Below are 70,052 nucleotides of genomic sequence, written 5' to 3'. Positions count from 1 at the left end.
CAAATTAAAGTTTGCCCTCCGAAAGCCCAAGGTGTGGGTTTTGTTGTATGATGTCTCAGCAGAGCAGAGTAAAGGGGCAGAATCCCCTCTCTTGCCCTGCTGGCCACACTCCTTGTGCTGCAGTCTAGCCCATGGCTGCTTTCTGGGCTGCATTTGAACAGAAGTAACACAGAAATGATGAAAACCAAACCTGCCTGTGAAATATAGTGGAGTTTTCCTCATGCCTCCTAAAAATGTTTTGTCCTGACCAAGGAAGGACTTGTGGCTGTGGCATTCATGGTACCACAGACATATTATTGCTGCCTTTAGTTTGTGTACCTAATTAAGGTTGAATGGCTCATGGCTCACTGCAGCTTTCCATCACATGAAACCTCTTGACATTATTTATGTGACTGCTAAGTGACACAAAAACACATCCGAGGGAGAAGCAGAGAGGAGCAAATGACTAAAGAAAGGTCAGGGCAATACCACATGGCTGCTTGGCTGCTCCCTAGGAATAGAAAAAAGAAATTCTCTTCCTTTTGAGCCCCTCTTTGTCTGTTCATTGTTAGTGAAATTAGTTTATGGGTTATGACACTGAGGGCTTAATTTTCCTTTTATTGCTTTGGAGGGCCACAAATACACACAAAGCAATAAAGCAGAAATATGAATGTAGATGTTCTCCTTTCCAAACTGCCAGCAATTGGCTGTCACACAGACAGCATCATTTCTCTTTGTGCTTTATGCTGCAGACACCGTCAGATCAGGGCAAGACACTTGAACACATTCTGTGTGTTTTGGGAACATCTGCTGGAATATCATCATCTGAGAACAACTTTTGCCACACCCCACCCCCCCCAATCAGAAATGCCACTAATACACGTTTATATCAGGAGTCCAGGCTTGTAGCAGGAGCTCAGCACTGTTTGGAAGCTTGAGGGGGGTTTGTCATGCTGTAGCAGCCTCTGAAATCTAGTGTGCAGGACCAGTGGTACAGAGCAGGTTTTGTAAGCGGGGCGATGTGATGGTTGGGCAGGTTCAAAGCAGATAAAAGGCAGCTCGTGCTCATACGACATGCAGTTAATCTGTGGAACTCATCACATGGGGGGGTGAGCATGGTGTGCATGGTAAGAGCTTATAAAGGTCCAAAAAGGGACTAAATAAAGCTAGGAAAAGTAGAAAAATCCTGGAGAGTGCTAATCCCCATCATCACATCCTATCCAAGGGGCATTACATCTGGAATTACTCTGAGCTTCAACATACCTGGAAAATACCATTTTGATGACCTCAGTGGCAGGGAAGGTCATCAGATCAGATTACCTAAGACAACCAGGCCACCAGAGTATTGTGTTCAGTTCTGGGCCTCTCACTACAGGAAGGACATTGAGGGGCCAAGACATGTGCACAGAAGAGCAAAGATTCTGGTGAAGCATAAGGCCTGTGAGGAGGGGCTGAGGAAGCTGTTTTTTCCAGTCTGGAGAAGAGGAGGCTGAGGGGAGACCTCATTGCTCTCTACAGCTAACTGAAAAGAAGCTGGAGCGAGGAGGGGACAGCCTCTTCTTGGTGTCAAGCAACAGGACCAGAGGAAATGGTTTCAAGCTGGGGAGTTCAGGCTGGAGATTAGGAAATATTTCTTCACTGAAAAGGTTCTCAAACTTTGGAGTGGTCTGCCCTGGCCAATGGGGCAGTCACCAGCCCTAGGGGTGTTGAAGGAGCACATGGACCTGGTTCTGCTGCACAGTTTAGTGTTGACTCTTCAGTTCTGGGTTGAGGGTTAGACTGAATGATCTTGGAGGTCTCTTCCAACTAGATATATTCTATGATCTTGTTTTGGTCTTATCTTCCTACCTAGACCTCTGGTGCTGGTGACTCTTCAAACCAATCCCAAAACAGAGTTTTTAGCATTATGTTTCACAGATGCTTGTTCTGCAGGCAGATCCTTAGAACTAAATAAGTACTTGTCCCACTTCACTTTCCACACAGTCAGGCAGAAAGTTTTCACATAAACTGAAAGGATTACTGAGTGGCAGGCCCAGGCTGATTGATTTCTTTCAGTGTAAGATGCCATTTTCTTTAAAACCAAACCCTCCTAAAGATGAAATGTTTGCTTTAGATCTTGTGGACTAAAAAATATATTGTGGTGACACAGGAATTTCCCAATCTGCAGAAAAAATCCACTCAGAAGTGTCTATTTTCCATTTTATACTGGGCACAAAGAACCCAGCCAACCACCAGCCTGACTCCCAGTGCCGGCTTACACACGGGTCAGTACACATGTGGAGAAAGGATCCTTTTGCTGTTCTCACTTCAAACCTGCAGAGGGGAGGTTTGTACCTTCAAACATTTGTTTTGCCCTTCTTCTGATTCGGCAAGTTCCTAAGTGCATCAGATGAACATCTCTTCCTATTGAGCTGCAGTTTATTTATTGCAGTCACTATTCAGTTGTGCCAAAGTACCTTTGAACTGGGTGGAAGGAATAACAAAAAAAAATTGTGTTGTTTCTTGTTCCTTCTTACTGTATAAGTGTGATGGTTTGGGCTCTTACCTGCCCCCCCCCACTTTTGTTTTTGCCCCAGCTAACTCAGACGGCCTCTAGGAATATAAATGAAGCAATTTATTTACAGCTAGCAGAATATACAAGCAGCTATTTACAATATATACAGTTATATACAGCAATATACAAAGGATAAACAATACAGAAGCACAACTCCCCTCCCAGAAACCTGAGTCCCCAGGAGGGGCTCTCAAACCACCCCAACACCTCCCCTTGCCCTCTCAACCTTACCCCAGTTCTCAGGAAGAAGACAGGTGCAGCCAAGAGGTTAGGGAGCAAGGTTAGTAGGAGCAAGGTTAATGAGATGTGACCAGGTCTGAAGGCAAAGGCAGAATGAAAAACAAAATGGAGAATGTTTACTTCTTCTTCCCAGAGGTCTCAGCGTAACTGTGAGAGAAGGAGACACAATTGTTTTTCATTTCACTGCCCGTTAGCTAGTTCTTTTACCAAAACATTCTAGCTTGCTTCAAACTAGCACAATAAGACTGAGTGTCCAGTTAAGGGCAGTGCTTGGTCCTTCTTTCAAACTCTTACTGAAAATAATGGTGTTATTGGACTCAAGATTGCTGTGAAACTGCACTCTGGCATTTCAGTTTTGAGACTGTAAATCACGTTGTTGATAGTGGACATTGTTAAAGCAGATCAGTTACTCTAAAATACTTGCTTTGACCTACAGTTCTTTACCTTGTTCAGGAGAATCTTAGTCAAGGCACAGCTGTGGCCACATCGCCCTGACATGACATTCAGTTAGCATGTATCATTCCCACTAGTTTGCAAATAGAATTACCATTACTGGTGATGGTGCCTAATTGCCATCAGGAAACTCACGTTTGATATATGTTCAGGTATACTTTAGCTTTCTTATTTTCATGAAAGGCATGTTTCTTTTATGCAAGTCTCTCCCCCTCCCTCATTTCCTTTCTTTTCCCTTTTGGGAAGAGAAAGGGATTGATAGAGTGTGTGTTCCTTGTGGCCATCCCAATCCTAACCCTTGCCCCTGTTCCTTGACTCAGAGCTGGTGCCTAGGGTCGTGTAAATGTTGCATTTTACAACGAAGGGACACTACCTCCCCTTTATTTGAAATCTACCTGTTGTTTGACAAAACTGGAGGTCAGTGCACTTTGGAATGGGAGGGTGTGCACACCAAGGAAGGTGTGGTTGGGCTTGTAAGGGTGTCTGGTGACACACTCAGGTCTTGAGCTGTGCAAGTCTGATAACTGTGAAGCTTTGCCAAGGCAGACAGGAGTGCCAGTAGCACAAACTGACACTGTTCTTGGTATATGGAAGTGGTGGTGTGATGTGCTTTGGCTAGCCACTGAAGTTTCCTTTCCATATCATGGGACCTGACGGCACAAGACTCTGGAGGTATAGAAGTACAAGTCTGACTATGTTCCAAACCAGGATATAGGTGGACATTTGCTTTTTCTTAAGGAAATCTGTGGGGGACAAGCAGGTGTCATCACCTTGTTGTTTTGAGACTTTATTGTGCAAGTTGCAATTGTTGCTTTTTAAGGTGTTTTCCTTGCATACAAGCTAATGCATCCAAGTTAGAAACTGATTTCATCTCTGAGAAGCTTTTGTTCAGCTTTTCAATAGAGGTGACAGCTTCAAGAGAAAAATGGCTTTCATACTAAGGCAAGAACTGGTCTAGTGTTTTTTTTCCCTCTTCCATAACTGAATCAGGATATGGAATTATTGATCATGAGAATGCAAAATTGAATTTATTTGTTTTAAATAAGATAAAAAATGATATAAGATGTTCCTTAAATGGCTGTGTTGCTAGGGTTGGTTGGTTACTTCTGAGATATCCTTCAGAGGGATGGTCCATCAGAAGCAGGGAGAGATACCATTACAAATGATGTGGTCACCTATGCTGTACCTTTAAATGTAAATAGATGTGACCTTGAGTTATGTCATTCTCATCTGAACTGCAGTGACATCAACATCGAAGTTGGTGTCTGTGATACTGTTTGCTGTTGGTCTTTCCAGGCAGAGCCCTTTTGCTGGTTTGAGAGGGATTTTGATTGGCTCCATTTGAACACATGCTGGTGCTGCAGTTGTGAACTGGTTGTGGCAATTAATGAGGCAAGAATTATAAAATAGTTATTTTCATTTCTGGAAAGCCCTGCCCACAACTATATACAAAGTAGTTAATTTTTGTGTTATTACTTTGTTTGGGAGAATCTTCACAAGGATGTTTATTGGCAGTATAGTAAGTTAGAAAAATTGGAAAAGGTTTGGCCACAAAAATGGCTTTGCCCCACTTACAAATGAAAGGCAGCCCAGAGCCATAGGGAACATCTGTGCTATTCACAGCAGTGGAGTAGGAATGTTGAGATGCTCCCTTGACTCCTTTGTGGCAGCATCTGGAACTGCGAATTGTAATCCAGTAGTGGATCAGTGCGGCACAGAATTCAATGCGAGTGAACCTGCCAAAGTCCAAAATGACTATACACAGCTTCCACAGGTATGCAGGGAACAGACAGGCTGCACCGTGGTGTTCCCACAAACAGTGGCAGTTTATGGCAGAGGCAGGTCCCTGCAGCAGGAAGTCAGGATGTGGCAGGGCTTCCGAGGCATATGAGCCCCTAGGCTTAGCCAAAGTCATGGGTACAAAAACAGTAGAGGGCAGTTTGACCAATACAGGTTGTCCCACTTGAATCTGGGACAAGGGTGTGTCCTTGGTCCCTCTTGACACGTGTTCATCATCCACTATTTGCTCAGCTGGGCAAAAGGCCTTAATCTTGGGGCTTCCTTAGCTTCCTCAACGATTATTAACTGTGAAGACTGCAAGTCCCAGCCACCTTTAGAGACATTTGAGTGTTTTCTGATCAGACCATTTGTCCTCTCAACAATTCCATTTGCCCGAGGGTAATATGGGGTATGGAACACCCATTTCACACCTCCACTGCATGCCCAGTCTTGCACTGAGGTTCCAGTGAAGTGTGATCCATTATTGCTCTGGATGCACTCGAGTATTGGCAGGATACTGAACCAGTGTTTGAGGATCTCAATTGTTTGAGCTCCTGAAGCAGCACTGGTGGCAGTGGCCATGGTTAAGCCAGAGACCGCTTCTATGCCAATCAGTATATATTTTTTCCCATGTGATGGCTTGAGGGGTCCTACATAATCCACTTGCCAGGTATTCCAGAAATTTTCATTCTGATGTATATGTTGGGCTGGTGCAAGGTTTGGGTGGTTGGCTTCAGCCTCATCTGGCATTGAGGACAGGCTGAAATGATGGTCTTACATGCTGACAGGGAGACTGGCCATCCACGAGACCTGCACTCGTAGCAGAGATCAGCTTTGCCTGAGTGGCTCCTTTTAAGGTGTAGCCATTCAGCTAATCTCTCCCTGTCTTTCTCCCCACTGCTCACAACACAGATATGTGCTAGGTGATCAACCTGCTGGTTCCATTTTGCATCAGGGGTTTCTTTCTTCGAGTGTCCTTTGACCCATCCCACTTTGATGGGTCTTAACTGGCTCACGTCCATCATTCTCTGCCAATCTGCAGCTCTCCAAACTTTGGTGGCGCCAGTTTCCCACTGATTTTTTTCCCATTGGCAAATCCACTCTGTAGCTCCTTTAAAGGTGGCATTAGAGTCTGTGCAGATGGCTTTGGCACCATTTTCCACAGCCAGCATGAGGGCCTGCAGTTCACATACATGTGCACTGCCTTCACCCCCTTCAGTGGCAGTCCTGCTGGTGCTGATCTCCAGGGCTTCTGCTTTGTAGTTGTCTCGGTTCTAATTTAAATTCTCAGAGACTCAAATATATTTGATAGAACCAAATAACAATTTATAGAGTGTGCTTCCCTCTTCCCCCTTCTTTCCCAAAGGAAAGGAATTAGATGTAGAGAGAGGAAAGGTAAGCACACCCAAATAAATAATCTCACTCCCATTTGGAAGTTAAAAGAAGAAAAGTTTAACAATAAATTAAAAAGGTATCTGAGGTAGGGAAGTTACAAAGGTACAGAGAAGGGAAAACAAGATGCAAAATGTGTAAATACAACCAGATTATTTGATGGCAATGGGTTCATCTGCCTCATGCTTGATGGCCACGTGGTAAGACAAAGAGAACCAGGAACAGGATGGTGATGCTGGTAAGCAGGGAGGCAGGGAGCACAGAAGGAGAGAACAGGAAGTCCCCCTGCTTTTATGGACCTTTAGACAGGAAGGGGCAGTGAGCTAACCATCACCTGTTAGTGTTCAGACCCACCCCTGGGGAGGGGTCAAGACCACCTAGGGTCAGGTTCAAGGTCACTCCCTCTGGAGGGTTAACCCTGTTCAGTAGTGCCACTGTGATCCCACTCTCTGAGAGGAGGCATCGGTGAACCACACTCCCTCAGTGTCAGAGTCTGTGGTCACCTCTGGAGCTACCTCTAAGGGAGATTGCTTGTAGGGCTGTCCCATTAAAGCTGTATCCAGATTTACTGGTTGCTGGAGCTTGGACACCTTTGCTGGACCTTCTCTTAGAGGCACGAGCTGTGCAATTCCCTCTTAAGTAGGCATACCACTTCCTTACTGTGGCCTTTTGGACTGTCCCCTCTGGTGGGAGATTCTCCCTTGAGATTCTCCCCCGTGTCAATTAAGAACTTCACGTCAGTTCTGCTGGGTGTAGTTGGGGTTAGGATAAAAGGCTCATCACCCGACCATTGGCAGACATTAACAAAGCGGTGACAGAGGCCTGAGGCAGCCACTGCCTCATCCAGTTTTTGCCTTCTGCTGGGGAGGTAAGAAAGAGTTAACTCCCTGAGAAGCGGCAGAAGCCTCTGGGGGTGGGGGGGGACTGCACTCCTGGGCTTGTCTCAGCTACCAGTGTACCTACGTTTATCTTTTAAAGACAATACCGTAGCCTTTATCTTCCAATCAGGCAAGTCCTTTAGAACAATTTCAGGTATCCCCAGCAATACCGATTGTTTGTATCAACTATTTCTCAGGACTGCTTTAAATTGCCCCTCTTTTTTGCTCCCCATCCCTAATCGGTCCGCACCATGGGCTGCTAGGAGTCTCTCACGGCACGGAGCCGTTTGCCTTTCGGCACTGCCGTGCCTCTGTCGTTACGGAAGCCGGCATGGCGCCTTTCATCAGAGCTTAGCCACTGTGGGGTGAAAGCCGAACTGAAGTCCGTGGGTGTTTCAATCCATCCAGAGCTCAGCCCGCATGGTGTCGTGCTCTTACAGACCCTTTAGCGATTTGCAGCTTTTCTCAGTGGCTTTTCCAATTGTTTCTATATTCGCTGAGGCGATGACTTGCATACCTGCAGCCATCCCTTCAGGACAGGGGGGAGCCGCTCCGGCTCGGCTGGGCCGGTTAAGGGGCCATCTTATTGTCCCTTATTACCTGCAGGCAAGCAAGCCTGTAAAGAGCACTGCTCAGCTCAGGGAGGCTGTTGACTTCTAACTCAGTTGGTTCCCCTCTGTAGGCTGATCAAAAACTACTTCCCCAAAACGCTATCCGCGCTGTCAGGCTGCGTGAATCCTCAGGTTCCCAGGTCAGGAATACATCATCCCCCCAGGCATGAGCTGCTTGGTTAGAGTCCAGAAGCACTTTGTCCTCGCCAGCCTGCGATACTCGATAACAAGTACACTGTAACTGAGTCATTTGGCTCCTTCGCCTGTTTGACTTGCAGGTCACTTAGCTGTGCATCCGTATAGCGCCAGCTGACCGCGGTAATGATGCCTTTACCATCCAAAACTTCGGTTCTAGTCACTGGCTGCACGTTTTTCCATCCAATAGTGTCCTCCTCACCACTCTTATCGTCACTTGCTGCGGGTGAGTCTCTCTGTGGTTTGGACTTGGACCTTGTACGTAGCTTATCTTTGCCTTTCTGTGGCATGGAGGCAGACACAACAGGGTCCTCTGTAGCAGCACACGACTCCGTGTTACTGAGGTCATAGACGGAGGCAGAGAGGGAAGTCGCTGAACATGCCTCTGAAGAAGCTACCCCAGACATGGCTTTCTACTCCTCTGAGGTTTTTAGGGCATCTGTATAGGCTTTAAACTGCTTATGCACAGTTCCCCATAGGCCTCGGCTTTGTGCCTTTTCCTCTTTTAATTCCTTTGCCAAGATCTGATTTTTTTCCTCTAATAGGTTTGGTTGTTTTTTTTTTTGTCCTCTGATAGTCGATTTTTCTCCTCATAAATTTCTTAATTTGACCTGTGCCCGGGCCACCACTGAACCCAAGACTACAGCATAATATTCTGCTGTAGATTCATTAATCACAGCGACTGCAGGGTAATTCAGTTGTGCCCTGCTACAAGTTGGTGCTGGGTTTTGCTAGCCTGCTGCTTGCTGTTTGAAGCTGTAGAGGAATCTCTCTCAGGGACTCACTGAAAGAACTTGAGAAAACAATAAACTCAGCCTTTTATAGACACTGTGTCTCTCTAAACCTGGTGGACAGTTCAGACCTGTGGCAGAGGTTTCTAATAAATTAAGAGCATATAAGCTTTGAAGCTCTTCTTTGAAGCTCTCCTGGCAAATCTTTTTCATAACAAATGGTCCTGGCAGTGTCACTTGCCATCTGTTTTCCTGAGTCAGATAACACAAGCTGCATACTTTCTCCCACGTGCAGCCACAAGATGGATCTTGGGCAGTTTTATTTGATGGAACAATTTTTAACCAAAACTGGTCTTTAGTGATAGGGGGAAGCAAAAAATAAATTTTGGATTAAACAAGGGAGCAGTAAACTGCAGCTGCAATAGACATGCACATGCATCAGTGCTAGAAAAAATGATCAAATCAGGCAAGAACAGGATTCATATCTGGCAGATAAAGTCAATTTGTCCACGGAGAGATGCAGCAAGTGAGGAACAGAGTATTGTGACTAAGGTTACCTGGTTAAACTGGAGGAAACTGTTTAACAGTAGACACATAATAAACACTGTGTGATGGTAAATAGGATTTAGTGCCACATGGTTTGAATATTATTTTCTATTTTGAACTGCAGAAGTGAGTTAAACTTGAAGTGATTTTCAGGTTTAGCTTCTCTTACCATCCTTTTATCTGTGCCCTAAATTTAATTAAGCTTCACTACCCTGTAAATTGCAGACTTTGAATGATTACCTCATTAGTTTGCAACTTAATTTTGCATTTCTGTCTATGCCGCCAGCCTGTAGGGGCTTTTTAAAGTTAATTTCTTCCTGACTGTCTGTAATTGTCTATTTTTTTAGTGCATTTCTGTCTAGACTGATAAGTGGTATAAACCAGCATGGTCACAATGGTTTCACTGAGCTATTACGCCTGTTTTCATACCATTTTTTACAGTTCAGGACAAGCTCCAGCAGTCTTTGTTTATTCAAAACTCATATTGCTTCACTGTGTACCTCTGTAGTAACAGTACTACAATTTGACCCAATTGGAGTTTTCTTTTTTCTTAATAATTTCTGTTTGCTTCTCATAGGAAATAATGTCTATAATTCTAGCATAACCGTAGTCTTCACGTTCTGCCTTACACTGTTGTGATCCTATTAATTCCAAGAGGCTCTTAGGAAAATTGCTATATAAAACAGAATTGCTGCTATAATAGTCAAGAACAGATGGTCTGAAAAAACAAGTGAAAAAGCTGGATATTGGGTAGTGCCACGGATCATGTAATACTGTTGTGTAAAGTTCTAGTTGGCAGAAGAAAGCATCTAGAGAGAAAAAAAGCTTTTTCCAGTACAATTAGGTTTTAAACAGAAAGAGAAATAAAAAACCAGCATGTAGTAGTCTGAGTTAAAATAGCTCCCCCTTTTTTGGCCACTTGGAAATGTACTGTGAAAAGGCTAAAACAATGAAACAAATTGACCTTATTGACATGTCTATAATATTAAAAAATATATAACTGAATTTCTGTGCAATTTATGTGTCTTGATCCTGCTTTCACACCTAGATTAGCATACCGTGTCTGTATTCCCCCAAGTACGTAAACTGAAATTAATGTAATAACCTGCTCCATTAAGTCATGTGCAACTGTGTTTCCCAAATCAGTTTGTGTATTGGTATGATTTAAACTTCCCAGAGTTCAAACACCTAACGGAGCCAATACATTAATAATATGCCTTCCCCTCTCCCCCTCTTTGGAAAGAAAGGAATTAGATGTAGAGAGGAAAGGGGTGAAACACCCAAAGAATAGTCTTGCTTTGATTTGGAAGTTAAAAGAAAAGGTTTAACAATAAATAAAAGGTATTTAAGGTAGGGGAGTTACAAAGAGGTATAGGGAAGGGAAAAAAAACACAAAAATATATATACAACCAGACTGATGGCAATGGATGGAGGTAGATTCAGGAAGGGGTTGTCCACCATGTGGTAGGATGGCCACATGGCAAAACAAGGGTGCTACTGGCAAGCAGGGAGGGCAAAGAGAGAGTTCCTATGTTTCTATAGGGGGGTAGACAGGAAGTGGGAGTGGGCTAACCACTTCACCTGGAGTGAGGTTCAGACTACCCCCAGGGAGGAGTCAGGAGGACTTGGGTTCAGGTTCAGACCATCCCCAGGAGTCTTAACTCTTTACAGTTTCTTAAGAAGGAAGAATCTTGTTTTGGTTAGTTTCATGGCTTGAATGAAGCATTTTTACTGCAGGATTAAAATTATTTTCCAAATCTATTTGTCAAGCTTTTGGTGGTACTGTTCTTTTGTTCAGATTGACTTCTTGGGCCTTTCTGTGGAAATAGAGAAACAGGCTGCCAGTATGTAAACTGATTAGAAAGATGATAATAAGAGTTCCCCTGGACACCTCTTTGGAACAGGGAGAAAATTTCCCTGGAACTGATGTCCTCTAGCTCTTCACAGCCCTTAGCAAGATCCTGCAACTGAAGGACAGGCCAAGAAGTGAGCCACTAATGGGGAGAAAGAAGTGCTTTGGCATGAATGATAAGGTGCAGGCAGTTACTGTCTGTCACTTTTCTTTCCTTTTTTCAAATTAGAATGAAGAGGATTTCCTGCAGGAGGGAATGGTGAATAATAAAGCTCTTCCTGTGGATCCTGAGAATGAGGCTTATGAAATGCCTCCAGAGGTAAATCTGTTGAGATGTTTGCTGTGAATGCATGTAGAAGCGCGTAGGAGGCGGCTGTGCGCATGAGTTACGTTAGCATGGCACAAGCTGATGCCGTGATCTGCAAGGGCATTGCATAAACCTGGGCTCTTTGGCCAAGATCTCCCAGAGGTGTAGTGCTGGGAATAAGAAAATTCGTTGCTCTGTTGATAATAAGGAAGTTTGATGTGAAAACATTGTCTGTGTTTCAAAACACTTGTGCCTGGGTTTCTGAGTAATCCTGAGTAATCTTCTTTAGCTTGGTAGGAAATATGGGGAAAACTGCATCTTCATGAATTGTTTTTATAGCATGGCCTTACTGTACTCTTAATGCAATTATTGGAGTGAATTACTAAACACCTGGCATGATGGTAGTCGGGGATGGCAGTTGTACAGTGGCACAGATAATTAGGCTGAAAATGAGAGGTGTAAAACACCATCCAGTAAAACACAAACTTGATTGCTAGCACTTTGAGTATCACTGAAATGACTTTGAGTATCACTGAAATGATGGGGGTTACTCACATACCCTAGCGAAACATACATTAAAATTATATCCTGACTAGCATGAGTACCTGCAGCACCTGAAGTGTTGTGCAGCCGAAAGCGAGGCCTCATCTCTCTAGAAGTGGATTGCCATAGATGGCCATGTGAGTTCTTTGCAATGGCAGCCAAATAATGTGCTGACCACTGTAAACACCTGATTCTCCTGGAAGTACCACAGCTTGTAAGGTGCAGTATCTGGAAGATGTGACAAAATATTGATGAATTAAGATGTGGTCCTGATCACATGAAAATCCATAACACTTTGGCACTGAATCCACTAGAACTAGAAGAAGCAGTGGAAGTCGGATGTGTTTGCCTAAAATACCAGTAGCACTGATTTCTGCTTTCCTCATTAGGAAGAGTATCAAAACTATGAACCTGAAGCATGAAAATATTTTCCTTCCTTTATTATCTTCTGAAATCTACTAACTACTGAAGATGTCCCATCCTGTACAAGTGCTGAGTTCCAATGTGCCCAGTCGTAAACTTTTTTTACAGTTTTTACGGTGTCTTTTGAAGTCTTCCATTAGCAATGATTAGAGTATCTGTGACTGCGTCCACCTCGTTTCAGCATTTCCTTCTTGCTGAAATGAAAACTGATTGGCAGAATCATTGTTGTGCTGTGGATATTGTGGTTTCAAGTCTAAAAGTTAAAAAAGAAAACGTTAAATAAAAACACCTAAGTGTCTACTGCGTATTTCTAACTGTACGTGTTTTGTTGAAACGCTGTCAGTAGTTTGATATTGTTTATGATACAATTTTTATTTGTTTCCTATAACTCTTCTTTCTGTGCAGAGATGACTTATTGTGAGAGGTTTTTTTATATATGTGTATGCATTATACATTAAAAATAATAATTGAGCATGAACTATGCATCTATAAATATTAGCTGTTGGAATTTTATTGGTTTGTGATGTGTTTTATTAATTCATGTCTGTAAATAATGGTGTTCAACTGAAGAAAATAAAATGGAACCCATTAAAAATTAATTCCTAAAATAGTGGTGATTTATAACAACTTCTTTCCTAGAGCCCTTGCTAAAGCATCCAGGCTGCACTGCTTCCTGTCAAAGCACAAAATCAGCAAAAGGAAGCCTTGTCAAGCACAAGAAACATGGTGAAGAGGAATATTTGGGCTGGTACCTCAGAGGGAACAAATTATTGACAAAATAGATTAATTTGTAGTGCTACTAAAGTTTGTTTTAAGGAGAACCCGAGAGTGAATAATACCCTTAATAATGGGCTGCAGCATTAGCAGAAGACTGTGAGGCCTTTGGAAGATGTCCTGTTTCAAGGTTGTTACAATACTGGGCTGTATGTAAGAGTGATGGATTAGATACAGTTAGTTTGTCTTTACAAGTCTTATTTAGCACAAGTTCTGTCTGGTTTTAGAGAGGATCATTTTCATTGTTATGTTGTCTGGATACTTTTCCCTATAGTGAAAAGACTTAATTGTGAGACTTTTACTTCTCTCCTGGTTTTATTTTAGCTCAGGGATGTTGTCTCTAATCTGAATGATACAGTGGGATTTTTGTTTATGGTTCTCTAATCCTGAATGGGATTTTGAGCTTCCCTTACAGTATTTTCAGTGCTCTGGGGTATAGATCTTAAAGCAGGTGAATATCATTGTCTGATCTTTTAAGTAGATAAACTTCAAAAGAAAAAAGACAAAAATTCCTGAGGTGTTGTGCAGCCCAAAGCTAGGTCTCCTCCCTCTAGAAGTGGATTGCCATCGGTGGCCATGTGAGTTCTCTGCAATGGCAGCCAAATAATGTGCTGACCGCTGTAAGCACCTGATTCTCCTGGAAGTACCACAGCTTGTAAGGTGCAGTATCTGGAAGATGTGACAAAATATTGATGAATTAAGATGTGGTCCTGATCACATGAAAATCCATAATACTTTGGCATTGAATCCACTAGAACTAGAACAAGTAGATACTTTTCATCAATAATGAAACTGCTTAATGGAGCCTGAAGTTCTGTGCACTTTTATAGGAATCTTTCATGATAACTTGCAACAACCTTCAAGCAATTTGCAGTCTCCTTCACAGGTGTTGTGTCAGAATACTCTCTTGACATGGACTTCCCTACTGTTAAAATCCATCCTGATGCCTCAGTGAAAGATGTGTTGATTGTGTCCATGGAAATTTAACATCAGATTGGGGCACAATGTAAGATACTGCTTTTATGATTACTAATGTTATCTAAGGATTCTGTTGTTTTAATAGAAGGATTTGTGAAGAAAAGTTCAATGTTATAGTGATTTTTTTTTCTGCTCAGTATGCTAGCAGGAGCTCATCCACCAAAAACATCAGCTGAGAGCAGTCGAATTCCTGATACTTCAGGAAATGGCACTGACAGTAGCAGCCCAAGCAGAATATGTTTGTCTACTGTTTATCCCCTCTACCACGGCCCCACAGATTTTGCCTACTTTGTTGTTTCTGTATTAGCAAATCAAAGTGCACCATTTGGTTGCCCACAAGTAAGTAGTGCACTTCTTAAATAAGGGGTGGGGAGTGGTATGTAATAAAACAAGTAGTAAGAATAAATTAACTTCTGAGACTGGCCTATTGTTTGAGCATGTAGGAGTTAATTATATTCTTTCCTAGGTTAACACCAGCAACAAAGTCAGAGCTTTCAGGTCATTAAAGTGTGCCATAGGTGACCAGTTAAGTCCTTGTGCCTCTTGCAAACATGCCCTCAGATGGCCCCAAAAGTCCATGTGACCCCTGGTTACAGTGGCAGCACAGTGTGCTGCACTGCTCTGGTAATAAGCTGCATTTGAATGAGGCTCCTTGAGGGCTGTCTGGCCATACTTTCCAAGTTAAAGGCCCTTCTGGTTTATGGCCTGAGATGAATACCAACACAGAGACTGCAAATGTCAGAATTACATTGGATGCTAAGGCTGAACTAAATAGATACTGCTCTATTCAGATGTCTTAAAACATCTGCTCTGGGCACTAAAAAATGCTTCTACCATTGTGGTAACTTTTGCTTAAGTATTGCCTGCCAGATAGGAGTATACCTCAGAGACCTCTTTTCCTTAAAAGCCTAGACTTCGGCTCAAACCGAAAGCAATCTTCTGTCCTCACATTATGAGTTAATAATGAGTCTTACCATATCTGTCCTCCAGCGGAAAAAGCACATGTTGCTTTTCTTGTTCTATTTTGACAACTTTAATTGGTGGTCTTGTAATGGTTCCTAATGAGACATGCAGTAACCTTGTTTTTGTTACTGTAAATCATAGTGTTAATACTTCTGTTGCTTGCATTTTATATGATGTCTTTCAAGTTGTGTGTTTGTCTGAGGGATAAGACAGAGAAATGCTTTCTTCCTGCCAAGACTTTCCTACATTCCCTCAAGAAGTTGTAGGCAATGGAAGGTAAATTACAGCATCCCAAATTCAAGGAAAAGTAACATGCCTGCATCTGTTCAGGAGGAATGGATTTTACTCATCCTGGTTTTCATATCTGCCATTCTAGGCTCCATGATTCTTACATGGAAGAATCTGACATAGTACGATCGTCAATAGCAATGAACTCAGAGCAGAGACCTCTGCCTCCAAGAACTAGGAGACTCAAAAATTCAAGGATGGCTATTTAATGGGTGAAATTATTCCAGGAGCACAACAGAAGACAGGTACAGAATGGCTGTCTGTACATATTCATATGATCTTAGTATATCAAGAACTACTTCATTGCTCCAAAGTTTTGATCCAAGGTTCACTGCAATCTATGCAAAGATTCCTACTGTCTCCACTTAGGTGCTTTAGGACACCCATAGCTCCAGTATACATTTGGCCTTTGCACAACAATTACATGGTTTAGTCTGTACTTACATGATGAGTTTCTTTCTTTTTTTTTTAGAGAGAAAACAACTGCAGAAACCTGTTTCTAGACTTTCCTAAAGCACTGACTTTTTTTTTTTTTTTTTTCAGATAGATGGGGCTCAGTGGATGGTGCTCCAGGTCTGTGATCTGTAACTGAGAATAAAGAGAGTCTTCTTGTTGACTTAAGCTGGTGTGAATGATTCCTGTTACCTCTTCTAAGTCTACATAGAACTTGGAGATCATAGAATCATAAAATGTTAGGGGCTGGAAGGGACCTTGAAAGCTCAACCAGTCTGGTCCCCCTGTCAGAGCAGGATCACCTATACCAGATCACACAGGGCCACGTCCAGATGGGCCTTGAATATCTCCAGAGAGGAAGACTCCACAACCCCACTGGGCAGCCTGTTCCAGTGTTCTGTCATCCTCACTGTGAAAAAAGTTCCTCCTCATATTTAAATGAAACTTCCTATGCCTCAGCTTCCACCTGTTGCCCCTTGTCCTGTCACTGGGGCATCACTCAGCAGAGCCTGGCTCTGTCCTCCTGGAAATCACCCTTTACATATTTATAAATATCGATGAAGTCACCTCTCAGTCTCCCCTTCTCCAAGCAGCACAGCCCCAGCTCCCTCAGGTTCTCCTTATAAGTGTGATATTCCATTCCCTTCATCATATTTGTGGCTCTGTGCTGGACACTCTCAAGCAGTTCCATGTCCCTCTTGAACTCAGGGTCCCAGAACTGGACACAGTACTCTAGATATGGCCTCACCAGGGCAGAGTAGAGGGGCAGGAGCACTTCTCTCAACTGACTAACCACAGCCCTTCTAATACGCCCCATAATGGCATTGCCCCTCCTGGCCACAAGTGCACATTACTGGCTCATGGTCAACCTCCGATCAGGTAGGACCTCCAGATCCTTTTTCCCTTTCCTGCCTTCTCCAACCTACACTCATACCTGGGGTTGTTTTTTCCCAGATGCAAGACTCTACATTTGCCCTTGTTGAATTTCATTAAATTTCTCCCTGCCCACCCCTCCAGCCTGTCCAAGTCTCACTGAATGGCAGCACAGCCTTTTGCACAGGTGTGTCAGCCACACCACCCAGTTTGATGTCATCAGCAAACTTTCTGACAGTGCACACCGTGCCCTCATTCAGGTCACTGATGAATACATTGAACAGATCTGGTCCCAGTACTGACTGAGATGGCAGAGATGAGATGATCAAAGTACCTCTGCAGAACATGGAAGAAGCAAATGTAGGAGAAAAACAAAAGTTACAGTAAAATCCCACAGCTAAGTCCTCATCAGGATCTTTCATAAGTTCAGTGGTTTTATATGTCGGTAAATACTACATGGTACAGCATACTTTAGATGTTGGCTTTGAATGGAGCAGTTGCCCTTAGGTGTTGCCACCATCAGGTCATTGATGGTTAATCACACATTCAGGCATACTAAAAATTTGTGTTCTGTTCTGATGCTGGGTTTGTTTGGAGTCCACACAAGACTTAGAGTTGCATTGACTAAACTGATACGTTTTGGTCCCCATCTTGAGACACTCTTGCCCCTGAGCTATGGTAGCCAAAAGTAAATGAGATCCTAGAGTTTAGTAAGTCTGTGCTGTATATTTAATGGGCAATATAATCTGTTTAAATGCAGGCATATAATTTCTCAAGCCTTCCTGACATTTAATGTGAAACTCAGAAGGGTTCTCTGATCCCATAAAAGCTGGCAGATGGAGAAACAGCAGGTGAGCCTCAGATCAGACAGCCAGGAGGTAATAAACAGGGTAGGAAATTAGGTCAGATAAGATTTCTTCCATGTTGAAAGAAATGCTTTGGAAATATTTGCACTATTGGAAAAGTGGGGTTCCAGCAGTTTCCATTAACGTTTACCTCTTGGAATAAGTCAGAGTCTCTCAGCATTTGGTATGCATCCGTAGGGCATATTTATGTGGAATAGGTGAACATCTGGGATTTACAAGTGTGCTTTTTTCAGCTGCAGCATAGAACTCTTTACAAGAGGCCAGAGCACCCACACATTTCTCATGATTAACTTGAGATTTAATAAGGAGAATGCTGTTACAAAATCACCGGGACACCTCAACTTCTCTCTGCTCACTGCTCTCCCATTTGTTCCTTTCTCTCTACTAATCTGCAGGGTTAGATCTTATATTGATCCACTGCAGAGTGTCCATTTTATTGCAAAATCTTTTCCCAGACATTTTCTAGTACATTGTGATGAGGCTGCAAGATGTCTGGAGAGCTGGGATTTAGTCTTCTACCACAGTTTGTTCTTCTTCTTGATATGCACCTATCACTACTGATCACAGAAGCTGGGAAGGAACATAAGAAGATTGTGTAGCTGCACTTTTAGTAAAAGCGGAGGATTCCCAGAGGTACGTAGGAAGTAGTGCTTTGCTGCTTCTTCAGTACCTTCAGAGACAGCGCTGTGTAGGGCTGTGCTTTCTGCACTTGTAGCTGTAATGGACTTGAAGGGTAACTGTTAGGAAGTTAAATTAATGGTGAAGTGAAGATCACAGAATCACAGAAACATTCAGGTTGGAAAACACCCTCAGGATCACCATGTCCTAACCTTACTCTACATGTTTCACCCATTTTTACTTCTTTTGTCACATCTGATTTGCTACCCTGGTTTTAAGAAACACAGCACAAGATTTCCAAATGAGCTGGAAAGTGCATAGAATAAGCTTGCAGGCTGTCCCATGTCACACAGGTATTAGTGACAAAGTGTCTGAGTCATACTGTTTATAGAAGGCCTATCTGTAGAAAAAGGAAACAGTGCTGCAGGTGTGTTTTTAATGCCATGTCTTATCATTCTGCTGATGCAAAAGACCAATAGCAGGTCTTTTCCTCCAACTTCTTAATTTAAACTGAGAGCAAATAATCACAGGATATAAGGGGTTGGAAAGGACCCAAGGAGATCATGGAGTCCAACTTCCCTGCCAGAGCAGGACAATCCTATCTAACACAGATCACACAGGAACACATCCAGACAGGCCTTGAAAGGCTCCAGAGAAGGAGATTCCATGACCTCTCTGGGAAAACTATTCCAGGGCTCTGTGATCCTTACAGTAAAGAGGTTCCCCTTGTGTTGAGGCAGAACCTCTTTTGCTGCAACTTACACCCATTGCTCCTTGTCCTATCACAGGGAGCAAGTGAGAAGAGCCAGTTCCCCCTCCTGGCCAGCCTTCAGATATTTATAAACATTTATCAAATCCTCTCAAAGTCTTCTCTTCTCCAGACTAAAAAGCCCCAGGTCCCTCAGCCTCTTCTCACAAGCCATGCCCTCCAGTCTCCTAGTCATCCTTGTAGCCCTCTGCTGGACCCTCTCCAGCAGATCCCTGTCCTTCTTAAACTGGGGAGCCCAAAACTGAAGGCAGTATTCAAGATGAGGTCTCACCAGGGCAGAGTAGAGGGGGACATCTGCTGGACACACTCTTCCTAATACACCCCAGCATGGATGAATTTCTTGCTAACAGAGGACACGATTTGATAAACATGAGTAACTCATGCTGCAGAGTGTCCTTGAGTCCATCCCGGAGGCAGGAATGTTAGCCCTTGGAACACTCCCATTTTTGTCATCCCAAAGAAGTCTGCAAAATGAAGACTACTGCAGGATCTCCGAGTGGTGAATGACCAGATGCAGGCTATGGAAGCTCTTCAGCCAGGATTGCCATCACCAGGTATGCTCCCAAAGGACTGGTATTTGCTGATAACTGAACTAAAGGACTGCTTCTTCACCATACCACTTGCTGAACAAGATTGCCAGCAATTTGCCTTCACAGTGCCATCTGTAAACAAAGCCAAACCTGCAAGCTGATATGAATGGACAATTTTGCACAAGGAATGAAAAACTCTCCAACCCTCTGCCAATTGTTCGTTGCAAGGACATTGCAACTCTTGAGGAAAAATTTGGCATGTAAAATTGTCTATCATTATATGGACAACATTATTTTCTATCATTCAAGGCTATTTGTGCCTGCAGACTTGAAAATGGTTGAGATGGTCTGCAAGAGAAGTGGTCTGATCGTTGCCCCAGAAAAAATACAGCAGCAGAGCCCTTGGAACTATTTAGGCTGGAAAATTACTGAGGCCACAATCAGACCTCAAAAGATTGACATCCACACAGAGCTTAAAATGCTAATGCATGTCCAAAAATCTATGGGTGATGTTCAATGGGTATGAAAAATAGTGGGAATAACCAATGAGGATTTAGAACCACTGCTGCCTCTGTTACAGGCATAGTGCTTCTGTGTCAATAGGTAGCGACATCCTTCTGCACTCATTGCTCAGTGGCAAAAAGAAAAGGGGGAAATTGCCGAGGGTATGAGAGATGCCAGTGCCACTGACAATGAGTGGAAAATCATAGAATGGATATTCCTGCCTACTCATCCAAAGAACACTGTGCAGAGCCATGCAGAAGCATTCACTGAACTTATTAAAAGGGTCAGGCTTAAGGCCATTGAAATTGATGGAAGGGAGCCAGCTATGATTTGTGTGCCATTGACCAGCGACCAGCTGAACTGGTGCCTCTACAACTCTGCACCATTGCAGGATGCCCTGTTGGGGTTTACAGGGAGGATAAGCAATACTTACCCAGCTGGAAAGACCTGGCAGGTAGTTAAAGACCTACAATAGTTCAGAATTCCAAAACTAAGCCCTTTACCTGTACTCAGACAAACAGTATACACAGATGCGGGTAAAAACAAAAGAAAAGCAGTATGTACATGGTATAACAGTGGAAAATGGCATCATCACCTCATGGCAGGAGCTAGGGATGACTTGCTACAAACCCTAGAATTAACAGCAGTAGTATAGGCATTTAAAAACTGGGCACAAGAACCGTTGAATGTGGTCACTGACTCCCTTTATGTTGTAGTTGTTGTCACCAGGATTGAAGATTCATTGCTAAAAGTGCCAAAAAAGGAGAGACTAGCACAGTTGTTACTAGAGCTAAGACATCTCCTTCCTCAGTGAGAGCATGAGTACTGTATAATCCACATTAGGAGTCATCAGTTAAATTTTGGATTAGGAGAAGGGAATGATAGAGCTAATAAATTAGTAAGCCCCAGTCAATTAGTTCCCCAGTAAATGTGTTTGAACAGGCATGCCTTTCACATGATATGCTCCACCAAAATGATAGAGCATTGTCAAGACAATTTAAGCTCTCAATCACAGAACCCAAAGGCATAGTTACTCTGTCCACAACATAGTAATTATGGGCCAGGTCTTGGCCTTGGGGTTAACCCAAGAGGCTTAAAGGCACTGGAAATTTGGCAGATGGACATTACCCAGGTAGCGCAGTTTGGGCGACTAAAGTATGTCCATGTTAGCGTTGACACCTGTTCAAAGGTAATATGGACCACTGCCTTAAAAGGAGAGACAGCAAAACACACCTGTAAACACCTTACTGCTGCTTTTGCAGTTCTAGGAGTGCCAGAACAGATAAAGACAGATAATGGGCTGGCCTATACCAGTGATAGGCTTTGACACTTTCTTCAACTGTGGAGAGTAAAACATATTACAGGAATTCCAAATTCTCCCACAGGACAAGCAAGCATAGAAAGGGCACATCAGACACTGAAGGCTTACCTGGCCAAACATGCAGGTATCACTGACCCCCAAGAAAGACTGAGTAAAGTATTATTTATATTGAATTTTAGTGCTTGACACGTGATCATCAGGAGCCTCCCATTGTGTTGCACCATGCTACCCTAAAGAATCGTGCCATCACGTTGATACCTGGCCTCTTCGTGAAATATCATAACCCGAAAACAGGGAATTGGGAAAGACCATCCCCAGTGTTGTTTAATGGTGGAGGCTATCTTTGTGTTTCCACAGAACAAGGGCCACTTTGGGTGCCAAGTTGTTTTATGAAAGCAGCTGTTAAGGATTGGCAAGATGAAACCAGAGCTGATCCCAGTGATCCTGGTGTGCCTGCTCCTGAAAACAATGGAGACGGGGACAGCTATCCACGAGATTGATGCAAGAAAGAACTTGTGGGTCACATGGGCAGACGAGACAGGCACTAAAGAATTTTGTTTATCTATGGGCTCAGCAACAGATCCTTTTAGAACCTGTTTAATAGGCATGCCAGATTTTAGTGAGAATGCTTTTAGAAACTATAGTGTTAATAATTGTACTGGAATTACAAATGCTTCTGAGTGTGCTGCAAAATTAATTGAAGGCTTGAATGTCTCCTTACCTTGGGATCCCCAAGGATTAGAATTGCTAGGAATGCAAAGCATAGGAAAAACCTCCCAGGGATGGAATCAGACATGTTTTGTGTTTGGAAATTTGTATCAGGGTCTCAACATATTATCACATATAGATAAGGCCATAACGTGGCCTGAGGTAAGATCGTGGAATGAGAATGGATGGACAAATGTGTCACCAGGGGAACCTCATGATAATTTCATTATGTTGTGGAGGGGAGAAATTAATTGGGGCGAGATAATGTTATATAAAAATATACATTTATTATACTCAATGTTCTGGACTCTTGCCACTCCCAACCACTGTATATGAATATTAAAATGATTCTTACATGGTTATGAAAACATTCTAGGATAAAATATCTACAATGACTTATTAACAACTAGCAAACATTCAAACTATAAACAGAGAGGAGTTTTCCCCCACAGCAAATACCATTTGGGGTCTATACACTGTTTGTCCAGCAGAGCGGGCTGAAACTGCTTCTGCTCTATGGCAGAGGCAACAGATATTTACAGAGGTATTAAAGCTTTTACTCACAATTCTGATTAATCAATAATCACCCTCCGGGCCTACGTCACAGCCTATGCCTAGTGTCCAAACTTCAGGGGAGCCTTTGCCCATGGACTTTGAAGCTGGAATCCTCACAGCTTTAGGGGAAAGGATGAATCTTCCCAGTTTGTGGGGAAAGACAGTCTCTGACCTGGTTCTCCTGGCGAAGAATGCAATCTCTGCCTTGGTGCTGCTGGCTTCTTCTGGATGCTCTGTCCAGGGATTCTTAGCAGGCAGGATCTCAGGTGCAGGAGTAGAATATCGTGCAGTCTCTGCATGGTCTAAAGCTGGCCAGACAGGCCAATCACATGCAGACAATTTGGAGTCTGTATCCTGGTTAACTCAGTGGCAACAGTGCTTACCAGGCAGTGATAGACAGCGGGCATGCAGGATGTGCACGGCTGCTGGGAGTCTGAGCTCCATAGGTAAAGGCAGGCAGTACAGGATCTGGTCCTGATAACACAGTGGCATGCAGATGTGCACAGCTGGCTAGGAGACTATAGGCTCCACATATATATATATATATAGGCAGGCTTAAGTGAGCTCTGCAACTAAGGCATGCAGACAGGGGGGTCAGCGCTGCAAGTGAGTCAGAGTATGAGGGTCTGAGCATGTTGTTTACCTGTGCACCCCTATTTTTTGAACGTGGGCTGAGATTAATGGTCCCTTGGTCACTAGAATGACCAATCAGGTTGGCAGTTAGCCAAACCTTACCATAATAGGCAAATGCCACTTGCCTGGACCTTCCCCAAATATGGGCCTACACCAGGGAGACACGAGCTAGGTGTGTGGGGGCTTACACAACGTGCTTACAACCAGGGGTTGTGCTAGTTTGAAGCAAGCTAGAATGTTTTGGTAAAAGAACTAGATAATGGGCAGTGAAAAAAACTAAACAAATGTGTCTCTTTGCTCACAGTCACGCTGAGAACTCTGGGAAGAAGAAGTAAAACATTCTCCATTTTGTTTTTCATTCTGCCTTTGCCTTCAGACCTAGTCACACCTCATTAACCTTGCTCCTACTAACTTTACTCCCTAACCTCTTGGCTGCACCTCTCTTCTTTCTGAGACCTGGGGTAAGGTTGAGAGGGCAAGGGAAGGTGGTGGGGTGGTTTGAGAGCCCCTCCTGGGGACTCAGGTTTCTGGGAGGGGAGTTGTGCTTCTGTATTGTTTATCCTTTGTATATTTCTGTATATAACTGTATATACTGTAAATAGCTGCTTGTATATTTGCTGCTGTAAAAGAAATAGCTTCATTTATATTCCCAGAGGCCGTCTGAGTTAGCTGGGGCAAATTCAAAAGTGTGGGGGGGTGGGTTAAAGCCCAAACCATCACATTTTTAATTGGCTTTCCCAACGTGGGGCTAAATTTTTTGAGTGACTGTTAATTGGCTCTGGGAATTAAAATGGAGCTAATAAGGCAGCTATTGTACTTGTGTGGGGCATTACTCTGGTCTGGTTTTGTTTTCTTGGCATTTAGTTGGATAAAGGCTCAAATTGTTGCTTATTTTATTGATTTAGCTTATAAGAAGGCTAAAGCCAAAGTTTCAAGCATGTTCTGGAGCTGGGGTGATTTTATCCTTGGTTATGCTGGTTTTAATGTCTCTGAAAACCTTACCAGTAATATTACAGGAGCATTTATCAATAATGTTACAACCAATCAAAATTCTGCTTTATCTACTGCTCTCATGAGGGTCATCCAGCCCCAAACTGAAATGCCAAGTCCATGCAAGGATTTTTACAGAAAAGAAACCATGGCGGGGTTGCTGTGCATTATCATGGCTCTTATGATTTTAATTTTCATATTAATTTTGGTATTATGTGGAAGAATTTCTCGCCAGTCGAGGACATAAAGTCATAAACATGGGTAACTGGAGCTGAGAACGTCCTTGGTTCCCAGCAAGGCTAGGAAATCGAGATGTAAACAACTGAGCACCCCACACACAGCTGCAGTGGGCAGAGACTAGATAACCAAGGGGGCTGGAGTGGGTGGTCTGGGAGGCTGACCCTTAGAATGTTGTGATAAGTTAACCTATGCACACCTTACATGTAACTCTGGACCCTCTGACTGTAACCAATCTTAAGCTGAGCACGCCTCTTGCTAGAACGCATATAAGTCACTGTATCACGGAAATAAAGGGGATTTGACCATCTAACCATATTGGTGAACAAAGAGTCATCTTCCCATAGCGCTCCACCGAACATGTTTCCCAACAGTATTATGTGTGAAAAATTCAAAACCAGCTTCTGTAAGAACTAGGAAAAATTCTGTGTCTCAAATGCAGTCTCTTTCACAGCAAAACAAGGGAACACAGTTATCTGCTTCCCCCCTGCCAGCCTCCCCACCCTCCTCTCCAAATTCTGGGAACACGGCCAATGTTCCTGGAGGTAATATAAACAACAAGGATAACAACAACAATCCGCAGAGTTTGGCAAGAGTCCCAGGAGTACAGGCAGGTACCCAAAATCAGAATGTTCCTAGCAACAATGATAACACGTCAGGGTTGGCAGGCATCCCAGGAGGACAGGCAAATAATCCCACTAATGCTGGTAACGCTAGCCCAGTCAGTCCAAATCCTAATGACACCAGCTCAGCCAATTTGAATCCCCAGCCAGCAGACCAGAACCAAAATCCTGCTGCTAAAAGTAAGGCAGATTTGAACTCACAAGCTCCAGGTCAGACCCCTAATGATTCAAACCCTCCAGCAGACACGTCAAAGTCTGTTGCTGCTCAGGCCCTTTTGGCACCTGCTAAGGCAAAAGCTATGACAAAGTGTGGTTCGCAGGAGGATGTAAGAGAGGGGACCTCTGGTGATCAGCAAGAGGAGGAAGAGGAGGTAGTTAGTCTGCAAGACCTCACAAATGTGCTGAGACACCAATACTCAAATGAGAGGAGCGCTGTGAGGTTGGCTGCTAAGAGAGAGGATGGTACCAATGATCTTAAAAGTGCTATGAGGAAGGTTCTGTTAGGCCAGGGACAACCAGATCAACAGGAGGAAGAGGAGGAAGATGATATCCAGGACTCCAGTGATCCACTCAGAGAGGTCAGGGAAGTTAGAAAGGAATACTCAAGGCAATCAGGTGAGCCAATCCTAAGCTGGCTAGTGAGATGCCGTAGCATTGGTGCCAATGCCCTGCAGGTAGGAGACAAGTCTGCCAAGCAGCTGGGACCACTCACCAAGGAGAGTGGAGTGGACAAATACCTAGCAAGTCCTCTTGGTAGGGTTATCTTGTGGACACGCCTTCTGTTGGCTGTGGCTATGAGATATCCTTCCCGAGATGATTTGCCATGGGCTGCCAAGAAGTGGAACACCATTGTGCAGGGAATTAAGCTTCTGAAGGAGTTTGCTGTGAAGGAAGTGCTCTATAGAGATCATGGCACTCATGAGCCTGATGATATTCCTTTGGGAACAGGTCTCATGAAGAAGCTTATTAAGCTTGCTCCTTCATCCTATGCTAACATCTTGGCCAGTAAGTTTCTATCAAGGAGTGATAATGGAAGGTCTTTCACTGTTGGTGAATTCACTGACCAGCTCAGGCAGATAGAGGACAGCTCGTCACATTCTGGCCTAGTCTCTGACATACAAACTATGACGACAGAGATGAAAGGGATAAAAGATGGTATTAGAGATGGCATTAAGGAGAGCATGAAAGAACTGAAGGAGGATCTTAAAAACATTACCAATCTGGTAAAGGATACCATCCCTGCATCATCTGAATGGGTGCATGTTTCTGCCATCAGGAACAGACGCCCACCTCCTGCAAGGCAATTCCAGCCCAGGAGGAGACAAATTCCACCTAGACATCAGCAATCACACGCGTCACTGTGGATAATTCTGCGTGACACATACGGTGAGAACATGAACAAATGGGATGGTAAACCTACTTCAGCTCTTTCAAAGAGAGTCAGGGAACTGCAGAGTGGCAGAAACAGAGGCAATAATGCCAGAGAAGTAGCTGTCGCTTCTTCAGCTCCCGAGAGCAACTGCAGTTGTTCCAACAGTTGCAATTCCTCTCACAACAACACCAATCACTGTGTACACCCCACATGCCATGTTCAGCATTAGGGGTGCCCTGCCTCCAGCCAGGAGGAGGAAAGGGATAGTGGAGAGAACCAAATCTATTTGAATGTTTTCATTAGGTGGCCTGGCAGTTCAAAAGTTCAGCAATACAGGGCTTTAGTTGACACAGGAGCTCAGTGTACTTTATTGCCATCAAGTTGTAAAGGGACAGAGTCCATATCTATTTTTGGAATCACTGGTGGATCTCAAGAGCTAACCAAGATACAGGCTGAGATCAGTTTAACTGGTAAAGAGTGGAAGACACATACTATTGTAACTGGTCCTGATGCGCCTTGCATTTTGGGAATTGACTTTTTGAGACAAGGTTGTTTCAAAGATCCTAGAGGTCACAAATGGGCTTTTGGTATAGCATCTGTAGAGATTGAGGATGGTAAATTGAAATTGTCTATTAGACCTGAACTTTCTGATGAATCTGCAGTTGTGGGACATCATGACATAGAGGATTTGGAAGTGCCAATTGCAACTCAAACTGTTCATCACAGGCAGTACAGAACTAACCGTGACTCGTTGTTGCCCATTCATCAGCTGATTTGTCAACTGGAGAGTCAGGCTGTCATCGAGAAAGCTCATTCACCTTTCAACAGTCCCATCTGGCCTGTGTGCAAAGCTAATGGTGATTGGAGACTGACAGTTGATTTTCATGCCCTCAATGAGGTGACGCCACCCATGAGCGCAGCTGTACCGGACATGCTGGAGCTCCAGTATGAGCTGGAATCGAAGGAGGCTAAATGGTATGGAACCATAGACATTGCTAATGCTTTCTTCTCTATTCCCATAGCAAAGGAGTGCAGGCCTCAGTTTGCATTCACCTGGAGAGGAATCCAGTACCAGTTCAATCGTTTGCCTCAGGGGTGGAAACACAGCTCAACCATTTGTCATTCAGTCATCCACAATGCACTGGAGAAAGGTAAAGCTCCAGAGAACATCCAGTACATCGATGACATCATTGTGTGGGGCCAAACTGCTGAGGAAGTCTTCGAGAAAGGTAACAAAATCATTGACATTCTGCTGCAAGCAGGTTTTGCCATTAAGAGAGACAAGGTCAAAGGACCTACCAGAGAAATTCAGTTTCTGGGGATGTGGTGGCAGGATGGTCGCCGTCACATTCCTGAGGATGTGATCAACAAAGTCTCTACTATGGCAGTTCCCACCAGTAAGAAGGACACACTTTCTTTTCTTGGTGTGGTGGGATTTTGGAGACTACACATTCCTAGTTTCAGTCAGATTATCAAACCTCTGCATGATGTGACTCATAAGAGAAACAATTTCGAGTGGGGACCTGAACAGCAAGCAGCCTTTGATCAGATCAAATGAGAAATAGTCCATGCAGTGGGCTTGGGACCTGTGCGATCTGGTCCGGACATTAAGAACATTCTGTACACGGCTGCCAGTGACAATGGTCCAACTTGGAGTCTTTGGCAGAGAGCTCCAAATGAGACACGTGGTCGTCCTCTTGGTTTCTGGGGACGTTGTTACAGAGGTTCAGAGACAAATTATACCCCAACAGAGAAAGAGATATTAGCAGGCTATGAAGGAGTGAAAGCAGCTTCTGAAGTGATTGGAACTGAGTCACAATTGCTTTTAGCTCCTAGACTGCCAGTTCCTAACTGGATGTTCAAAGGCAAAGGTTCATCACCACATCATGCCACAGATGCAACCTGGTCTAAATGGATGGCTTTGATAACCCAACAAGCACGAATGGGTAATCTTGATCGACCTGGTCTGGTGGAGGTGATCACCAACTGGCCAGAAGGCACAGACTGTACCAAACCTTCAGAGGAGAAAATAACTCGTGCTGAGGAAGCTCCTCCCTGTGGTGATCTCTCTGATCAGGAAAAGAACTATGCTTTGTTCACAGATGGTTCCTGTCGTCTTGTTGGGAACAAGCAAATATGGAAGTCAGCAGTCTGGAGTCCTACCAGGAGAGTTACTGAAGTGAGAGATGGCGAAGGAGAATCCAGTCAATTCGCTGAGGTAAAAGCTGTTCAACTTGTTCTTGATGTGGCTGAACGTGAGAATTGGCCTATCCTTTACCTCTACACCGACTCATGGATGGTACCCAATGCTCTATGGGGTTGGCTAAAGGACTGGAAGAAGCATGGTTGGCAGAGGAAAGGAAAGCCTATTTGGTGTGCTGATCTATGGCAGGACATTGATGCACTACTGGAGAGAACTCCAGTGAAGGTGCGGCACGTAGACGCACACATGCCTAAGAGCAGAGCTACTGAGGAACATCAACATAACCAGAAGGCAGATCAAGCTGCTAAGATTGCTCAAGTTGATACCAACTATGATCTTGACATTGACCTTGATTGGAAACACCGAGGTGAGCTGTTCTTAGCTCGGTGGGCCCATGACTCATCTGGACATCAAGGCAGAGATGCAACATATTGATGGGCTCATGATAGGTCAATTGACTTGTCCATGGACGCTATCACCCAAGTCATCTATGACTGTGACATTTGTGCTGCTATTAAGCAGGCTAAGCGAATCAAGCGCTTATGGTATGGTGAGAGATGGTCAAAGTACAAGTATGGTGAAGCCTGGCAGATTGACTACATCATTTTACCTCGATCTCATTCTGGCAAGCAGTATGTGCTAATGATGGTAGAGGCCAGCACTGGATGGTTAGAAACCTATCTAGTTCCACATGCTACTGCACGTAACACCATTCTTGGCTTGGAGAGACAGATCTTGTGGAGACATGGAACTCCAGAGAGAATCGAGTCAGACAATGGCACTCATTTCAAGAACAATCTTGTGAAAAACTGGGCCAAAGAGCACAGCATTGAGTGGATCTATCACATACCCTACTATGCACCAGCTTCAGGGAAGATTGAACGCTACAACGGTTTGCTGAAAACCACCCTCAAAGCCATGGGGGGTGGAACTCTGAAAAACCGGGACAAACATTTAGCACAAGCTACCTGGTTGGGAAATAGTAGAGGTTCAGTAAACAGAGCAGGACCTGCACAATCAGATTTGGTCCAAACAGTAAACGGTGATAAAGTTCCTGTTGTAGGTGAAAAGAATCTGTTAGGGAAAACTGTTTGGGTATTTTCTCCTTTGTGGGAAGGGAAACCTGTCCGAGGGGTGGTGTCTGCTGAAGGTCCTGGTCACACCTACTGGGTAATGCAGGAGAATGGTGAAATTCAGTGTATTCCACAGAGAAATCTAACTTTAGATGAAAGAGTTTAAATTCAGAGTGTGTAATCCAAGCTGTTAGGAGTTTTCTGTTCTAGGTAACATCGGCGCCCAACACTGAGAGAATCTACAATAGAATCTACAGTACGTGAGCACGAACACAATGTCACCTGGGAGTCCCTGTTCTGAGCTTTTGAATCACCTACATCTGATTGAAGTGTGAACTGAACTTGTATATATTGTTTTATGGTAAATATTGGTTTAGATTAGACCAAATAGTTCTCAGTGATACTCTGAGCGAAGTAGACAAGGGGTGGATTGTGCTAGTTTGAAGCAAGCTGGAATGTTTTGGTAAAAGAACTAGATAATGGGCAGTGAAATGAAAAACAATTGTCTCTTTGCTCACAGTCATGCTGAGAACTCTGGGAAGAAGAAGTAAAACATTCTCCATTTTGTCTTTCATTCTGCCTTTGCCTTCAGAGCTAGTCACACCTCATTAACCTTGCTCCCACTAACCTTGCTCCCTAACCTCTTGGCTGCACCTCTCTTCTTTCTGAGACCTGGGGTAAGGTTGAGAGGGCAAGGGAAGGTGTTGGGGTGGTTTGAGAGCCCCTCCTGGGGACTCAGGTTTCTGGGAGGGGAGTTGTGCTTCTGTATTGTTTATCCTTTGCGTATTTCTGTATATAACTGTATATATTGTAAATAGCTGCTTGTATATTTGCTGCTGTAAAAGAAATAGCTTCATTTATATTCCCAGAGGCCGTCTGAGTTAGCTGGGGCAAATTCAAAAGTGTGGGGGGGCCGGTTAATGCCCAAACCATCACAGGGTCCTGGCAGAAAAACATGTCCAGGCAGGGCAAGGCATAAATAAGCCTATTTTCAGGCCTACAGGCCCTTCACACATTAACAGTGAAGGTGGGCACTGCTGTTCAAATTATAGTGACAAGAGTCATATGAAAGCTTTAGGTGCCTATGGAGGAAGCAATTGGCATGACAGTATTGAGGCACTGAGCAAGGGCAAGGGTCCCCTATTGTGGAACAACAAATCCGCTAAGGCACTCCCAAATAATGTGTTTCTCATCTGTGGTGATAGAAGCTGGCAAGGCATACCAAAGAATGCTTATGGTGGTCCATGTTATCTAGGGAAATTGACAATGTTTGCCCCTCAGATTGGCCAACTAAGAAACATCACTTGACGCCGACCCAAACGATCCATAGGATTAAGTTCTGACTGCAATGACAACGTTGAACTATTGTCCACAGCTGCCCGCGTAGCCCTAGCTATATTCTTACCAGGAGGCACAGCTGGGAAGGCGCTAAGAGAAATAGAGAAACTTGTGTGTTGGTCAGAAAAGCAAGCTAATGTTACCACAGATATTTTAGGACAGCTACTGGTTGAGCAGAACAGCCTCCACCATGCCCTACTGCAAAATGGAGCAGCAATTAGCCCAGGGACATGGTTGCAAAGATTTTGAAGGAATGTGCTGTATGAATTTATCTGGTCACAGTGAGTCCATTCACAAGAGTATAACCTGGCTGAAAAATCATGCCAATAAGATCCAGAAGGAAACATCAATTTTTTATGACTGTTTACAAAACCTGTTTGGGAATATCCCTGTGTGGCTCAGCAGCTTAATAAAAGAGGGCTTATGGCTTCTTGTTATCTTTATTGTAATTTTGCTATGCGCTTGTAGTATCTTTGCTTGCATTAAGAAAAGCTTGACTAAGGTGGTCGACCAGGTTTGGGTTGCTCAAAAAGAAAAAGGTGGAATTGTGGATGAATTTCTTTCTAACAGAGGACACGAATTAATAAACATGAGCAACCCATGCTGTGGAGTGTCCTTGAGTCCTTCCCAGAGGCAGGAACTAAGACGAAGAAACAAAACTTGCATGCATCTGCGAGGAGACAGGGTCTGCTGGCCACAGGAGGCTGACCCTACAGGTTGTTTATATAAGTTTAACGTATCTGTACCTCACACATAGCCTTAAGCCTATCTGTGCCTCCACATGTACCAATCTTAACCAAGTTAGCTATGTACGCCTCTTCCAAGTTAGCATATAAATCACTGTATCACTGCAATAAACAGAGAACAATGATCTAACCATATTGGTGTAACGACTTGTTACTCTGGGGTGCAACACCGATACTCCACGATCCCATTGGCCTTCTTGGCCACAAGGGTGAATTGCTGTGCCATGGTTAACTGTTAGCCACCAGGACCCCCAGGTCCCTCTCCATAGGAATGCTCTCCAGCAGATCACCTCCCAGCCTGTACTGGTGCAGTTTATTATTCCTCCCCAGATGCAGGACTCTGCACTTGTCCTTGTTGAACCTCATCTGGTTCCTCTGTCCCCAGCTCTCAGTCTGTCCACGTCTCTCTGGATGGCTGCACAGCCTTCAGCTGTATCAGCCAAGCCTCCCAGCTTGGTGTCGTCAGCAAACTTGCTGAGCAAGGGTAAGAATCATGTGGAAACAAAACAAAACACAACAACACAAAACAACACAGAGAGGTAACATGGTTATGATTTTGGCAAGGTTCCTATGGCAAAGAGTTTTTGATCCTGTTTCATGCCAGCTTAGGCACTGGCTTTCTGTGGCATTGGCCTGTGACAGGTCACTGTGGTTGTACCATCACACTTAAGCAAGTTATTTACTCAGATATTACACTTCACACCTGCTTATGCTGATCGCACGCTGTAGTGTTCACAAAACACACACACACACAAAAAAAGAGGGTAAATGTGCCTGGATTTTTGGTTTGATGGGTGTCAGCTTGTATGTTCAATCTGTTTTCTTGGTGGTGAGCAAAGACTTTTGCTCGGGTGACTGTACTGGAATGTATACTGAGATATGGTTATGCTTTTGATCATGCGTAATGATTTAGGTTCCTGCTTCACAAGCTTCTAGCAATGCTATTTTAATGAGTAGGCAATTGCACAAGTAGAGTTGCCAGCTCGACCCTCTGTTATTGGAGTGCAGAAGGACCTATGTGTTGGATGAGATAAGGAGCAGCTGTCTTTGTTAGTAGTGTCTTCGAGGTGCTGTGTTTTTCATTTCTTTTGCACAGGGCGCTGCAAACTGGATGAGAAACGCGACCTCCATTTTTAAGAAGAAACAGAAAGGGGAGATGTGGGAAGGCAGAATGCAGAAGAGTTGTGGGGTGCAGGTGCAGGACTGCTGTGGGAACGGAGCGAAGAGAAGTGACAACAGGCAGATCCTTGTAATAACAGACCTTGGTTCTCACATGCAGCTGGCCACCTTATCTCAGAAGGGGTAGGTAACAGCCCTCGCTAACGAGAATAACAAGGCGTGGACTTATGCAGATGTGGTGGGTTGTCCCTGACTAATTATGCTAATGTGTAGGCCTGTGCTCTACTGGCTGAGTGTATAAATTTGGGCTGTCATGATCAATAGACGGCTTCAGCATAATTCGTATTTGGCTCTTTCTGTAGCTCAGGCAGCTCACCTGAACCATATTGGTTTATGGACCTGTTTACTGTTGTCCCAATGGCAAGCAGTGATAGCAGGTGACGTGGCCTGCAACAGATAGGATGGAAGGATAAGACAGGACAGGACAGGACAGGACAGGACAGGACAGAAACTAGCTTTCTTTTGAGGCTTTCAAGCCTGTACTGAGCTCTGGTGAAGCTAGACCTCAAATAGCTGTTTTGGGCCCTGGCTCCTAGCAGGATATTGAGAGGCTGGCATGGGTCCAGAGAAGGGCAAGAAAGTTGTCAAAGGGTCTGGAGCACAGGTGTGGTGAGGGAACTGGAGGTGTTTAGTGTGGGAAAGAGGGGGCTGAGGGCAGACCTCATTGCCCTCTTCAGCTCCCTGAAAGGAGGTTGGAGTGAGGTGGGGGTTGGGCTCTTCTCTCTATTACCCTGAGACAGAAGGAGAGGAAATGGCCTGAAATGGTGCCAGGAGAGGGTCAGGTTGGAGATGAGGAAGAATTTGTTTGCCAGATGAGTGGTCAGGGACTGGCACAGGATGCCCAGGGAGGCGGTCGAGTCCCCATGGTCAAAACGTATGTCCTATGCAAACACACATGCAAACACAGCCATTATCTCAGCATTCAAGTTCTTGCCACAGTATCTGTCTTCTGAGCTGGTATCCATCAGAAGCCTGTAAACATGTAAACCAGAAAAAGAATCCCTAGGGTGAATCTCTCTGTATGATGTGACCAGAGACTTTTCCAATGTTTTCTTCTCTCTCTTTTCTCAAAAGAATCATTGGCATTAAAATTTCTGATAATCAGTGGTTGTTATCCATAAGAAAGCAGTTTAAAAATTGAAAATCCAGAAGGTTTTCTTTTTGCAGTCCCTTGTTGCGGAGAGCAGGAATACGTGGCCGAGTCGAGAATTTATCAAAAATAGATATTTTTTATTTTTCCCAAAACCCCACCCCCACAACTATATATACAAAGATTAATTTAGTTTAATAAACAGGTTCAGTTGCATGAGAATTAATCTACCAGGATACCATCAATAATCTGACTATATTAGAAGTCAGAAGTTGGAAAAGGACTCAGCTATTAATTAATAGCGGTTTCCTACTAAATTAAGCTAAGCCAAATAACTCACTCAGGCTGGCTCATGCGGTCTATGTTCCTCTTCCTTTCCAGCGGCTGCAGGAGTCGTTAAGGGTCGTTAAGGGTCGTTAGGCACACAAAGGTGTCAACAGGAAAGCGAATTCCTGAAGGTCTCTGCAGTCCAGCCGAGGGGAGTGTGTGAGCTCAGGCAGACACATATGTCCAGGCACGGGCAAAATCCAAAGCGGGAACCCCAAAGGCGGGAAGACCTCCAATAGTTATAACCTTCGCTAGACAAAGGGCAGAGTTACCACACCTTAGGCGCGAAAGCGCACGGCCAATCCCAGCCTGGCTCCAGCGCGGGAACTCACGGGGCAGTCCCCCCTTCACGGGGTAGTCCCCCCCCCCTTTCACGGCTGCAGGGCAGGTGAGGGGGGGGGGAAACCAGGTGGCTTTTCCCCTTTCCCCCCGAAGTCCATGCAGGAGAGGCATTTAGGGGTACAGGACTCCAGGACATCCCTCTTCAAGGTGGCTGTCCTCATACCCCCTCTTTTTTCTAAAAATTTATTCTTATAATATTCTTATCCTATAATGCTATATTAATATACAGAAAAGATTTAAGATTTTTTTTTTATATTCTATTATAAACTCTTAATCTTAACTATATCATCAACTTAAAAATTCTAAACCAGTTGTGCTAGTTTGAAGCAGTGTGGAATGTTTCGGTGAGAAGAACTAGCTCATAGGCTGTGAAAGGAAAACAATGGTGATGTCTACTGCCCTCAGAGTCTTGCTGAACAAGAAATTAAAACATTAGATAACACTCTCACCATTTTGTCGCACTCTGCTTCTGGCTTCTGTCTGAGCTGCAGCTCCCTAACCTCACCTTCCGCTCACCTTTGCTTCTTAACCTCTTGGCTGAACCTCTATTCTTCCTTAGGACTGGGGTAAGGTTGAGAGGGGCAGGGGGGAAGGTGCAGGGGTGGTTGAGAGCCCCTCCTGGGGACTCAGGGAGGGGAGTTGTGTTTCTGTATTACCTTTTACCTTGTGTATTTCTGTCTATAACTGTATATACTGTAAATATCTGCTTGTACATTGTGCTGCTGTAAATAAATAGCTTCATTCATATTCCCAGAGCCAGCTGAGTCTAGTTGGGTATTTCTAAAGTGTGGGGGGGTGGGGAACACCCAAACCATCACACCAAATAAATCATTACTAAGGAAAAAAGCAAAGAAAATCTAAGAAGATGATACATTCATGGAGCTCCTTGAAAATACCCTGGTATTCAGAAAAGGAAAAGAACCTTAGATCACAAAACCAGATACACTTACAAAACAACTCTTACCATAATATTCCATTATATTCTACCACTTACTTAATATACTCTATTTTAATTACTTTATTTTAATTACTGAAGCCTTATTACAATTATTCTGCTAAAATTATTCCTAACCGTATCCTATTGCAATTAACAACTTATCCAGTAAACTCCTAAAACTCTAAGATGTATTACAATCAAAATTAGAAACATTATCAGGATTTTAGTGCGCAAGGCAGCTATCAGAAATGCAGTCTGGTCCCTTTAAGAAAGGTGCTTCTTCTTCCGAGCGGCTGTAAAGAAAACAATTAGAAGGCAGGGTAAGCACCCATGAGTCTGCCCGGCAGGCAGGTGAGGGGGGGGTTTGAGGAGCTCTCGCTGTCCCTCTCCCTCTGTCCATGCCGGGCTCGCCCTCCCGCCGTGTTGTGAGCCCCTCATGGCCCAAGTGTGGGGGGGTACTGCGTGCTGCAGCAGCGCCCAAGCGGCAGCAGCAGCGGCAAGCGAATCTTCCGGGCGGACGCCAATTCCAGGGGTCCAATGGCCTGCCACTGCATCCCAAGTAGAGGTGCTACAGCTCAGCAGATTCGCTGCTTCTGTCTTGCTTCTCCGTTGCTTGCAGTCTTCCATTTTGCAGCCAAAAGTTAAATTTCTCTGCAGACAAATTTGGAGCCGCAGATGCTTACAGGAGTTGGCAGTTAATCTTGTAAGGCTTTTTCGGAATCAGAAACTCTTCAAATACCTTTGTAGCTGCTAACTCTCTGTTACTTTTCTCTGTTTTCTTTCCGCATCTTTTCTTATCAGCAGATTTATGAGACTTTTGGGGCTTTTTCTTCAGAGCTTTTGTCACCACATCTCAGGTGAATTAAAAAGCAGACTTTTTGCATTGCAAAAATAACTCTAAAGCTTAAATGTCTCTCATAGAGAGGAAAAGTTCAGAGCTCTTTTTTTTTGTCTCTTTCTTCTCGGACCTCAGTCTCAGATTTACAGCTTTCAGCCGATACAGCTTTCCCAATGTTTATCCCTGTCATAAGTCTTCTCCCATAGTTCTGATGTAAAGATGTTGACTTCCGTGGTGTCCAGGGGTTTATCGCAGACCCATCTCATCACCAATTTTACATCATGACCCAAAATGTCTTTGTTATGCTTCCGAACAAGTTCCTTCATAAGTTCATAGACATCCCTTTCCTCAAGGGAGCTCTGGTTTCCCATTTTCAGTTTCTCTGGGCTCACTTGCCAATCTCGAGGAGGTGATCAGTAGCTCGCTGCTTCTTTCAGCAGAATTCTGAAGTTCCTAGAGACTCGCAGTCGGTCATCCTGTCCCGGATAGTCAGTGCCAATACATGTCGGCAATCACCATTTGCTGCGACAGAGGGACGGGGAGACAGCTTGATGCAAGCAAAGTTCCGATTTTATTAGGCAACATACAGGGATATATATACTATCTAGGCTAAAAGCTTTTACCTATTGATTGGACATTTTATCATGTGAAAAATCGTCTTTTCTTCTAATCTATAATCTGTCTGCCATGTCTGGTTCCCGCAGAGCAACAGTCTCAGCATACTCAGATAACAAGGTCCTGTTTTCCTTGCTGCTTCTGATCTGCAAATTCTCATTCTTCTCTCTTGCACAATGTTCAGGATCACAGTGACTTAGTTTGTGTCCAAGGCTTATGTTGCAACTGGTCCATGATTGACCATTGTTCTACACTAACAACCTGTGATCCTACATTCCATCTTTGCTTGTTCCCAACAAGATGATGGGAACCATCTGTGAACAAAGCATAGTTCTTTTCCTGATCAGAGAGATCACCATAGGGAGGAGCTTCCTCAGCACGGGTTATTTTCTCCTCTGGAGGTTTGGAACAGTCTGTGCCTTCCGGCCAGTTGGTGATCACCTCCACCAGACCAGGTCGATCAAGATTACCCATTTGTGCTCGTTGGGTTATCAAAGCCATCCATTTAGACCAGGCTGCATCTGTGGCATGATGCGGTGATGAACCTTTGCCTTTGAACATCCAGTTTAGAACTGGCAGTCTAGGAGCTAAAAGCAATTGTGACTCAGTTCCAATCACTTCAGAAGCTGCTTTCACTCCTTCATAGGCTGCTAGTATCTCTTTCTCTGTTGGGGTGTAATTTGCCTCTGAACCTCTGTAGCCACGACCCCAGAAACCAAGAGGACGACCACGTGTCTCATTTGGAGCTCTCTGCCAAAGACTCCAAGTTGGACCATTGTCACTGGCAGTCGTGTACAGAAGGTTCTTAATGTCCAGTGCAGATCGCACAGGTCCCAAGCCCACTGCATGGACTACTTCTCGCTTGATCTGATCAAAGGCTGCTTGCTGTTCAGGTCCCCACTCGAAATTGTTTCTCTTATGAGTCACATCATGCAGAGGTTTGACAATCTGACTGAAACCAGGAATGCGTAGTCTCCAAAATCCCACTGCACCCAAGAAAGAGAGAGTGTCCTTCTTACTGGTGGGAACTGCCATGGTAGAGACTTTGTTGATCACATCCTGAGGAATGTGATGGCGACCATCCTGCCACCGCACCCCCAGAAACTGAATTTCTCTGGTAGGTCCTTTGACCTTGTCTCTCTTAATGGCAAAACCTGCTTGCAACAGAATGTCAATGATTTTGTTACCTTTCTTGAAGACCTCCTCAGCAGTTTGGCCCCACACAGTGATGTCGTTGATGAATTGGATGTGCTCTGGAGCTTCACCTTTCTCTAGTGCACTGTGGATGAGTGAGTGACAGATCACTGAGCTGTGCTTCCACCCCTGAGGCAAACAGTACCCAAAACAATCTTCTCTCCAAAACATTTTGGCTGCCTTCAAACTAGCACAGGCACACAGATTCTTCCCTGGGGAGGAAGAACTTGCAAGAGCAGGAGAAAAGAGAAGGAGATGAAATGATAACAGGAAGAGATGACAATTTTCCTGCAGAGCTGTTCTCTGTAGATGTTTATAGAGGCCTGGAGGTGTCTGGAGGTGTCTATAGAGCTCCGCAGGGGTCTGTAGGTCTCTGGAGGTGTCTATAGAGCCCCGCAGGGGTCTGGAGGTCTCTGGAGGTGTTTATAGAGCTCTGTAGGGGTCTGTAGACATTTGCAGGGGTCTGTGAAATGTTTGCAGGTCTCTGGGTGTGTCCTGCAGAAGCCTGCAGAGGTTTCAGTGCTCAGCAGGGGTCTGTAAGAGTCTCTGTGTGTCTGTAACGTCTCTTAGAGGTGTGCAGAGGTCTGTAGAGGTGTGCAGGGGTCTGGAAGGGTCTGTAGCAGGCTTGGATGCCTTTAGAGGTCTGTAGAGGCCTGTGTGGGTCTGTAGGGGCCTCTTAAAGCTCTGCTGACATCTGTATAGGCCTGTAGGGTTCTGCAAGGGTCTCTAGGGGTCTGTGTGTGTCTCCACTCTTTCTTCTCCTCTAGCAGCACTGTCGCAGCACCTTCTCCCTCTGCCCTCTCTCCTTCCATAGCCATCACACAATGGAGTTCCCCTGGACCTGCTCTGCTTTTCCACCCAGAACTTGCAGACAGGAGGCTGTCTGAGATGTTCAGAGCAGATGTGGCTGAGCACACAGCAGTGCAGGCATTTCACATGGTGACAGCCCCACCTCGGCTCTCGGCTGTGGCCGAACTGGCAGCAAGGCCAGAGGCAGGTACTGAATCCATGACAAGTGAGGCTCAGTCATTCCTTTTGTTAGACTCTGCTTTGAAGCTGATTCATCCTCACCACTGCTGCAGAGCTCTGGGGATGCCAGGGATGCTGCCACCTTCTTCTGAAGCACTCATTCCCATGCCGCAGCCCTTTGGAGGTCAGATGGGTTCCCCTCTCCCAGCCAATCCTGGCACCAAGGCCCTATCTTGGGGTAACATTTCCCAGCCCTGGTTTAATTCCTGCACTCGCCACTGCTCCTGCAGCTGGCACAGCCTCCACCCAATGTGTCAAATGCTCTACAGTCACCAAGAGATGCTTCATTTTCCCAGCCTGAGGCAGTTCAGTAAACTCCACTTGGATGGCCTGAAAGGGTCTCACGGATATGGAGCTACCCCCTACGGGGGCTTGCCTCACTGCTTCCTTATTGACCTCCTGGCAAGTTAGCCACTTGCTGGTTATTTGTCAGGTGGGTCCAAAGGTGCCACAACAGCCACAGTGCCTTAGAAAATGATCACAGAGTGCCCTGGTACCCAGTGGGTGTTTTGGTGTCACTGTCCCAGCATTTTCCTTGCTCTTGGCTTAGGTAATCACTGTCTGCTCAGTTATTTCCAGGGGTGCTCACCCTGATCCCTTTTGGATGAACTTCCCTGGGTACCACTGCAATTTCCTCTGGAAGCTTTATGCTTTCCAGGGGTTCTTTGATTAACCCTTCAGGAAGTAAACTCTTAGCCTTTGCATCTAACAAACCCCTTTCCTCTCAGCTCTCCCCAAAGGTATGGAGCACCCCGAAGGCAGATCTCAAGGACGGGTAGATTGTTCCCACTTTCCCAGATGCCAGTGCCAGAGCCTGATTCAGTGCATACAATTCACAGGTCTGTGCTGCTGGCCATGAAGGAGGAAGTTCACCACTGTCCATCACCTCCATGGCTTTTCCACTACTAACAGCATCTCCTGGCAGCCTCTTCCCATTAACACATCCTGACGACCCACCCACAAAACATTGCTCCCCTTCAGGCAGCTCCTGCTCTGACAGATCCTTTCTCTCCTACTTTGGCAGTCGCTCCTATTTCAGCAGTTGTGTTGCAGAGACTCTGTTGGTTCCCCGTATCAAACCTGGGCAGGGGTCAGACAGTGGCTGGGAGGGCACTCGAGGTCTGTGCCACCAATGAGAGCAGCTGCCTGCTTTACAGTGTTAGCACCAGTTAGCCTCTGTTCTGCTTGTTGGTTTAAAATGCTTTTAATGGCCTGAGGAGTGAACCCTTGCAGCTTTCCTCCTAGGGTCGGCTTCCTGCTGCCTTCCACTAACGCTGCAGTCCAGGCGCTGCTTGCACACAGCCAGGCCACCCCTTCGCTGCTGGATCCAATCAGCTGGGCAAACCAGCCACAGGTTGCTCTTTATGCCCCCAGGCTTGAGTTAATGCCCCATAAGCTGTTTCACTCTCTACACTGACAAGAAGTTGAAGTAGTTGGCTCAGAGAAGGGAGACTCAGTGCAGGTGCCCAAAGGAGGGACTCTCTTGCCTCATTAAGAGCTTCATCATCTCCCTTACGCCATTCAATTTCCTCCTCCCCAGCTCATGTCTCATCTCAGAAGGTTACATTTTTACTATGCTCATTTAGCCACGGCCTGCAACATCCCCAAAGCCCTAAGAGTTTCCTGACTTGTCTCTTGCTCTTGGCAGGAGGCACTGAGAGCATCCCCTGGACTCTGTCAGGGTCCGCTTCCCATTTCCCTCTCAGAACCATTGTCCTAAACACTTCAGTCTCTACAAACTGCAACTTCTTCTCTGATATCCTCAATCCTAGTCCAGCCAAGAGGTTCCAAAGATTGATCCTTGTGGTCCCAGCATGGCTCATGTTTGTCCCTGCAGTCAAGAGATGCTCCACAGGTTGTGTGACTGCCGTCCTGGTGGCTTTGGGAAAGGACAACAATCATTTTTCCAGGCTTTGTCTGAACCAGCTGGGAGACTCAGTGAATCCCTGTGGCAGCCTGCTCCACCTCAGCTGCTGTTTCCTGGGGGTCACTGGGTCTTGCCATTCAAATGCAAACATATCCCCACGCTCCTCAGCCAGAGGACAAGCCCCAGAGGCATCTTTTAGGTCAATAACACTGTCCCGTTTAGGATCAGGAGGGATATTAGCTAAGGGTGTGGATGCATTTGACACCACTGCAAACCCAGTCTTCCACCAGCCTCCCGAAGGTCCTGCGCCAGCCTCCAAGTCCTCTCACCTTTCTTTACAGGTAGCACAGGAGTATTGTGAGGAGACAGACAAGAGGCCAAAATTCCATGCTTAAGCAACTGATGCATGCCTGGCTTCAACCCCTCCCTACCCTCCTCAGAGACTGGCCATTGTTTGAGGAGGCAGAGGGCCCTGGGGATGAGGCAGAGGTCTCTGGAGAAGAGGAAGAGAACAGTGTGGAGAAGGCAGAAGGCCCTGGGAAGGAGGCAGAGGGCCCTGGAGAAGAGGAAGAGAGCAGTGTGGAGAAGGCAGAGGACCCTGTGGAGGAGGCCAAGGGCAGTGCAGAAGTGGCCAAGGGCAGTGTGCAAGAGGCAGAGGGCCCTGGGGAGGAGGCACAGGGCCCGGGGGAGGAGGCAGAGGTCTCTGGGTAGGAGGCAGAAGGCAATGTGGAGGAGGTAGAAGACTCTGTGGAGGAGACAGAGGACCTGGGGGAAGAGGCAGAGGGCAGTCTGGAGGAGGCAGAGGAGCCAGGGGAGGAGGCGGAGGAATTGGCAATCCCTGCCTGATAGATCACAGCCTGCACTAGGGAGAACCCAAATATCTCCTGCCCCTGTTCTCTCTTCATTTTCTGCTTTCACACTGCTAATGAGAGGGGCTCTGAGCCCTTCTCCTCCAGCCCCTGTCACACTTCTGCAGTCCTGACTCTCTCTCATCCCGCGGGAGCTCGGCTAACACAAGTGTGCTCTGCTCCTGTGCCCACTGACAATCCCATCTCCTCCTGGGCTCCCACGGGTAATGCCACCAAGGGCTGTGCACCATGGCTCTGCCCCAGGCGAAGGAGCCTCTGCCTGCCCTGCTGCTCTTCCTCAGACACCCTAAATCCCTTTCTCTGCTGAAACGTGCAGCTGCCCACAAGAGAAAGATCCCCAGAGCAGCAGCGAGGCAGTGCTGGCAGGGCAGGAGACAGGCAGCAGGTGGTGGTGGGTACCGGTGACAGGGGGGCTGACAGGGGGGTGGCGCAGGAGGCGATAATAGCAGCAGGACAGATTGGGCCTGGTGGGGCAGCAGTGGCAGAGGAGGCGTCAGCAGAAGGGAAGGTGGAGCAGGAGCAGGGTGCAGCACATCTCATGTCCCCACGGCACAGAGAGCTGCCCGGAGCCAGGTGCCCTGGGCAGGAACCAATGGCAGAAAGCTCCCCGAGCAGCCCTGCACATGGAGGTGAGGGAGTGGAGCTGGCCACAGGAGGTGAGGCACAGCTGTGCTCCTGGCACAGGGGCAGGGGTGGGCCGGGATGAGCTGCAGAGGGGCCTGAGCAGCTGGCAGTGAGAGCTGAGGGAGCAGCCAGGCCTCCGCCACACCGTGCGATGTTGGGGTACGGAGGCTGGCGAGAGGCGAGATCGGGGCACCTAGCAGCCAGAGCTGACAGCCCCTTAGTGCAGCCCCAAGCTAAGAACATATTGTCCTGGAGCTCTGCACCTGCAACAGATGCTTTTTTCCTTTCATCCTGCCACATTCCTAAAGGTGAGGATGCAAGCACAGCACTCCTGTGGGCACTGACTTTGTTGGAGAGTAGATGCACAGCAGCAAGGCTGGGGAGGGGCCTGGAGCACAGCCCTGCGAGGAGAGGCTGAGGGAGCTGGGGGCGTGCAGCCTGCAGCACAGGAGGCTGAGGGCAGAGCTGATTGCTGTCTGCAGCTGCCTGCAGGGAGGCTGTAGCCAGGTGGGGCTGGGCTCTGCTGCCAGGCAGCCAGCAGCAGAACAAGGGGACACAGTCTCAAGTTGTGGCAGGGGAGGTCTAGGCTGGCATTGGAATGGGCTGCCCGGGGAGGTGGTGGAGACACCGTACCTGGGCGGCAAAGCCTGGAATGGGGCACTCAGTGCCACGGTCTAGCTGATTGGGCAGGGCTGGGTGCTAGGTTGGGCTGGATGTGCTTGGAGGTCTCTTCTGACCTGGCTGATTCTATGGTTCTTCTTTTTATTTTGCTTTTTCTCCCCCTTCTTTTCCCTGTCCCCCCTTTTTTTCCCTTGCCTTTCCCCCCTTTTCTCCACTCTCCTCTCCCTTCCCCTGGGGCGCAGTAGCTCAGACACTTCGACCCTGCGGCCCCTCCTGCTGGGGCCACGCCAGACCCCGGGCTGCGAGCGCAGGAAGCCAGGCCCGGGCCAGAAAGCCGTGGGGCAGCCCCGGGCAGCCCCAGCTCTGTGCGGTCACTGCGGCTAGCGCCGTACCCTAGCGCCGTGTCCCAGCGCCGTGTCCCAGCGCCGTGTCCCAGCGCCGTGTCCCAGCGCCGTATCCCAGCGCCGTATCCCAGCGCCGTACCCTAGCGCCGTATCCCAGCGCCGTACCCTAGCGCCGTACCCTAGCGCCGTACCCTAGCGCCGCTCGGGGCCGTGTCCGTGCCGTGCCCGCGCTGTGCCGTGCCCGCGCTGTGCCGTGCCCGCGCTGTGCCGTGCCCGCTCTCGCTGCCGGCTCTTGGCTGTGCCTTTCGTGCCCCTTCTCGCCGCCGCCATGACCGGCCCGCAGCCGGGGTGAGTGCGGCGGCAGGGCAGGAGACGCCAGCAGGGCAGGAGACGCCAGCAGGAGCTGGGCTCCCGCGCCGGGCCCTTCCCCGCGGTGCCGCCGCCTCCCTGAGCTGCCCTGCGGGTCGGTGCCGGGGCGGGGGTGCTGGGTGGCACGGAGACCCCGAGGGGAGTCGTCGCCTGCGTGCCCGCAGTGCTCGCTCTACCCGGGTGGTAAAGAGTCCTCTGCTGCTGTCAGCTGCCAGGGCGGACACTGGGTTGGAAAGGGGGTCTGGAGAGTCATAGGCTCATGGAATGGTTTAGGTTGGAAGGGACCTCAAAGCTCAGCCGGTGCCAGCCCCCCCCATAGGCAGGGACACCTCCCACTAGAGCAGGTGGCACAAGGCCTCATCCAGCCTGGCCTGGAACGCCTGCAGGGAGGGAGCAGCCACAACCTCCCTGAGCAACTTCTTCCTAACGTCTAACTTAAAGCTCCCCCGTGCCAGTTTAAACCCATTCCTCCTCGTCCTGTCATTGCTAGACCTTGTCAATAGTCCCTCCCCAGCCCTCCTGTAGCCCCCTTCAGATACTGGAAGGCACTGCAAGGTCTCCTGGCAGCCTTCTCTTCTCCAGGCTGCAGAGCCCCAACTCTCTCAGTCTGTCCTCAGGGCAGAGCTGCCACAGCCCTCTGAGCATCTTGGTGGCCTCCTCTGGACTGGCTCCAGCAGTTCCATGTCCTGCTTGTGTTGGGGCTCCAGAACTGCACGCAGGACTGCAGGTGGGGTGTGAGGAGAGCAGAGTAAAGGGGCAGCATCCCCTCCCTTGCCCTGCTGGCCACGCTGCTCTTGCTGCAGCCCAGCACAGAAGTTGCTGTAGTGCCAGCAGGACTGGTAAGGGCCAGAGCAATTGGGTAAAACTGAAGTTGCTGTTGCTAGGCCACCCACCAGATGAGTGTGAAAGCCCAGAGAACGTCCCCAGGCTCCGTGGTGTTTGGGATTTCTGCTTTGTTGCTCATTGCTCTTTCTTGCCCGGAGTACTTCTGTGTGTGGGAGCTCAGCTGCGCTGTAGAGCTTTCCCTTCAGCTCTGAGCAGGTGGCGTGGGCCATGTGGTGGGTCTGTGCTGTAGAGCAGGGGCTCTGGAGACACCTGAGGGCATCTCCCTCTTCAGTGAGGGGAGGCTACCTCCAAGAAGTGGCCGTGGAGCTGCCCCTGTGCCTGCTGGGCTCAAGCAGGCCTGCGACTCCAAATGCTGTGTGGCAGTCTCCCAGCATCTGAAGGGGGCTCCAGGGGAGCTGGAGGAGGACTTTGGCCAAAGGCATGGGGTGACAGGGTGAGGGGTGATGGCTTTCAGGCTGGAGGGAGCTGGATTTAGGTTAGGCAGGAGGGAGAAATTCTTGCCCACAAGGCTGGTAAGGCAGTGGAGCAGGTTGCCCGGAGAAGCTGTGGAGGCTCCAAGCCTGGAAGTGCTCCAAGCCAGGTTGGATGAAGCCTTGAGCAAGAGGGTCTAGTGGAAGGCATCCCTGCTGATGGCAGGGGAGGTTTGGAACTAGATGAGCTCTAAGGTCCCTGAAGCCAAGGCAGTGCAGTATCCTGTGACTGTGTGTGAGAGTGACCTGCTGAAGGTCAGAGCTCACACCTGAGGAGGCTGTGGTGGGAGCTGAGTGCCTCAGGGCTGAGCTCTGCTGGAGCCTGTGCCTTGGTGGTGGCAGCTGCTCGATGTACATCTCATGTACAAGCTGTGATCTCTGGCAGCAATCTTCTGGAGGCCATCAGCTTCCAGCTGCGCATCATCTGGTGGGCATTTCTCTGGCAGAGTGCTGGGAGTGACCCATCGAGGCTGTCGGGGAGGTCTCTGTAAGGGAAGCTGTGATGATTTGTCTGCCAAGGGCTTCTGTGCATCTGCAGCGCTTCTCTTTCAGGTTTGCTCCCAGCTACAACAGCCTCACAGACAAGCACCTGGCTGGCTATTTCAGAAACACCAGGGTCAGACGGCAGCTGCAGAGATCAGGACTGGTGAGACTGAGGAGTTGCCTGTTTCAGAGGGTTTCTTTGAGTAGTGCCCAAGCCGTGCAGCCAGGCCTGGCTTTGTCTTTGGGGGCTGCTGGTGGATGCTGAGGGCACTCTAGAAGTGATGTGCTTACGCTCAGTTTGGACTCCATGCACCACAGCTCTTCTGCTGATGCTTCCACTGCATCCCCTGCAGTGCAACAATCGTCCTGCTTAGCTGCATCGAGGTGGGGCCAGTGGCTGATGTGGGCGGGTGCTGTATGTGTTGGAGAGCTGTGGCTGAGCCCTGAGCTTCTCGGGGGGCAGGTGCAGTCAGTGGTTCCATGCTGCACAGCCAGAGCGAGGCCAATCCACCTAGAGCTGATGTCCAGGCAGCAGATGACATCTGAGGGAGAGGCTGTGATAAATTCAGAGTGGGTTTGTGGTTTGCTCCATATTTCTCTTTGCTTGTTGGAGGTTGCCTCTGCAGGACCTTTCAGTCTGTAAATGCACAGCCTGGTGCTGGCTCTCAGAGGGGTTTCAGACTGTGCCCTGGGGGCACCTTTGAGCCTCCAGGTTATTTCCATAGCTTCCCTCGTGTTGCTGGCAGATCTCAAGGAGTGGAAGGATCATCTCTGAGAAGGAGTACCAGAGAAATGAAATCAGGAAGAACTACCTGCGACACCTGGAGGAGTGCCTGGTTCGTGCCATGCTCCAGAAGGTCCTCGACTTGCAGGTATGTGCTCAGCAGTGATGGCCAAGCCTCTTCCGAGGCTTCCCTGCTGACAGCCAGTGTCTGTTAGCTCCTAGCAGACTGTCCTATGTAGCTGTGCCCTCACTTGCCCTGAAGGGCTCTCCCCTGCTGGGAATCATAGCACGGCTTGGCTTGGAAGTGGCCTTAAAGGGCCACATGCTGTCCTGAATCCATTCCTGCTCCTTGGTAGCCATCAGCTTATGGGCTGATGTTCACAGGGTTGGTTGGCTTCAGAAACATCTCATCAGAAGCAGATAGTTTGAAGTGGGTTCTAAATCCTGTCCCACTACACACTTTGGGCACATCCCCAGAACGGAGCTGGTCTCTGCCCCTGCACACATACTCAGCTCTTCCCTTGCCACGTTGATGGGCACAGAGCTGATGCCAGAGGGGTTGCATCAATCCTGGTTTCATCAGAGGCTCAGTGAGGGTAACAGGCAGAGAGCAGCAGGTGAGCGAGAGGCAGGACAGGGGCAAGTGTTGTGTCATTCAGTGGCACCTCCTGAGGTCTGCTGCTGAGCCTTCTCTTTCCCTTCCACTGGTAGCATCGGCAGCAGGTGGAGAAGAGGAAGCTGGGAAATTCTGTGAGGATGGAGAAGTGGGAGAAAATCAAGGTAAGGCCTGAGTGCTCCTGAGTGGTGATGGGAGCTGGCAGGTGTGCCCTGTGCCATTTGACAGGGGCTTATTGAGAGACCTTCAGCCGAGCCAAGAATGAGGAGACCCACAAAAAGAGGCATTGGAGTCGAATCCTGGGGAGCTCAGCAGCTGGAGAGGGCTGCAGGGCAATGAGTCCAAGGTTGGGCACAAGTCTTCTGCCTCATCCCTCTCTCATTCTGCCTCTGATCTCCTCTCCTTCCTCAACCAGCTGTTCCATTGGGTCCATGCAGTGAAGGGCAGAGAGGAGGCAAGCTGCAGTGTTGCTGTGAGAGGCTCTAGTAGCTGACAGACACCATTTGTGCTCTTTCAGATGGAAGGCTCCAGGTGGTTAGTGGAAGCTGCCAGCCCTGCCTGTGTCCCACGGCCACCGCTGCGTGCCAGAAACCTCCCTGAGCTGCAGCTTGCAGTGCTTGGAGGAGCTGCTGCTCAGTCCCACCTGGTGAGTGATGCTGCACGAGCTGTAGTGTGAGCACGCATTGCTGCAGGTGTGCCGGTGCTGCTTGGCCTGCAGCACCCACTGAGGGACTGGGAGAGGCCTAGGAGAGAGCTGAGGAGGGACTTTTTACAAGGGCTTTTGGTGACAGGCTGAGGGGCAGTGGCTTTGAGCTGGAAGAGGAAAGGCTTAGACTGGAGGTGAGGAAGAAACTCTGCAGCGAGGGTGCTGAGACGCTGAACAGCTTGCCCAGGTCAGGCTGGTGTCAGCACCTGGAGTGCTGTCAGTGTCAGCTGTGGCTTTAGGCAAGCTTACAGGTGCAGCAGAACTCTGAAAGCCGTGGAGGTCTTGCAGGAGAGCAAACAGAGCTGCAGGGGTGCAGTGAGAGCAAAGCTTATTGCAGAAGGCCATGCTCTGGAGCTCTGCTTAGCAGCCTCTTGGCTGTCTGCAGAGAAGGGATGTTAATGGAGCCTTGAAGTCATAGAATGAGAGAATGCCAGGGGCTGGGAGGGACCTCAAAAGCTCATCTGGTGCAGCCCCCTGCCAGAGCAGGATCACCCCGAGCAGATGGCACAGGAACGCATGCAGACGGCTCCTGAGCACCTCCAGAGAGGGAGACTCCACAACCTCCCTGGGCAGCCTGTTCCGGTGCTCCGTCAGCCTGCCAGGGGAAAAATTCTTCCTCAGCTTCACGTGGAACCTCCTCTGCCTCGACTTCCACCTTCTGCCCCTTGTCCTGTCCCTGGGCATCACTGAGAAGAGGCTGGCTCCAGCCTCCTGGCACTCAGCCCTTACATATTTGTAGAGAGGAATGAGGTCCCCCCTTAGTCTCCTCTCCATGTTCGGGGCGGTGGCTCTGCACTGGAAGCTGTGCCCTGAGTTTCTGCAGCTGTTTTCTCTTCCCTTTCCCAGGCCTCCCGTCGACTGAGCACAACTCCCGTGAATGGCCAGCAGCCGCTCTGCCTCCCGCCCCTTGGCAACTGTGCAGCGGCAGGGGCTGCACCCAGGACCCGCGGCTCTAAAGAGGAACGCTGTGCACGTGGGCACGAGGAGGTTGTGACCGTGGGGGTGGGGCCACGTTTCGTTCTGCGAGGGCAACGTTAGGGCAGCTCTGTGGCACTGCTTCAGTGCTGCGGCTGCCAGAGCTGTGTGCTGCAGGCACTCCTTGCACACGGTTACCAGCTCTGGCTCTCCTTTGTCACCTGCTATTAGTTTCCAAGCCATTGTCTCACTGCTCTCACGCCCCCTTCTGGATCACACGCAGCAGAAATGCGGTGACTTGCCTCGGAGGGTGCAACACCTCTCTGCTGGCAGCTTTTTCTCCCTCCCCGGAGATTGGCTGCAATGCAGGCAGGGAGGGAGCCCCCCAGGCAATGCCGAGAGCTCAGAACTGTTTGGCACAGCCAGGTGAAAGCATTGCTCTAGAAGTGTGTGTGTGCTGCTCAGGGTGGAGAGCAGCCACAGCGGGGCTAGGCCGCCGTGCCCGGGAGCAGGTTTGGCCAAGCCTATGTAACCTGTTACACTGTTTCTGCAGGGGCAGAGGATGGGCCCGAGGCTTGTGAAGGCGAAGGAGAACGTGAGCGGCAGACCTGCGTGTCACATCCCTCTGCTCGGCCGTTACGGGATGCCAGTGCCACCTCCTCACCCGCCACCGGAGCCCAAAAGCGAAGCTGCCAGGAGCAACGGGATGCCCAGCTGGAGACGCCTTCGTCCCATGGCAGCCCCGAACGGGCAGCTGCCAGCAGGGGTAAATTCTCTCTGTCTCTGCTGCCTGCAGGGTCACAGAGTCACAGAATCATTTGGCTTGCAAAAGACCTTTGAGATGGTCCAGTCCAAGCCTGCTCTAACTCTGCCAAGCTGCTGCTAAGCCACGGCCCTGAGCAGCACTTCCCTGCCCCGGGGGAGCACCTGCAGAGATGGGGATTCAGCTGGGGAGAAAAATGCTGCTTAAAGAAGCAGCTCCACAGGGACTGAGCTCAAACCTTCCCTTGTGGTCAGTCTGGGCCTGTCTCTGAGCCTCTCTAGTCTCAGGGCTCCCAGGTGACCTTCTTGTGGCCCTTCAGTATCTGTGATTCTGTTCTACGAGATGCCTCCAGGGTACGACAGCTTTCTCTGCCACGCTGCATCTGCAGCCAGTTTGGGCTCCTGTGCAGGAAATGACAGGGTGCCAGGAGCCTCTGGCTCACTAAACATGGTGCCTGCCCTTTGGGCAGTTGCATGCAGTGGAGTTTCAAATGGCCAGATGTTAAAATTGAGCCACCCAAACCTTAGAGATAAGTTGAAGGAGTTTTATTTTGGCAAGCCAGGAGCAGTGCTGGGTGCAGGCAGTTTATCTCCACAGCTGCGCACTGCACACATGCAGCTGCAGGGTTTTTATTCCCCGCTCACACACACACTCACAGAGCAGTGTAATCCAGATTTTATCATTGCCCAAAACGGTTGCAGTTTTTCCTGGAACTGTTGCGCATGCCTGCTAATCCTCCTGGGGTTCTCTCTGGTGGTCGTGAGGCTGAAGTAACGAGTCTTCCTCAGGTGTCTTTGTGACTCAGCTATTTGCATCTTCACAGTCGCCTGCTTTACGGTCTCTTATCTACCGTGCTCATGGTGGTTTCTGTTATCGTTCATCCCTAGCCTTGCTTAGAGAGCTCTGGCACACCCCTGTTTTGTTCATGTCCCCTATTCACAGGGGGCTATCTCTTCACAGCGCTTTCTGTTATCGCTCGTAGATTCCCACGTCTCCAGCTTAGTTAGCTCCAACACACCCTGCTCTGCCATTCGCACAGTGACAGATTCTCATTTTCTCATACTCTTATATTCTGCTTTGCCATTCTTTTATTGACATGGGAACCATTTTTCACACAAAGCCATTTCTTGCCCTTCTGCATGTGACAAAACACTTTCCAGTCTGAGCAGTTCAGTGGCCGCCTTCAAAGACAGGAAGCCTGAAGTGTGTGCTCAGCCACCAGCTTCGTGTGCAGCTGTTGTGGGAGCTGCAGGCTGAATGCCCTTGCTGTGTGCTTGCTGCTGCAGGAGCCTGGAGGGCTGCACAAGCCCTCTGTGCACAGCAACGTGCTCGTGACCATGGTCTTCCTGGGCAAGCCTCTGCACTTGGCTCACGGTGACAGCAGCTTCAGGGACAAGATCCAAGTCTACCAGCAGCACTGTGGAGGAGAAAACCTTTGTGTGTACAAAGGCCTGCTGCTGGAAGGAGGTGAGCGTGGTCAAAGAGCTCCTCCTGATTCTGTTCACGTCTTTGTCCTTTGGCTAAAATGTGGCATCCCAATGGTTTCAGCTGAGCTCAGTCAAGGTGTGCTGAGGCAGGGCATTTCTGTACCATCTGCCTCCACACTCAGGCTGCCTGTACTGTTCCAAGGCTGAGGGGAGGTTCCAGGGAGTGCTGCAGGTGAGGGCAGCAGGGATTTAGAGAGGTGATTGAACCAAACTCTGTGACTTAGATCAGTTTTGCACAGAGGAGTTTGGCCAATGAAGCGAACTGCGTAAGGGGAGTGCAGCCCAGTCCCCGCAGCGTGGAGCTGGGCAGCAGCCTCAGTGCCCTCCAGGCCTGGATGCAGAGCAGGCTGACATAGCTGCAGGAGCAGCATCTCTCAGCTGCTCAGTGAGTGTGAGCAGATTAGTGCAGGCCCAGAGCCACCAGTGTGGCTGTGCTGACCTGGAGCCTGGCCGCAGCTGTGAGGTGCTGCCCTGAGGAAGGGCTGTGCCCCACTGCAGGAGCTCTGTCCTGGGGCTGCACTGCTCCATGCAGAGCCACAGCAGGAGGAGGAGAAGGACAGAATGGAAGGGGCTGGAAGGGATCTCTGGAGCCCAGCGAGTCCAACCCCCCTGCACTAGGACAGGGCGCACAGGGACCCATCCAGATGGCTCTGGACAGTCTCCAGAGAAGGAGACTCCACAGCACCTCTGGACAGCCTGCTCCAGGGCTCCAGCACCTTCACACCAAAGCTTTTCCTCATGTGGAGGTGGAACCTCCTGGCTTCCAGTTTGTGTCCATTGGCCTCGTCCTGGCACAGGACAGCGCTGTAAAGAGCCTGGCCCCTTCTTCTTGACACCCACCCTGCAAAGATCTGTGACAGTAGTGAGATCCCCTCTCAGGCTGCTCTTGTCCAGGCTAAAGAGCCCCAGGTCTCCCAGCCTTTGCTCCTCAGCTGTAAGGCAGGTGGCAGAGTGACATCTCTTTGGAGGAAAACAGCTGAGGGCTGGGTGCCAGGTGGCTGGGGCAAATCTCTTTGTAGTGGTCAGCAGCAATAAGACAAGGGAGAGCAGCTACAAACTGGAGCAGAGGTTTCACCTCACCATGAGGAGGAGCTTCCTTACAGTGAGCGTGACAGAGCCCTGGAGCAGGCTGCCCAGAGAGGTTGTGGAGTCTCCTTCTCTGGAGGCTTTGCAGCCCCAGCTGGGTGCGCTCCTGTGTGAGCTACCCTCGGGGACCCTGCCTGGGCCAAACTGAGTAGAAGCTTTCCCTCTGAAGCCTTTCCCTCCTGCACCTACAGAGAGCTTTCAGCTGACCTCCAGGAGGCACCGTGGCTTCCCCTTCAGCCTCACCTTCTATCTCAACGGGCTGCAAGTGGACAGGCTGAGCTGCTGCTGCGAGTTCCAGCTGCAGAGGCGTTCCCGGCTGGGGGGCAGGCGGGGATCCTTTGGCTTTGTCCACGTGGAGGGAGCATCTCCTTGCCACAGGTATGGTCCCAAGGACTCAGCAGCCCACCTGTGAGAGACTTAATCCCTTGTTTGCCCTGATTTCACCTTTTGGCACCCCCCAGCTCTGTGGCACCTGCTCTGTTTCTCAGCACTTTCTGGACTGTGCAGAGCTGAGCCTGGCTCTCAGAGGCCCACAAGAGAGCTGGTGAAGGCTGTGGGGAGCAGGGCTGCTGAGGAGCAGCTGAGGGACCTGGGCTTGCTTAGCCTGCAGGAGAGGAGGCTGAGAGGAGGCCTCTTTGCTCTCTACAAGAGGCTGGACTGAGCTGGGGGTTGGTCTCTTTTCCCTAGAGGACAAGAGGAAGTGGCCCCAAATTGTGTCAGGGGAGGTTTAGGTTGGGCATGAGGGACAATTTCTTTGCTGCAAGAGTGGTCAGGCACTGGGACAGAAATTCTGCTCTACTCTCCCCTAGTTTGTCTCCTCCAATCTAAGACAAGGAGGTAGCGGCTGTAGAATTGGCAGTGGCCAAATATCAGCTCCTGGGTGGGCTCTAGAAGGCTCTGAAGTGGAGTTTCTGAATGGACAGAGTCACCAGAGATGGGTTCATATCTGCCTGAGCCAGCCCCACTGTCTGTCTGCCTTCCCCCTCTCTCTGGTTGCTGCCTGTGTGTGCCTGTCTCTGGCCAGCCCTAGCAGCCTGAGGTGGTCACTGGCAAGCATCTCCGCTGGCCACATTCTCCCTGTCAGGGAGAGGTCTTCTGCCAGGGCTGGCAGAGAGGCTGCCACTCCTTTTGATGCCAGAGCAGCCTGCAGAGGAGGGACACCTGATCACTTTGGTTTGCACCTGTCTCTGCTCCCACTGTCACCGTTCAGCAGGGGCAGTGCTGTTCTTCCTGGGGGAAGAAGTGCAGCTGTGGCAGTGCAGCTCTCGAGGGTGCCAGGGTGCTCCTCCGAGTGAGTTGCCCTCAGCCAGCTGGGGGGCTGAGGGCCAGTGCAGAGGCAGGAGCCTGTTTGCAGTGCTGCTGCTGAGCTGAAGAGCTGCCTGGCTCTACTGCCTTTCACAGCAGGGCAAAGGTGGCACTTGCCATTCTCCTTCTTCTTTCACAGGTGCACGGTGGCAAAGCACGTGGGCAAAAAGCCATCCCCTGCCAGGAAGAGAGAGGAGAAGCCCGAGGCAGAGCCTGTGGCTTCCTGGGGAGATGGAGTGCAGAGGGAGCCAAGTCAAGAGGCTGAAGCAAGGGGAGCGGAGCCTGCTGCGGGAGTGGCCCCTGGGGGGCAGATGGAGGGGACAGAGAGCGAGGCAGCATGGGGAGAGCAGGCACCTGGGGCAGAGGAAGTGGCAGGGGCACAGCTGGGCAGGGAGGTGGCTGCAGCCATGCCTGAGGGGAAAGAGCTGCACGGGGAGGTGGCTGAGGCAGGAGAGGCTGCGCAGGAGACTCTGGGAGTGAGAGGGCCTGCAGGGAAGAAGATGGTGGGTGAGATGGTGTCTGAGGCAGAGGGCCCAGTGGAGGAGAAGGACCCTGTGGAGAAGGCAGAGAGCCTGGTGGAGGAGGCAGAAGACACTGTGGAGGAGGCAGAGAGCCTGGTGGAGGAGGAGGCAGAGAGCCTGGTGGAGGAGGCAGAAGACACTGTGGAGGAGGCAGAGAGCCTGGTGGAGGAGGAGGCAGAGAGCCTGGTGGAGGAGGAGGCAGAAGACCTGGTGGTGGAGGCAGAGGACACTGTGGAGGAGGCAGAGAGCCTGGTGGAGGAGGCAGAGGACACTGTGGAGGAGGCAGAGAGCCTGGTGGAGGAGGAGGCAGAAGACCTGGTGGTGGAGGAGGCAGAGGACAATGTGGTGGAGGAGGCAGAAGACCTGGTGGTGGAGGAGGCAGAGGACAATGTGGAAGAAGCAGAGAGCTCTGGAGACGAGGCAGAGAGCCTGCTGGAGGAAGCAGAGAGCCTCATGGAAGAGGCAGAGGACACTGTGGAGGAGGCAGAGAGCCTGGTGGAGGAGGAGGCAGAAGACCTGGTGGTGGAGGAGGCAGAGGACACTGTGGAGGAGGCAGAGAGCCTGGTGGAGGAGGAGGCAGAAGACCTGGTGGTGGAGGAGGCAGAGGACAATGTGGAAGAAGCAGAGAGCTCTGGAGATGAGGCAGAGAGCCTGCTGGAGGAAGCAGAGAGCCTCATGGAAGAGGCGGAGAACACTGTGGAGGAGGCAGAGGACAATGTGGAGGAAGTAGAGAGCCTGGTGGAGGAAGCAGAGAGCCTCATGGAAGAGTCAGAGGACGCTGGAAAGGAAGCAATGGGCCCTGATGAGGAGACAGAGGGCCCTGAGAGGGAGGAGGTAGAGAGGCTCATGGATGAGACAGAGCTTGGTGGAGGAGGCAGGGAGCCTGATGGAGGAGGTAGAGGACCCTTTGAAGAATGCAGAGGACTCGGAGCAAGAGGCAGAGGACTCGGAGCAAGAGGCAGAGGGCTCTGGGGAGGAGGCAGAGGGCCCTGGGGAGGAGGCAGAGGGCCCAGAGGAGGAGGCAGAGGGCCCTCAGGTGGAGGCAGAGGGCCCAGAGGAAGAGGCTGCAGGCAGTGTGAAGAAGACAGAGGGCCCTGTGAGGAGCCAGAGGGACTTGGGGAGAAGGCAGAGGGACTTGGGGAGAAGGCAGAGGGTCCTGTGGAGGAGGCAGAGGAGCATGGGCAGGAGGCAGAGGGGCCTGGGGAGGAGGAGGCAGAAGACCTTGTGGTGGAGGAGGCAGAGGAGCATGGGGAGGAGGCAGAGGAGCATGGGGAGGATGCAGAGGATCCGGGGGAAGAGGCAGAGGGCCCTAGAAGGGAGGCAGAGGGACCTGAGGAGGAGGAGGCAGAGGGTACTACTGTGGAGGAGTCAAAGGACCCTTTGAAGGAGGCAGAGTGCAGTGTGGAGAAGGTAGAGAGCCCTGCGGAGGAGACAAAGGGCCCCGTCAGGGAGCCAGAGGGCCATGGGAAGGAGGCAAAGAGCAGTGTGGAGGAGACAGAGGGCCCAGTGGAGGAGGCAGAGTGCTGTGGGGAGGAGGCAGAGGGAGGTGGGGATGAGGCTGAGGATGCTGGGGACGAGGCTGAGGGTGGTGGGGAGGAGGCAGAGGGCGCTGGGGATGAGGCTGAGGGTGCTGGGGAGGAGGCAGAGGGCGCTGGGGAGGAGGAGGCAGAAGACCTTGTGGTGGAGGAGGCAGAGGAGCATGGGGAGGAGGCAGAGGAGCATGGGCAGGAGGCAGAGGGCCCTGGGGAGAAGGCAGAGGAACATGGGGAGGAGGCAGAGGAGCATGGGCAGGAGGCAGAGGAGCATGGGGAGGAGGCAGAGGAGCATGGGCAGGAGGCAGAGGGCCCTGGGGAGGAGGCAGAGGAACATGGGGAGGAGGCAGAGGAACATGGGCAGGAGGCAGAGGAGCATGGGGAGGAGGCAGAGGAACATGGGGAGGAGGCAGAGGAGCATGGGGAGGAGGCAGAGGAGCATGGGGAGAAGGGAGACGACCTGGTGCAGAAGGCAGAAGAGCCTGGGGACGAGGCAGAGGGCCCTGGGGAGGAGACAGAAGGCCCTGTTAGGGAGCCAGAGGAGCATGGGGATGAGGCAGAGGGCCCTGGGGAGGAGGCAGAGGGCCCTGGGGAGGAGGCAGAGGGCTTTGAGGAGAAGGCAGAGTGCAATGGGGAGGAGGCAGAGGAGCCAGGGGAGGAGGCAGAGGGCACCGTGGATGAGACAAAGAGCTTGGTGGAGGAGGCAGGGAGCCCAGTGGAGGAGGTAGAGGACCCTTTGAAGGAGGCTGAGTGCAATGTGGAGGAGGCAGAGGAGCTGGGGGAAGAGGCAGAGGGTCTGGTAGAGGAGGCAGAGGAGGTGGTAGAAGAGGCAGAGTGCAGTGTAGAGGAGGCAGAGAGCCCAGAGGAGGAGGCAGAGGGGCCTGGGGGGAACGTAGAGAGCTCGGTGGTGGAGGAAGAGGACCCTTTGAAGGAGGCAGAGTGCAGTGTGCAGGAGGCAGAGGGCCCTGGGGAGGATGCAGAGGATCCGGGGGAAGAGGCAGAGGGCCCTAGAAGGGAGGCAGAGGGACCTGAGGAGGAGGAGGCAGAGGGTACTGTGGAGGAGTCAAAGGACCCTTTGAAGGAGGCAGAGTGCAGTGTGGAGAAGGTAGAGAGCCCTGTGGAGGAGACAAAGGGCCCCATCAGGGAGCCAGAGGGCCATGGGGAGGAGGCAAAGAGCAGTGTGGAGGAGACAGAGGGCCCAGTGGAGGAGGCAGAGTGCTGTGGGGAGGAGGCAGAGGGAGGTGGGGATGAGGCTGAGGATGCTGGGGACGAGGCTGAGGGTGGTGGGGAGGAGGCAGAGGGTGCTGGGGATGAGGCTGAGGGTGCTGGGGAGGAGGCAGAGGGCCCTGGGGAGGAGGAGGCAGAAGACCTTGTGGTGGAGGAGGCAGAGGAGCATGGGCAGGAGGCAGAGGGCCCTGGGGAGGAGGCAGAGGGCCCTGGGGAGGAGACAGAGGAGCATGGGGAGGAGGCAGAGGAGCATGGGGAGGAGGCAGAGGAGCATGGGCAGAAGGCAGAGGAGCATGGGGAGGAGGCAGAGGAACATGGGCAGGAGGCAGAGGAGCATGGGGAGGAGGCAGATGAGCATGGGGAGGAGGCAGAGGAGCATGGGGAGGAGGCAGAGGAATATGGGGAGAAGGGAGACGACCTGGTGCAGAAGGCAGAAGAGCCTGGGGACGAGGCAGAGGACCCTGGCAAGGAGGCAGAGGGCCCTGGGGAGGAGACAGAAGGCCCTGTTAGGGAGCCAGAGGAGCATGGGGATGAGGCAGAGGGCCCAGGGAAGGAGGCAGAGGGCCCTAAGGAGGAGGCACAGAGCAGTGTGGAGGAGACAGAGGGCCCAGTGGAGGAGGCAGAGTGCTGTGGGGAGGAGGCAGAGGTAGGTGGGGATGAGGCTGAGGGTGGTGGGGAGGAGGAGGCAGAGGGCGCTGGGGACGAGGCTGAGGGCGCTGGGGACGAGGCTGAGGGTGGTGGGGAGGAGGAGGCAGAGGGCACTGGGGAGGAGGCAGAGGGCGCTGGGGACGAGGCTGAGGGCGGTGGGGACGAGGCTGAGGGCGGTGGGGACGAGGCTGAGGGTGGTGGGGAGGAGGAGGCAGAGGGCCCTGGGGACGAGGCTGAGGGTGCTGGGGACGAGGCTGAGGGTGGTGGGGAGGAGGAGGCAGAGGGCCCTGGGGACGAGGCTGAGGGCGCTGGGGACGAGGCTGAGTTCTTACTAAGTTCACCTCAATAAAGTTTGTCGTTCTGCACTAACAGGATGTGATGGTTTGGGTGCTGCCTGCCCCCCCACTTAAGAAATTCCCCCAGCCTAGGCTCAGCCCATCTGGGAATCAGAGAAGTGAAGCTTTATATTCACAGCTCAGCACAGCAGACAAGCAGACACTGACAGTATTTACAGCTGCAGACAGAAACAGGCAAGGTAAAAGTACTACAGAAACACAGCAGCCCTGCCAGAAAGCAGAGTCCCCAGGAGGGGCTCCCAACCCCCTTCCACCTCCTTCCCAGCCCTCTGCTTACCCCAGCCTTTGCCTTACGTTCAAGGTGAGTGTGGAGAGTCGGCCAGGGGGGTTAGGCAGCAGCAGGCTCAGTCACACAGAGGTAGGTCAGAGAGAGAGAAGTGCAGCCCAAAGCCAGAGAGCAAAACTGCCTTACCTGTGTTTGTGTTCCTGTCCTTGTGCTGCCTCTGGCTCTGAGCAGTCCCCGTTCATGGTCAGGATGCTTTTCCTCCTCTTAGTTTCTCTCTGGCCCTTTTTGTTGAACCTGATCTCCTGCTGGATGGTCTGAAAGGTGCTGTGGGAGCTGCCTGCTCCCTTGGGCCAGGCTTTGCCAAGCTGCCATTGCTGCATTGAGCCCAACACATCTCTGTGGCCTCTCTTGCAGCCCCAGTCTCTGGAGGTGTCTATAGAGCTCCGCAGGGGTCTGTAGGTCTCTGGAGGTGTCTATAGAGCCCCGCAGGGGTCTGGAGGTCTCTGGAGGTGTTTATAGAGCTCTGTAGGGGTCTGTAGACATTTGCAGGGGTCTGTGAAATGTTTGCAGGTCTCTGGAGGTGTTTATAGAGCTCTGTAGGGGTCTGTAGACATTTGCAGGGGTCTGTGAAATGTTTGCAGGTCTCTGGGTGTGTCCTGCAGAAGCCTGCAGAGGTTTCAGTGCTCAGCAGGGGTCTGTAAGAGTCTCTGTGTGTCTGTAACGTCTCTTAGAGGTGTGCAGAGGTCTGTAGAGGTGTGCAGGGGTCTGGAAGGGTCTGTAGCAGGTTTGGATGCCTTTAGAGGTCTGTAGAGGCCTGTGTGGGTCTGTAGGGGCCTCTTAAAGCTCTGCTGACATCTGTATAGGCCTGTAGGGTTCTGCAAGGGTCTCTAGGGGTCTGTGTGTGTCTCCACTCTTTCTTCTCCTCTAGCAGCACTGTCGCAGCACCTTCTCCCTCTGCCCTCTCTCCTTCCATAGCCATCACACAATGGAGTTCCCCTGGACCTGCTCTGCTTTTCCACCCAGAACTTGCAGACAGGAGGCTGTCTGAGATGTTCAGAGCAGATGTGGCTGAGCACACAGCAGTGCAGGCATTTCACATGGTGACAGCCCCACCTCGGCTCTCGGCTGTGGCCGAACTGGCAGCAAGGCCAGAGGCAGGTACTGAATCCATGACAAGTGAGGCTCAGTCATTCCTTTTGTTAGACTCTGCTTTGAAGCTGATTCATCCTCACCACTGCTGCAGAGCTCTGGGGATGCCAGGGATGCTGCTACCTTCTTCTGAAGCGCTCATTCCCATGCCGCAGTCCTTTGGAGGTCAGATGGGTTCCCCTCTCCCAGCCAATCCTGGCACCAAGGCCCTATCTTGGGGTAACATTTCCCAGCCCTGGTTTAATTCCTGCACTCGCCACTGCTCCTGCAGCTGGCACAGCCTCCACCCAATGTGTCAAATGCTCTACAGTCACCAAGAGATGCTTCATTTTCCCAGCCTGAGGCAGTTCAGTAAACTCCACTTGGATGGCCTGAAAGGGTCTCAGGGATATGGAGCTACCCCCTATGGGGGCTTGCCTCACTGCTTCCTTATTGACCTCCTGGCAAGTTAGCCACTTGCTGGTTATTTGTCAGGTGGGTCCAAAGGTGCCACAACAGCCACAGTGCCTTAGAAAATGATCACAGAGTGCCCTGGTACCCAGTGGGTGTTTTGGTGTCACTGTCCCAGCATTTTCCTTGCTCTTGGCTTAGGTAATCACTGTCTGCTCAGTTATTTCCAGGGGTGCTCACCCTGATCCCTTTTGGATGAACTTCCCTGGGTACCACTGCAATTTCCTCTGGAAGCTTTATGCTTTCCAGGGGTTCTTTGATTAACCCTTCAGGAAGTAAACTCTTAGCCTTTGCATCTAACAAACCCCTTTCCTCTCAGCTCTCCCCAAAGGTATGGAGCACCCCGAAGGCAGATCTCAAGGACGGGTAGATTGTTCCCACTTTCCCAGATGCCAGTGCCAGAGCCTGATTCAGTGCATACAATTCACAGGTCTGTGCTGCTGGCCATGAAGGAGGAAGTTCACCACTGTCCATCACCTCCATGGCTTTTCCACTACTAACAGCATCTCCTGGCAGCCTCTTCCCATTAACACATCCTGACGACCCACCCACAAAACATTGCTCCCCTTCAGGCAGCTCCTGCTCTGACAGATCCTTTCTCTCCTACTTTGGCAGTCGCTCCTATTTCAGCAGTTGTGTTGCAGAGACTCTGTTGGTTCCCCGTATCAAACCTGGGCAGGGGTCAGACAGTGGCTGGGAGGGCACTCGAGGTCTGTGCCACCAATGAGAGCAGCTGCCTGCTTTACAGTGTTAGCACCAGTTAGCCTCTGTTCTGCTTGTTGGTTTAAAATGCTTTTAATGGCCTGAGGAGTGAACCCTTGCAGCTTTCCTCCTAGGGTCGGCTTCCTGCTGCCTTCCACTAACGCTGCAGTCCAGGCGCTGCTTGCACACAGCCAGGCCACCCCTTCGCTGCTGGATCCAATCAGCTGGGCAAACCAGCCACAGGTTGCTCTTTATGCCCCCAGGCTTGAGTTAATGCCCCATAAGCTGTTTCACTCTCTACACTGACAAGAAGTTGAAGTGGTTGGCTCAGAGAAGGGAGACTCAGTGCAGGTGCCCAAAGGAGGGACTCTCTTACCTCATTAAGAGCTTCATCATCTCCCTTACGCCATTCAATTTCCTCCTCCCCAGCTCATGTCTCATCTCAGAAGGTTACATTTTTACTATGCTCATTTAGCCACGGCCTGCAACATCCCCAAAGCCCTAAGAGTTTCCTGACTTGTCTCTTGCTCTTGGCAGGAGGCACTGAGAGCATCCCCTGGACTCTGTCAGGGTCCGCTTCCCATTTCCCTCTCAGAACCATTGTCCTAAACACTTCAGTCTCTACAAACTGCAACTTCTTCTCTGATATCCTCAATCCTAGTCCAGCCAAGAGGTTCCAAAGATTGATCCTTGTGGTCCCAGCATGGCTCATGTTTGTCCCTGCAGTCAAGAGATGCTCCACAGGTTGTGTGACTGCCGTCCTGGTGGCTTTGGGAAAGGACAACAATCATTTTTCCAGGCTTTGTCTGAACCAGCTGGGAGACTCAGTGAATCCCTGTGGCAGCCTGCTCCACCTCAGCTGCTGTTTCCTGGGGGTCACTGGGTCTTGCCATTCAAATGCAAACATATCCCCACGCTCCTCAGCCAGAGGACAAGCCCCAGAGGCATCTTTTAGGTCAATAACACTGTCCCGTTTAGGATCAGGAGGGATATTAGCTAAGGGTGTGGATGCATTTGACACCACTGCAAACCCAGTCTTCCACCAGCCTCCCGAAGGTCCTGCGCCAGCCTCCAAGTCCTCTCACCTTTCTTTACAGGTAGCACAGGAGTATTGTGAGGAGACAGACAAGAGGCCAAAATTCCATGCTTAAGCAACTGATGCATGCCTGGCTTCAACCCCTCCCTACCCTCCTCAGAGACTGGCCATTGTTTGAGGAGGCAGAGGGCCCTGGGGATGAGGCAGAGGTCTCTGGAGAAGAGGAAGAGAACAGTGTGGAGAAGGCAGAAGGCCCTGGGAAGGAGGCAGAGGGCCCTGGAGAAGAGGAAGAGAGCAGTGTGGAGAAGGCAGAGGACCCTGTGGAGGAGGCCAAGGGCAGTGCAGAAGTGGCCAAGGGCAGTGTGCAAGAGGCAGAGGGCCCTGGGGAGGAGGCACAGGGCCCGGGGGAGGAGGCAGAGGTCTCTGGGTAGGAGGCAGAAGGCAATGTGGAGGAGGTAGAAGACTCTGTGGAGGAGACAGAGGACCTGGGGGAAGAGGCAGAGGGCAGTCTGGAGGAGGCAGAGGAGCCAGGGGAGGAGGCGGAGGAATTGGCAATCCCTGCCTGATAGATCACAGCCTGCACTAGGGAGAACCCAAATATCTCCTGCCCCTGTTCTCTCTTCATTTTCTGCTTTCACACTGCTAATGAGAGGGGCTCTGAGCCCTTCTCCTCCAGCCCCTGTCACACTTCTGCAGTCCTGACTCTCTCTCATCCCGCGGGAGCTCGGCTAACACAAGTGTGCTCTGCTCCTGTGCCCACTGACAATCCCATCTCCTCCTGGGCTCCCACGGGTAATGCCACCAAGGGCTGTGCACCATGGCTCTGCCCCAGGCGAAGGAGCCTCTGCCTGCCCTGCTGCTCTTCCTCAGACACCCTAAATCCCTTTCTCTGCTGAAACGTGCAGCTGCCCACAAGAGAAAGATCCCCAGAGCAGCAGCGAGGCAGTGCTGGCAGGGCAGGAGACAGGCAGCAGGTGGTGGTGGGTACCGGTGACAGGGGGGCTGACAGGGGGGTGGCGCAGGAGGCGATAATAGCAGCAGGACAGATTGGGCCTGGTGGGGCAGCAGTGGCAGAGGAGGCGTCAGCAGAAGGGAAGGTGGAGCAGGAGCAGGGTGCAGCACATCTCATGTCCCCACGGCACAGAGAGCTGCCCGGAGCCAGGTGCCCTGGGCAGGAACCAATGGCAGAAAGCTCCCCGAGCAGCCCTGCACATGGAGGTGAGGGAGTGGAGCTGGCCACAGGAGGTGAGGCACAGCTGTGCTCCTGGCACAGGGGCAGGGGTGGGCCGGGATGAGCTGCAGAGGGGCCTGAGCAGCTGGCAGTGAGAGCTGAGGGAGCAGCCAGGCCTCCGCCACACCGTGCGATGTTGGGGTACGGAGGCTGGCGAGAGGCGAGATCGGGGCACCTAGCAGCCAGAGCTGACAGCCCCTTAGTGCAGCCCCAAGCTAAGAACATATTGTCCTGGAGCTCTGCACCTGCAACAGATGCTTTTTTCCTTTCATCCTGCCACATTCCTAAAGGTGAGGATGCAAGCACAGCACTCCTGTGGGCACTGACTTTGTTGGAGAGTAGATGCACAGCAGCAAGGCTGGGGAGGGGCCTGGAGCACAGCCCTGCGAGGAGAGGCTGAGGGAGCTGGGGGCGTGCAGCCTGCAGCACAGGAGGCTGAGGGCAGAGCTGATTGCTGTCTGCAGCTGCCTGCAGGGAGGCTGTAGCCAGGTGGGGCTGGGCTCTGCTGCCAGGCAGCCAGCAGCAGAACAAGGGGACACAGTCTCAAGTTGTGGCAGGGGAGGTCTAGGCTGGCATTGGAATGGGCTGCCCGGGGAGGTGGTGGAGACACCGTACCTGGGCGGCAAAGCCTGGAATGGGGCACTCAGTGCCACGGTCTAGCTGATTGGGCAGGGCTGGGTGCTAGGTTGGGCTGGATGTGCTTGGAGGTCTCTTCTGACCTGGCTGATTCTATGGTTCTTCTTTTTATTTTGCTTTTTCTCCCCCTTCTTTTCCCTGTCCCCCCTTTTTTTCCCTTGCCTTTCCCCCCTTTTCTCCACTCTCCTCTCCCTTCCCCTGGGGCGCAGTAGCTCAGACACTTCGACCCTGCGGCCCCTCCTGCTGGGGCCACGCCAGACCCCGGGCTGCGAGCGCAGGAAGCCAGGCCCGGGCCAGAAAGCCGTGGGGCAGCCCCGGGCAGCCCCAGCTCTGTGCGGTCACTGCGGCTAGCGCCGTACCCTAGCGCCGTGTCCCAGCGCCGTGTCCCAGCGCCGTGTCCCAGCGCCGTGTCCCAGCGCCGTATCCCAGCGCCGTATCCCAGCGCCGTACCCTAGCGCCGTATCCCAGCGCCGTACCCTAGCGCCGTACCCTAGCGCCGTACCCTAGCGCCGCTCGGGGCCGTGTCCGTGCCGTGCCCGCGCTGTGCCGTGCCCGCGCTGTGCCGTGCCCGCGCTGTGCCGTGCCCGCTCTCGCTGCCGGCTCTTGGCTGTGCCTTTCGTGCCCCTTCTCGCCGCCGCCATGACCGGCCCGCAGCCGGGGTGAGTGCGGCGGCAGGGCAGGAGACGCCAGCAGGGCAGGAGACGCCAGCAGGAGCTGGGCTCCCGCGCCGGGCCCTTCCCCGCGGTGCCGCCGCCTCCCTGAGCTGCCCTGCGGGTCGGTGCCGGGGCGGTGGTGCTGGGTGGCACGGAGACCCCGAGGGGAGTCGTCGCCTGCGTGCCCGCAGTGCTCGCTCTACCCGGGTGGTAAAGAGTCCTCTGCTGCTGTCAGCTGCCAGGGCGGACACTGGGTTGGAAAGGGGGTCTGGAGAGTCATAGGCTCATGGAATGGTTTAGGTTGGAAGGGACCTCAAAGCTCAGCCGGTGCCAGCCCCCCCCATAGGCAGGGACACCTCCCACTAGAGCAGGTGGCACAAGGCCTCATCCAGCCTGGCCTGGAACGCCTGCAGGGAGGGAGCAGCCACAACCTCCCTGAGCAACTTCTTCCTAACGTCTAACTTAAAGCTCCCCCGTGCCAGTTTAAACCCATTCCTCCTCGTCCTGTCATTGCTAGACCTTGTCAATAGTCCCTCCCCAGCCCTCCTGTAGCCCCCTTCAGATACTGGAAGGCACTGCAAGGTCTCCTGGCAGCCTTCTCTTCTCCAGGCTGCAGAGCCCCAACTCTCTCAGTCTGTCCTCAGGGCAGAGCTGCCACAGCCCTCTGAGCATCTTGGTGGCCTCCTCTGGACTGGCTCCAGCAGTTCCATGTCCTGCTTGTGTTGGGGCTCCAGAACTGCACGCAGGACTGCAGGTGGGGTGTGAGGAGAGCAGAGTAAAGGGGCAGCATCCCCTCCCTTGCCCTGCTGGCCACGCTGCTCTTGCTGCAGCCCAGCACAGAAGTTGCTGTAGTGCCAGCAGGACTGGTAAGGGCCAGAGCAATTGGGTAAAACTGAAGTTGCTGTTGCTAGGCCACCCACCAGATGAGTGTGAAAGCCCAGAGAACGTCCCCAGGCTCCGTGGTGTTTGGGATTTCTGCTTTGTTGCTCATTGCTCTTTCTTGCCCGGAGTACTTCTGTGTGTGGGAGCTCAGCTGCGCTGTAGAGCTTTCCCTTCAGCTCTGAGCAGGTGGCGTGGGCCATGTGGTGGGTCTGTGCTGTAGAGCAGGGGCTCTGGAGACACCTGAGGGCATCTCCCTCTTCAGTGAGGGGAGGCTACCTCCAAGAAGTGGCCGTGGAGCTGCCCCTGTGCCTGCTGGGCTCAAGCAGGCCTGCGACTCCAAATGCTGTGTGGCAGTCTCCCAGCATCTGAAGGGGGCTCCAGGGGAGCTGGAGGAGGACTTTGGCCAAAGGCATGGGGTGACAGGGTGAGGGGTGATGGCTTTCAGGCTGGAGGGAGCTGGATTTAGGTTAGGCAGGAGGGAGAAATTCTTGCCCACAAGGCTGGTAAGGCAGTGGAGCAGGTTGCCCGGAGAAGCTGTGGAGGCTCCAAGCCTGGAAGTGCTCCAAGCCAGGTTGGATGAAGCCTTGAGCAAGAGGGTCTAGTGGAAGGCATCCCTGCTGATGGCAGGGGAGGTTTGGAACTAGATGAGCTCTAAGGTCCCTGAAGCCAAGGCAGTGCAGTATCCTGTGACTGTGTGTGAGAGTGACCTGCTGAAGGTCAGAGCTCACACCTGAGGAGGCTGTGGTGGGAGCTGAGTGCCTCAGGGCTGAGCTCTGCTGGAGCCTGTGCCTTGGTGGTGGCAGCTGCTCGATGTACATCTCATGTACAAGCTGTGATCTCTGGCAGCAATCTTCTGGAGGCCATCAGCTTCCAGCTGCGCATCATCTGGTGGGCATTTCTCTGGCAGAGTGCTGGGAGTGACCCATCGAGGCTGTCGGGGAGGTCTCTGTAAGGGAAGCTGTGATGATTTGTCTGCCAAGGGCTTCTGTGCATCTGCAGCGCTTCTCTTTCAGGTTTGCTCCCAGCTACAACAGCCTCACAGACAAGCACCTGGCTGGCTATTTCAGAAACACCAGGGTCAGACGGCAGCTGCAGAGATCAGGACTGGTGAGACTGAGGAGTTGCCTGTTTCAGAGGGTTTCTTTGAGTAGTGCCCAAGCCGTGCAGCCAGGCCTGGCTTTGTCTTTGGGGGCTGCTGGTGGATGCTGAGGGCACTCTAGAAGTGATGTGCTTACGCTCAGTTTGGACTCCATGCACCACAGCTCTTCTGCTGATGCTTCCACTGCATCCCCTGCAGTGCAACAATCGTCCTGCTTAGCTGCATCGAGGTGGGGCCAGTGGCTGATGTGGGCGGGTGCTGTATGTGTTGGAGAGCTGTGGCTGAGCCCTGAGCTTCTCGGGGGGCAGGTGCAGTCAGTGGTTCCATGCTGTGATGGTTTGGGGGTTACCCCGCCCCTCCCACACTTTTGAATTTGCCCCAGCTAACTCAGACGGACCCTGGGAATATAGATGAAGCAATTTATTTACAGCTAGCAGAATTTACAAGCAGCTATCTACAATATATACAGTTATATACAATTATATACAGAAATATACAAAGGATAAACAATACAGAAGCACAACTCCCCTCCCAGAAACCTGAGTCCCCAGGAGGGGCTCTCAAACCACCCCAACACCTCCTCCCAGCCCTCTCAACCTTACCCCAATTCTCAGGAAGAAAAGAGGTGCAGCCAAGAGGTTAGGGAGCAAGGTTAGTAGGAGCAGGGTTAATGAGATGTGACCAGGTCTAAGGCAAAAGCAAGAGTGAGAAACAAAATGGAGAAAAAGTCTTTCTTCTTCCCAGAGTTCTCAGCGAGACTATGAGAGATGTTGACATCAATTGTTTTCATTTCACTGCCCGTTATCTAGTTCTTTTACCAAAACATCCCAGCTTGCTTCAAACTATCACAATCCACCCCTTGTCTACTTCGCTCAGAGTATCGCTGAGAATTATCCAATCTAATCTAAACCAATATTTACAATAAAACAATATATACAAGTTCAGTTCACACTTCAATCAGATGTAGGTGATTCAAAAGCTCAGAACAGGGACTCCCAGGTGACGTTGGGTTCGTGCTCACGTGCTGTAGATTCTATCGTAGACTCTCTCAGTGTTGGGCGCCGATGTTACCTAGAACAGAAAACTCCTAACAGCTTAAATTTAAACTCTCTCAGCTAAGGTTAGATTTCTCTGTGGAATACACTGGATTTCACCATTCTCCTGCATTACCCAGTATGTATGACCAGGACCCTCAGCAGAAACCACTCCTCGGACAGGTTTCCCTTCCCACAAAGGAGAAAATACCCAAACAGTTTTCCCTAACAGATTCTTTTCATGTACAACAGGAACTTTATCACCGTCTACTCTTTGGACCAAATCTGATTGTGCAGGTCCTGCTCTGTTTACTGAACCTCTACTATTTCCCAACCAGGTAGCTTGTGCTAAATGTTTGTCCCAGTTTTTCAGAGTTCCACCCCCCATGGCTTTGAGGGTGGTTTTCAGCAAACCATTGTAGCGTTCAATCTTCCCTGAAGCTGGTGCATAGTAGGGTATGTGATAGATCCATTCAATACCATGCTCTTTGGCCCAGTTTTTTACAAGATTGTTCTTGAAATGAGTGCCATTGTCTGACTCGATTCTCTCTGGAGTTCCATGTCTCCACAAGATTTGTCTCTCCAAACCAACAATGGTGTTACATGCAGTAGCATGTGGAACTGAATAGGTTTCCAACCATCCAGTGCTGGCTTCTACCATCGTTAGCACATACTGCTTGCCAGAATGAGATCGAGGCAAAGTGATGTAGTCAATCTGCCAGGCTTCACCATACTTGTACTTTGACCATCTCTCACCATACCATAAGGGCTTGATTCGCTTAGCCTGCTTAATAGCAGCACAAATGTCACAGTCATAGATGACTTGGGTGATAGCGTCCATGGACAAGTCAATTGACCTATCGCGAGCCCATCGGTATGTTCCATCTCTGCCTTGATGTCCAGATGAGTCATGGGCCCACCGAGCTAAGAACAGCTCACCTCGGTGTTTCCAATCAAGGTCGTCAAGTTCAGAGTTGGTATCAGCTTGAGCAATCTTAGCAGCTTGGTCTGCCTTCTGGTTATGTTTATGTTCCTCAGCGGCTCTGCTCTTAGGCATGTGTGCATCTACGTGCCGCACCTTCACTGGAATTTTCTCCAGTCGTGCATCAATGTCCTGCCATAGATCAGCACACCAAATAGGCTTTCCTTTCCTCTGCCAACCATTCTTCTTCCAGTCCTTCAGCCAACCCCATAGAGCATTGGCTACCATCCACGAGTCGGTGTAGAGGTAAAGGATAGGCCAATTCTCACGTTCAGCCACATCAAGAGCAAGTTGAACAGCTTTTACCTCAGCAAACTGACTGGATTCTCCTTCGCCATCTTTCGTTTTGGTAACTCTCCTGGTTGGACTCCAAACCGCTGACTTCCATATTCGCTTGTTCCCAACAAGACGATGTTGCAGAGGGCAGTAATACGTGGCTGAGTCGAGAATTTATCAAAAATAGATATTTTTTATTTTTACAAAACCCGCCCCCACAACTATATATACAAAGATTAATTTCGTTTGATAAACAGGTTGAGTTGCATGAGAATTCTACAAGGATACCATTAATAATCTGACTATATATATTTGGAAGTCAGTTTTTGGAAAAGGACTCAGCTATTAATTAATAGCGGTTTCTTACTAAATTAAGCTAAGCCAAATAACTCACTCAGGCTGGCTTGTGCGGTCTGTCTTCCTCCTCCAGCGGCTGCAGGAGTCGTTAAGGGTCGTTAAGGGTCGTTAGGCAGACAAAGGTGTGCCTAACAGTAAAGCAAATCCTTTATCTCTCTGCAGTCCAGGCACAGGAGAGTGAGCGAACTCATCTAGGCACAGGCAAAATCCAAAGCGGGAACCCCAAAGGCGGGAAGACCCCCAATATTTTTAACCTTGGCTAGACAAAGGGCAGTTACCACACCTTAGGCGCGAAAGCGCACGGCCAATCCCAGCCTGGCTCCAGCGCGGGAACTCACGGGGCAGTCCCTGCCCCCCTTCACGGCTGCAGGGCAGGCGAGGGGGGGGGGGGAAACCAGGCGGCTTTTCCCCTTTCCCCCCGAAGTCCGGGCAGGAGAGGAATTTAGGGGTACAGGACTCCAGGACAGACGACAGGAACCATCTGTGAACAAAGCATAGTTCTTTTCCTGATCAGAGAGATCACCATAGGGAGGAGCTTCCTCAGTACGAGTTATTTTCTCCTCTGGAGGTTTGGAACAGTCTGTGCCTTCCGGCCAGTTGGTGATCACCTCCACCAGACCAGGTTGATCAAGATTACCCATTCGCGCTCGTTGGGTTATCAAAGCCGTCCATTTAGACCAGGCTGCATCTGTGGCATGATGTGGTGATGAACCTTTGCCCTTGAACATCCAGTTAAGAACTGCAGTCTAGGAGCTAAAAGCAATTGTGACTCAGTTCCAATCACTTCAGAAGCTGCTTTCACTCCCTCATAGGCTGCTAGAATCTCTTTCTCAGTTGCAGTGTAATTTGTCTCTGAACCTCTGTAACAACGTCCCCAGAAACCAAGAGGACGACCACGTGTCTCATTTGGAGCTCTCTGCCAAAGACTCCAAGTTGGACCATTGTCACTGGCAGCCGTGTACAGAATGTTCTTAATGTCCGGACCAGATCGCACAGGTCCCAAGCCCACTGCATGGACTACTTCTCGCTTAATCTGATCAAAGGCTGCTTGTTGTTCAGGTCCCCACTCAAAATTGTTTCTCTTATGAGTCACATCATGCAGAGGTTTGACAATCTGACTGAAACCAGGAATGTGTAGTCTCCAAAATCCCACCACACCAAGAAAAGAAAGTGTGTCCTTCTTACTGGTGGGAACTGCCATGGTAGAGACTTTGTTGATCACATCCTGAGGAATGTAACGGCGACCATCCTGCCACCGCACTCCCAGAAACTGAATTTCTTTGGCAGGTCCTTTGACCTTGTCTCTCTTAATGGCAAAACCTGCTTGCAACAGAATGTCAATGATTGTGTTACCTTTCTCGAAGACTTCCTCAGCAGTTTGGCCCCACACAATGATGTCATCGATGTACTGGATGTGCTCTAGAGCTTTACCTTTCTCCAGTGCATTGTGGATGACTGAGTGACAGATGGTTGAGCTGTGTTTCCACCTCTGAGGCAAACGATTGAGCTGG

At 50.0% G+C, this 70,052-nt stretch overlaps 1 protein-coding gene and 1 long non-coding RNA gene across 9 annotated transcripts; both read left to right on the top strand.

Moving 5' to 3' along the window:
• Positions 1–11,407: 11,407 nt before the first annotated feature.
• On the top strand, positions 11,408–16,107 carry LOC135189193 (uncharacterized). 8 transcript variants are annotated; one of them, XR_010307959.1, is made up of 4 exons: positions 11,408–11,529; positions 12,450–14,263; positions 15,575–15,731; positions 16,030–16,107. It is a non-coding gene; the product is annotated as an uncharacterized LOC135189193 (long non-coding RNA). The 8 variants fall into 8 exon arrangements; XR_010307957.1 differs by having other exon boundaries at positions 15,384–15,731; XR_010307956.1 differs by having other exon boundaries at positions 14,373–15,731.
• Positions 16,108–46,779: 30,672 nt separating this feature from the next.
• Positions 46,780–63,713, top strand: LOC135189130 (glutamate-rich protein 3-like). Its single transcript, XM_064169154.1, has 11 exons — positions 46,780–46,814; positions 47,378–47,446; positions 47,800–47,928; positions 48,835–48,975; positions 49,457–49,669; positions 50,953–51,133; positions 52,431–52,617; positions 53,684–55,609; positions 55,781–56,870; positions 57,060–57,119; positions 63,471–63,713. The coding sequence occupies exons 1-11, from the start codon at positions 46,788–46,790 to the stop codon at positions 63,711–63,713; spliced, it is 4,266 nt and encodes a 1,421-aa protein (XP_064025224.1). The 5' UTR covers positions 46,780–46,787.
• Positions 63,714–70,052: the final 6,339 nt, after the last annotated feature.

The sequence above is a fragment of the Pogoniulus pusillus genome, chromosome 31 (assembly GCF_015220805.1).
Source record: "Pogoniulus pusillus isolate bPogPus1 chromosome 31, bPogPus1.pri, whole genome shotgun sequence".
Classification (NCBI taxonomy): Eukaryota; Metazoa; Chordata; class Aves; order Piciformes; family Lybiidae; genus Pogoniulus; species Pogoniulus pusillus.
Note: the sequence above shows the minus strand (reverse complement) of the source record. Positions and strands in the feature narration are given on the sequence as shown.

Bases quoted from the DNA above. Each gene is read 5' to 3' on its own strand.
- LOC135189130 (XM_064169154.1), top strand. From the start codon at position 46,788: ATGCTCCAGAAGGTCCTCGACTTGCAG. The intron at 48,976-49,456 runs GTTGTGACCGTG...CTGTTTCTGCAG, and splicing joins GTGCACGTGGGCACGAGGAG to GGGCAGAGGATGGGCCCGAG. The intron at 52,618-53,683 runs GTATGGTCCCAA...CTTCTTTCACAG, and splicing joins GGAGCATCTCCTTGCCACAG to GTGCACGGTGGCAAAGCACG.